Raw genomic sequence first — 72,089 nt, forward strand, 5'->3', positions numbered from 1 at the left:
GAGCTCATGGGGATACATTTATTCGCATTTAATTACTAGACTCCCGGCGTTATATAATTCTCGCGTTGTGTAATCCGGATATCTGAGACGAACTTGCGAGATACAACGAGATAATACCCTCTACGCTGTATTTCCAATTTATTTTTGAATATTTCGACACGTATCTCACGTATCTTCCGACGTTATACAGCTGTATTTTCAAAAAGAGACAGAGAACCTCGAGAGAGAGAGAGAGAGAGAGAGAGAGAGACCGGAGGGATTTGTAAAATACGTCCGGCAGTAAATGAGAGAGCGCGTCGTTAGCTCGAGAAATTTCTACCGTACCGGTCTGACGTTTGATCTCAAAACGCTATACATCTGGACCAAATTGCAGAGCGCAGGACGACCGAGGGAAACGCATTACAGTACCGGTGACGAGAAGCTACGCGCAGGAAACGCGCAGCTTTTCCTTTACGTATCCATTTTCCTCTTTCTCTCTCTCTTTTTTTTTTTTTTTTTTGTTTAATATAATATGTAGTCTGAAGAGTTAGGAGACGATGCGCTCGGAAATTAAGTGGCGCCCAGAATCTGTAATTTTTGTTTCTTCCTGGCAGAAGCCACCCTCGACGGGGCGCATCGACGGGTCAAAGAAAAATGCGGCGGCCTGTAATTAGAAACGCTGGTCGAGTGGGAGGGGCAAAAGAGACAAGGAGAGCGAGAAGGATCGAAAGTCCCTCTAGCCAGTTGGAGAAATGACAGCGGCTCGAAGGAGAAATAAGTTAGGCGTGGCCGGCCCCTATGTATATACATATATATATATATATATATATATATATATATATCTTGCCCTTAAGCGGGGAATATAGACGAAATATCCGATCGTATTGTTAGGCAAATTTATATATATACCTACAGCTTGCTCGCGCCCGCGTGCGTTTTTCGAATATACACACTAGACACGGATATATAACGCGACGTGTTTTGTTAGCGGCTAAAAAAAAGAAGGATTCCACGCGAACGAGGGCGAATAGCGCGTTGAAGGTTGGAAAGGGAGAGAGAGACGTGTAAATCATCTCGGGCTCGAAGCTTTACGAGCGGGCGAACTGTCGAACGTTCGATAATGAAAATACCTGTACATGTATCGTGTACGTTGCACTAAATCCAATTATCGCGACGTAACGTATAGACGGCACTAAATTCAGGATATTTGCCATTAATACGCGAGATTTCGTAGCGAGCGACGCGAGTTTCGCGTACCTATGGTCGGACGTAATGCCTCGCATTCTCGTCCCTAAGACCGTCGAAGCCTCGGATGATTTAAAGGACTTCTTTCACGCGCGTGCGAAGCCTTTAGACATCGCCGTCGCCGCCGCCGTCGTCGTCTGTTGCCGCAGATAGCGGAGGCTTTTCAGCTTTCTACGTGGGCAGCATCGGTGAGCCATGAGCGATTGGAATTCAGCACACGAACGAAAACGTAATTAGCGTTTCATCGTGTCGGTCAAGGTCCCGTCGCTCGAGTATCTCGCGGAGGAAAGATACTTTGCTCAGCCTCGCGTCTCGGTGGTGGCTGCTTTTTCTCTTGAAGAAAGAAAAACGATAAGTAGGGTGCAGGAAAGTTAGTTGTTGCCGATACATCGCTGTTAGAATGAAGAAAAATATATTTGATGATAAAGGAATTTATATTTTCGTAAAATTTTAAGAATATTATTATTTACTTTATATGTTATATACTACAGAATAGTCTCAGATGTTTTTAATCTGTTAGAATATATACTGAATAGGAGATACTGTCTTATTATCGAAGATTATATACATGCAGACAATTTAATATACAGTTTTTATTTAATTTATAAATAAGATATTTTTTTCAAAAAAATATCTTAATACCGTAAAGAAGAAAATATTATTAAGAAGGCTCATGAAGTATACAAATTTAGAATGCAATTTTTTAGGGCCTCTTTTTTTTCTTATCAATTTATAAAGCCAGTATTCGCACGCGCGATTGCATTTATCCCGTATTTTTCGAAAGAGCGTCGAAAGTCATATCCACGGGGCTTAATTTGCAAGGAGGGTGTGTGTTTCAATATATATCCCTCCAATAAATTCTTATCTTTCATTTGTTTCCATTCACCGGGCTCTCGCTAATTCGAAATTCACTCTCTCGAAATTGATTTATTTCTTTTTTTTCCTCTCCGGCGTGTAGTAGTAATGCAGTCAATTCGTCTGTATATCTCAACATCCCGCGTTCGCTTCGCCAGCGTTTCTCCAGTGCACCATCACTTTCAATTGCTACTTTTTTCCCCCGGCCCTCGGTGTGTTTCGGCTTCGCTATTTTTTATCGTGAAACCCTGGAAACAAAATACGCGCAAGCGGGGATACTAATAAAATTTACTCCTCTCTCCAATTACACGCCATCAGCGTTTCCCTTCACGCATATAATCACGATACTCGATTACAAATACAGATAATCCCGAGTCGCTGGTCACGCTCGTGAAATTTATGTCGAAAACTATTTACCACTCGTGTGTGAACTCCGTCGACGCGCAAAGAAACGCATACGCAATCGGAGAGAGGAAGAGGTGATAAAGGGAGTCGCGCTAACGAGATTGGTTTCATTGGTTTCATCGGGGGGCGATAAAGACGGGGGGAGGAGGGGGGGGGGAGTCGATCGGTGTTCGTGGTCCAGGTCGGCGAGATAAAATTCGTCGGAGATGCCCGCCGGCGATTTTTCTCAAAGGCCTCGATTTTTATCCTCGTCTCTCGTCGCTCGATATATCGAAAAGGGGAAACGCCCGAGAATCATAACCGAGAGCCGTAAAACGTGCGCGACGACGCGTCTCCTGGCTGTCAGCTGGCCGGACGTCAACTTCCCGCCTACTTTGCGAGCTGCGAATGCGGGAACGCATGCTGCGAGAAAGAGAGAGAGAGAGCCGCCATCGTATTCTCCCTGGAGTGTCGCGGGATGTAAAGTCCTCGTAGTCGAGTGTATGCGGCTTTTTTTTTTTTTTTTTTTTTTTTTTTTTAAGCTTTATAATAAGAGAAGCATCCTTTTTTTCTCTTTCTCTCTTTAATAGCCGACGCGTCGTTTTAACGGCGCAGTAAAACGCCTTGCCAAGGAGATAAAGGGAGCCTCGAGGTGTGCGATTTGTCGAGAAACTACCGTCCAGTTTCTGCGATTTCTCCTTCTTTCATTACGATCGGTTACGTACCATCGTCATTTAATCTTCTCAGCTTGGTCACTTTTCTTTTAATTGTGGCATTATAAGAGAGAAAATATACTCTCGTACGGATTAGATTCTTTTCGTTGAAACTACATTTTTCATGACGTTTACATCATTTCAATCACCGACTAATCTAGAGAGTCTAAATCACGGCCCCTTCGGAAAACTGATTAAAACGAGATGTCTTATATCTCCTTTAGAGATATCGATCGCTTATGACTGTGCATTTAGAACGCGCTCGCCGAGGAGAAGAGATGTATCTAGATTTGTACTTATCAGTCAAGGGAATTGTATCGCTCTTGCTGAGCGAACACGTGCTACACGGCTATAATTTTCCGCAAACTATCGTCGCGCGGGATATGTGTAGGTCCGGCTTTTATAGCGGGGATCGATAGATAAAAAGAAAGAAAGAAAGAGAGAGAGAGAGAGAGAGAGAGAGAGAGAGAGAGAGAGAGAGAACGACGGCGCATTTATCTCCGTATCGTTTCGCCGATCGAGTCAATTTTCGACGAAGCTGTTTCTCTTCCCCCGCTCAACGTCGACGAAACACCACGGCAAAAAGAGTGCCGCCCGCGTTCGGTCCCTCGGTTTCCCGTAAATCACAGCGGGTCACATTCCGTGGGACACCATTTAATGCGTTTATCTGTACGGTAGGCGACACGTACACTGGAGGTTGCCCCGGTGGATCAGATAGCGCGCGGGTGACCCATTGATTCCCGGCGGAAAACCAGTTTCAGCCTCGGCTCTCGTCGCGCGCTTATACGGATTCGCATATATGTATATATATATATATATATAGGTATATAGAGACGCATGCAGATGTGCGAACACGTGTCGAGGTCGCAGAGACTGACGCATTCGCAGAAACGTACGAATGCAGGTCGTAGATAAAAGCGTGCGCGCCCCCCCGCTGAACAAAGGGAGGGAGGACGGGATAAGCGGGGGCGGCGAGCAATTTTCACGTAAATATTGTGACGTCGCTCGATTAAACGTCCTCGTCGCTTTGTTTCCGGGCTCTTTTGTCCATTATCGATGTCCCTCGGCCTTCATTATTCGCGTTTCGCAAAGTTTGCGTGTCGCAGACTCCGCGACTGATTCTTTCATCCTCCCTCTCTCCCTCCCTCTCTCTCTCTCTTTGTCTCTCGCGTCGCTGACACGTTCAAGTTCCGCATTTCCGATCGGCAATATCGCGTATCTTTTACAAGCGGACGGAGACCGTTACCGGTCGCTCGTTCTCGGGGACGACGAGGACGACGACGATCGGCAGCTAATTTCCTCTGGAAAAAATCTCAGCCTCGTCGCTCGACCGAGGAGAAAGAAGCGGGAATGTCCGTTATACTCGCTGCACGCGCTTACGATCACGGGCAAAAGAGCGAAACGGGCCTTCACGAGCCCGTGGAGCCCGCGAGTGCACGTGTATAACAGTCGGGATAATGAGAGAAGGAGAGAGGGATATCGCGGAGGAATTACTCTCTCTCTCTCTCTCTCTTCCTCGAGGTTAACGAGGATAAAGAAAGACGTGGTCGCGCACGATTCGAGGCCGAGCTCGAGAAATCGCTCATGCGCCCGGCATTATCCCGTACACAATTAACTTTTGTGCGCCCCGTTTATCGATTACTCCTCTCTCGTGTGCCCTTCCGTCCTTTATTCGTCCGCGGGGCCCGCGTCCTTGTTATCGCTTCTCTTCGCTCCCTCACTCTTTCTCTCTCTTTCTCTAAAACGCCGTTCCGGATCCCGGCGCGAACCGAGATCGCGAGATCGACTCTCTCCCCGTTCGAGACTCTCGAGAGAAATTTATCGTCGGTAAATTACAGTGTTTCGACAATTTCTTGCCACGCCGCTCCTCGACTCGAGGCACCCATGATTGCGATCGTAAAGAGCACGCGTTAACGCAAATTTTACGTCGGCCAAAACAAAGATTCGGATTATTTGCGACTATGGTGTATTGCTAAACCCAATAAAAGTCAAGGATAGAGAAGACTACGGGAAAATTCGCATTAATCTTCTTCCGCATGTATACTATCTCTGACACATTCTGGGAACACTCCGTTTTATCAGAGAAATTTGTAATACGCGCAATAAAACATTAATCGCGATTAATCAGCGATCAATATTGTTTTTATATAATTATCACTGTATATTTTTATTCATTAACACAACTCTATAACTATTATCGTCCTTGTTTTTATTTAATTAAAATGTTTTTAATTTTCAATATTATGTCACTTTATTCTATATTTATGTTATTGTTTCTATATTTATTATTTTTATATTTATATTAAAAATACACACTTTCTCTACGTTTCGCGAAAACTTTTCCATTTTCGTCGAAATAAATTATCGAAAAAAAAGAAAACAATAATTTAAGTTTTGACGCTTTTAATCAATCGAATTATCGGCAGCTGATTCCGTTCACACCAAAATACATACGTAAAAAACTCGTTAAGATAAATCATATATTTTTTTTTTTTTTTTTTTTTTTTTTTGTTTCGCGGCGACACTTTCCGCCGGCTAACTAGTTCCAGCAACGAACGACGTGTCACGGGAATATAATCGTTTAGAGCCGGAAATATAGTGGACGAAGGCGTTATGATGCACTTACCAAGTCCCGCGAAAGTGTACCGTAAATTTGTCGTCCCGTCCTTCCTTCCGCGCCCCTCCCCCTCCCCCTCCGTCCTCTTCCGCTCCTTCCCTTTTATAACGAATATTCTAAGTGAGGGTGTCGTGCCGGCCGCTCCACGGATCTCTCTAAAGTTTCGATGAAGCCGGAAAAAAGTTGGACCCCGTCTTACAATGTCGCCCTCCCCCCCTTCTCCCCCGCAACTTACTAAATGCGAGCTAACACTTTCGTCCACCTGCCCCTTCAATTATGTCCCCCGGTGTGTTTCGCTAACGCCCGTTCCTCTCCCCTCCCCCCCCTCCGTCCCCTCGTCTAGTTTCAATTACGGCCATTCGACAATCCTTTCCGTGGAACTTATCCGCTATTAATTAAGGGCGCTCGATCGCTGGCTTAATTAAGATCGCATTGGGAAAATTTAATAATCCGCCCCTTCCTGGATTTCTCCGATGCCGAATTAAAAGTTACACAGAAATTATTCGTCTATTCTTGATGCGCGCGATATGCTAATAAAATTTAATAATTTGTCCGCGCGACGACAACGTTGATTCGCTTTTTCGTCGGCGATTCATTGCATTATTCTCGCTGACGTTAAATTTTGCATGCATCGCCGAGTGCAAGGCATCCGCTCGTTGTCGTTTCGCGAGTATGAATAATCACTCTTTTTTTATTTTTTCTATGGGGAAAAAAGCGTATTATTCGGTTACTTCCATTCTACGATCATTATTGTTAATTACGATGCAGTTATATATTCGATCGATTGAGAGATCAAATTCGCCTCTAATAACGTCGCATATAAAATTGGGCACCATCTCGTCTCCGACCGTTGAAATATTTTACGATACTACGTTATAAACGATTGTCAGTACGCGTCGGAAGAATGTTACTGTTGTGTCGTTCTTTGCCGTAGTAAAATTTGGGAAAATCGTATCGGTCGACGTCATCAGCAACGCCCGTTTCCGCGCGAGGATCGTTCACAAAAGGAAAGTGAAAAAAAAAAAAAAAAAAAAGAAAAAACCGTATGAATCGTATAAAAGTCCGTTTTCCCGCCGAGAGAGAGAGAGAGAGAGAGAAAGAGAACTTCTCCGGCTGGTTTCAAACGAAGCGAAAGAAACTTTTTACAATGGACAATCTGTCTTTCCTTCTTCCTCAAGTGACGACTCGGCCCATTATTTATTAAAGATCCATTCTTTTTATCGAGGAATAGTTTCTGCCTCTGTCTTTCCCCGAGAGAGGTAACTCCGTCCTTTTTCCGGAAAAAAAAAAAAAAAAACTTTGCAGAGAAAAAGACGTTGGTTGCAAGATATTCGTCCTGTACAGTCGGCATAGGATCGCGTGCAAGAAGAAGCCGATGCAGCTGGTGGTAGCCCCGAGAGAAAGAAGCTCCGCTGATCTTGATAAGGCTCTCTCATTGTCGTCGGTGGTGGTACCAGTGTGGGGAGAACCTTTAAAGGAGGCACGGGACAGGTCGATCGCATCGCGGAAACAGGGAAACGCGATTAAACTCCCGTTAATAACGACTCGCGTTTTCGCGGACGTTAACCCTTAAACGTCATCCCATTAAACGGGAATCATACGCGTATAATCTACAGATACATACACACACATATATATATATATATATATACAGCGTGTATATAGCGTATCGGTGAGTAAACTTTCCGCGAGGTTGGATAAGACGTTACGCTCGCGAATCTGTGAGAATATACGGATTTCGACTCGAGATTTCTCTCGTTTCCTCAGCGAGATTTCCTTTCGATCCGACGCGACGGAAAGAAAGCTCGCGAAATGATCGAGATCCTCTCCCGTCTTATGTACGGCTTTAAACGTTTTACGAGGACTCGCGCATCTTCTCGTATATATATATATATGTATATACAAATGCGATTCGCGTCTGGAGCAGCTGCTGCAAGACGCGGAACGGAAGGAGAGCGAAGAGAAGAAATGCATACATACCCCTCCCGATAAGGATCTCATTGTCGTCCGCACCACCGGTGGTGCAGAGGAGCCTTTACGGCCGAGCAGCGGAGGGGGGAGGAAGGGTGGATCGGTCGAGCCGACCGCATCCGAGCAAATTGCAACTCTGTCGAAACTATCGGGGCGAGCTGATCATCCGGAGAAGAATGCGCGACACGATTGTTAGAGCCCCGGGTTAGTTGCCCGGGCACCTTTTCATCGCTTACGTCCCTGCGGTGGTATATAACCTCCTCCGCAGGGATGATAACATCTCTGCAACATCGGGCGACATCGGGGGTATATATATATATATATATATATATATATATATCTCCTCTCTCTCCTTCCTTCCCTTTCGCCCTTACGTCGTCTCTCTCTCTCTCTCTCTCTCTCTCTCTCTCTATTCCGCCTCGTTTCCCTCCACCTCCTGTACTGTCTCGTCGCATCAGCCCTATTCGCTCCCGTCTCCCTAGCTCGTACACGGCCGGGGCTAAATTGTCATTCGATGCCCTGAGAATTCGATTTCCAGTCGAGTTTTGTGGTGACAAGGGTTCGAAGAGCCTCCCCCTCCCTCCCCGACTGTCGTACACCCGACGGATACGGGGACCAACAATATTGTGAAACGTCCTGTATCGCGCCCGTTCCCCTTCTCGCAACGAGATCCGATCTCCGTCCACGGTTGGAAATTGGAAAACAGGTAGAGAAAGGTGCTCATTCGGCCGTTTTGAAATCGCGCTTTTTCAGTCGCGATGGACTTCTCGCGCGCGCGAGCGAAGCTAACGGGACACACGCATAATCCTCCAGCCACACGTCGTTGATCATTAAATTATCATTTAATCAATTAGCAAATTAAAACACATGTATTTATGTAAATTAATATCTCAAGGCGATCATATTCCAGACAGGTAGATGCAAGAAAAAACACGTCATTAATATCCTCTCTCTCTCTCTCTCTCTGTCAGTTAGAAGCAAAATATTTTTTAAATCAGTCGCAGTACATTATTGTGGAATATAAAGCGTGAGATAATAAAAAAAAGTAGGCTGACAATAAAATGCAAAATCGCGTGAAGATTATTTTTGGCGTTTATCGCAACATCTATATAAAAAAAAAAAAAAAAAAGAGCAACAACAAATGTATAGATGTACAAATAGTATGACACAATTTGTTTGTTTTTAATTTTGTAATTTAAAAAAAATTTTTGACACAATTTATTTTTTTTAATTTTATAATTAAAAAACACTTTTTATTTTTCGACACAGTTTGTTTGTTTGTTTTTTTTTTTTTTAATTTCGTAATTTAAAAAAATAAATTATGTCAAAATTTATATTTTTAATTATGTATCTCGCGTAAATATATGCCAATTTAGTGCACTATAATATACCGTGCAATATATATATATATATATATATATATATAGTAGAGTGCACGCAGAGATGACGGCGTGTCAAGTTCGTGCAATACACAGTGGTTTTCCTTTTTCTTTTTAAACATTAGCATATTATGAGCCGTTAACGTATACTGACATATCGCGCGGAAACTTAGCGATCGCTCGCTAAGTTATTCGAGGCGTGTAATCCAAATGGAACTTTTCACAGTCGTGAGACGCGGCTGAAATCTTTGTTCGCGTCGCGATTTACTGCACCGTCGACGTCACCGTTATTATTTCGCCGATTGTTTTAAGAGGAGGCTGGCGCACGAAATGTATTAAATTCGACAATTGAATTTGCGATTAAATATTTCTTTCTTAGGAGGTTTCCATATTGTATTCCGGATCACGGGGCGTTCAGAAAGACTTCGATTCTGAGAAAATCTGGTAATTCGATGTTCTATAACACACGGGCGACGAGGGATTTCCGTTCGAAATGACGCATTCCGAGCGCATAATTCATGCTCATAAATAGGCTCCGGCTTCGTGTGTTAAAGGGAAATCTTATGCCTCCGACCAACATTTTACAATTCTGATTTACATAAAAGTTTGCGCGTTTTACGCTTTCTATAGAAAAAATAATAAAAAAGAGATGGATAGGAATCTAAAAATAATACAAGATTTTATTTACAAATAACGCGACGTTGAAAAAAATCACACATTATATAAAATGTTTTAAAATAACTTTCGAATTTCCTTTCGAGAGCGAAAATGTCGGGGGAGATTATTATTTTTTGCAAGCTTCCAATTTTTGTCATTATATATATTTCTAACTAAGTCTTAAATTAACATTTTATTAAAGTAATCTCCATCTGAAAAATATAGTTTTGTTAATCTTTTAACTTTACAAAGTTTAATTTATGAAAAACTTTTTTTTTTCAATCTTTAAATTAGCATTTTATTAAAATAAACTTCATCTATATGCATATACGTGTATATATAATTAACTGAAAAATATAGTTGTGTAAATCTTTTAATTCTACAAAAGTTTAATCTAATAATGAAAAACCCTTTTTTTTTCATCGCTTACAATTCAGAAATTATTAATATTTCCGCTGAGGGAAAATCGTTTTCAAATTAGCCAGAATATATCCACCCTTAGGAGAATTTAGAGGTTTTCGGACACCTTGTTTTAAAAATACTAGATGTAACGTACGTTGGAAGGAAAGTTAGATGAATACACGGATATAAAGTAGATTACATTTTTGTCTCTAATAAAGTTTTCACGCGTATATATATACTATTATCGTACGTATAGGGGTGTAGAGTCGCGGAAGAGTAATTATTTGCTTCAAATAAGTTGCGGGGGCTTAGATTTAATCGCGAAGGTTCGACGGAACGCGAATCTACGTGAGGCCACTCCAAATCGCGCACCATAATTCCTCTCTTGCAGAGTATCGGCTTTGCTGCAAACTGTCTCGAACTCATCTCTTTCCCTCTCACTCCCTCCCTCCCGATTTCCGACAGTCTGGAAAGTTCCGGAATTACAGCGGCTATTTTTCTTTTTTACAGATAGCCGGCGCACCACTATGTGTGCTCTCTCCGCGAGGGGATTAAAACCCGCCGAATGACCGACTACGCGGGACCGGCAAAGTCGTCCCGCGTTTTATAGACGTCGAAAAGTAAGTGCATTTGACGCAACGGTGAATCTCTGCGCAACGCAACGGTCATTATACAGTCGGATTACATCCTCCGTAGAGGTTTCCTACTTTCCGCGACGGCCAAAGTGGTAAAATGCAAAATTGAAATGGTAATGAACTCCTCCCCTCCCCTCTCCCTCCCTCTCTCTCTCGGTCTCTTTCTCCCTCTCGTTGGATTTTAAAACGCGATTAATGGATACGTCACCCGCATGTGATTACATTAGCGTAGATATCGGTGAGAATCCAATAACCTCGATGGAACGTAGGATCGATTATTACGCTGAATTAAAAACAGACGATGCGGAAATATATCGGGGAAAAATAAAATCGCGGGGACGTTAAGAGAAATATATAAATAGGCGCGCGGCCTCAGATATTTATGAAAATGCGTGGGAATTCGCGCATCGAAATTTTATATTCCTCCCTACCTCCTGGATTTTGTTTACGATATAAAATCTACGGGGTTATCGGGCTTTCGTCGATAATCCCCTGTTGCGCAACAAACTGGGCGTTTATCACAAACGATAGTCGTTTTAACAACGGGCGCTTTTGTTATGGGTTATTACGCGATGCCCGGCTGCTGAAACTCGAATCGGGGCGAATTAATCCGACAGAGGTATGCGTGGACGCGTTCGGATTACCGTTGATCAAAAGAACGAAGGTTTATTTGACTCCGACATCTGTCCCTTTTATAAGTCTCGGCTTCGCCCGTTGTTTCCCGTCGTCTGATTTGCGCGATTCGTTAATTATGAAAAAAGAAAAAAAAAAAAAAAAAGGATCGCGTTTCCATTCCATTTTTTTTCCCCCCTTTCAATGATGGGGACTTGAGTTAAGAGACTCGGTCGCGAAGCTCAACTCGCATATGTTGACGAACGAGTGACGGTATAGCGATACAAGGTAGCTGACGTCGCGAAATATCTTTGTTCGGGGAATCGGGGACCGTCCGATGAAAACTTTGGCCGCCATCTCCCGCCAGCTGGTGTAAAATTTAAAAGCGTACGTTAAAATAATTTCCGGAGGGACATTTCCATCGCGGGCGCAATTTGCCGCATTTAGTTTATGCGAATTCCCGCGGGGGTATACTTCAGCGAGGGGGACGCGCGCATTTTCAAGTGTCTCGCGCGTATGCTAATTAAAATAATAAGTTGAAATTGAATGCGCGTTAATGAAGAATCAGTGCGCGAATTACCGAATGGGTCAAGTTGGAGTTGGCGATTAAAATTTCGCGACAAACGGCCTTGCGAGGGATGTGAAATATTTCACGTGTGTCGCCTCGTTCTTTCGTTCTTTCGATCCTCCCTTTCTATCCGTGAATTTAAAATCACAATTTTTTTTGGTCTCACGGTTGTCTCTGTAAATGCTTTTTACTCAAAACTATTTCCACTACGCGTACATTATTGCGTAGAATAATGTACGCAATAATGGTGTACACGGCAGAGGAGTCGTTGCCAGACAGAAAGTATATCTAGTTATATAAATAAGGGACGGAAGGTAGAAAGAACTAGTTGGTTAGTTGGCAAAGCTTACCGTCATCTACCGAATAAAAAAGGATTTGCTTCAATTAGCGAGAAAAAAATGGGCAGACGGTTCTATGTATATTCTATGTATATATCAGTACTATGTATATTTAAAAAAAATATTAGTGTCCTTTTTTAACATTGTAATTTTTTAACAATGAAGAGAAACGATAATAAAATACACTTCTAAATTAATTATCAATTAAATTAATCCTGAAACATTTACAAGATTTAGTAATTTTATTGCTCATTATTATAGATTTATTAATGTTATTAATATTATTTTATTAAAAAAAAAATAGTCTCTTAAGTATCATAATTATCTCATTTTATTTAAAAAACCCGTCTTTTTCTCATTATTTTTCTTTGCGTAAATTATTAAACGCACTCGTCCAGATTTTGAGAGGGAAATTTCTCGCGAAACATTTTTAAGCCGCGGGAAAGATTCGCGTTGAAGAGCCGTAATCGCTAAACCGAGGTACGTCGTGGTTTAAAGTTACCCGGAGAATGCTTGCTCGCTACCATCATTTGCTGACGTCGCGGATTCGCATCCGCGAACTACGAATGCAACGGTCGAATTGTCCAAACGCTGAGAGATTCTCAGGCCGCAAACGCGGGGCGCGTTAATAGCCGACCCTCGCGCGGCTATTATTCCATTCGCAAGCTCTTCCGCGGTTTTCGAAAAGCGGGCAGAATGGGAACGGCCACCTCTTCCTATTGTTGAGTGGAACATTATTCGCGATCTCTCCTCGATTTTTGCGTACTCCGCAACGATCATTAACGCACGAGTCCTTCATTATAAAATGAAAGATAGTAACAGAGTTCTCTCTCTACCTCTTTTTCTCTCTAAATATTGTTTTTTGAAGTTAAGAATTTAAGGGATCTCTTGCGAGCATTTTTGCTATTATTACTCCACACGAATTTATTCTTTGTTTGTGATCAATTATAATTTAAAAATACATTTTCTAAATTAATCGTAAATCAAATTAATCCTAAACATTTAAACGATTTTAGTAATCATTATTTTTCATTATTATAATTTATTAATCATTTTATTAAAAAAAAATATATATAATGATGTTTTCGAAATATATTTTTAAATTAAATAAAAATATCATATAACTATGACTTTTATAAATCAATAAAAAAAAAAAAAAAAAAAAAAAAAAAAAAACAAACAAAAACTAAAAAAGTAAAGATAAAAATATGACGACAATTTAAATTCTTTCTATATTTTTCATCCCTTTTGTTAGCGTTCAAAGTGTAATATCGAGGGCTTAGAAATCTCTTGTACAAATCACGCAGTGCACACAAGCGAGGAGCGCATTGATCCCTTTCCCATATGCGGTTCACATACCTTAAACGCGGTTTTAAACCGTACCTTATCGCCCCTTTCGACGAGGCAACGCGGCGTCTACGATATCGCGCCGACGGCGTGTAAAAAAAAGCTCTCCCGCGGAGGAAAGCCGTGCGTGAGGGGGCGTGCGAGGAATCTATGCGGGCGGGACGCGGCAGAGAGGGCAGCGAGAGGCCGAGGGCGATAATTAAGACGGACATTGATTTCGCGATAGCGAGAGGCCAGGTCCTCTCACGACGCGAGAGGACCGATACCCGCCCTCTCTCACAAGTACGGGACATAACTGTATACCAGCTCGCTCTCCGGAGTGCTCTCTGGTAGCTACCAGGAGAATGATGGGAAGGAAGTCGTGGTTTACGTAGACGTAGCGGGACAGAGAGGAGATACACTCACACGTATATACGTTTGTACGTAGGAGAGGAGAGGAGGACGGGATGACTCCTCGGTGTACGCCTGGAGGACTCGAGCGCGCCAAGATTTATCGGCCTCTTACCGATACTGAGCCATGCTCAAAATGCTGCAAAACACGCCGTCGTTGTGTACGTACGTGCATGTGTATATATACGTGTATATATTTATGTGTGTGCGTGTGTGTGTACATACGAGAGAGTCCCGAGCCGGATAACGAGGCGCTACCGCCACGGTAAATAGCCCCCGGTCATTTATTAGCTGAATTTATCTTGCCACGCGTCGAACAAAGGGATATACGGACTACGCGGACCGTGGTCGTTGTCTTCCCCCTACTCCCCCTCTCCCTGGGATTCAACCCCCATCCCCCACCCGGAGCGAACGTCCGCCACCCACAACTTAGGCGTCGTTGAACCCCCTGCCGGGTTCAATTCCGCCGTGGCTCGTTTCACCGCGCTCGGGCAACAGGGATCACCTCGGGCACCTGTGTATGGAGCGAGCGCGCTATCTGCGTGAGACTATCTGGCCTGGGGATTCTCGGCGAATTCGAAAAATGACGGCACACCGAGAGATATCGGTCGCGGAGGGTTGGGGCGGCGCGTCGTATATAGTATACGACACGGTGCTTAATTAGTTTGAAACGTATGACGTAATGCGGGCGCATGAGAATTTCGTGTTTGCTCGAAATTGTCGTAAAAAAAAATAATTACCTACATATGTCACATTTTTGACAGTAAACAGACACGTGTTATTACTCGATAAACTAATTAAAAATAGATAAGATTGTGAAAGATCATCGTAGCTTAAACATATTTCTTATATGTTGCAAGATTTTTGTAAAAGAAAATCATCTACCAAATCTTTATAGGACGTTTAAAAAAATCTAAAAGACTCTCTTTTACCAGATTAAAACAAAAATAATTACCTACATATGTTACATTTTTGACAGTAAACAGACACGTGTTATTACTCGATAAACTAATTAAAATTAGATAAGATTGTGAAAGATCATCGTAGCTTAAACATATTTCTTATATGTTGCAAGATTTTTGTAAAAGAAAATCATCTACCAAATCTTTATAGGACGTTTAAAAAAATCTAAAAGACTCTCTTTTAACAGATTAAAACAAAAATAATTACCTACATATGTTTCATTTTTGACAGTAAACCGACACGTGTTATTATTACTCGATCGTATAAACTAATTAAAAATTGATATTTTTTTTATGTTATGTTATCTTCTGTATTTCTGAAGGAATATTTTCATTAACGCTTAGAAATGTGTGAAAGATCATCGTAGCTTAAACAATTCTTATATGTTGCAAGATTTTTGTAAAAGAAAATCATCTACTAAATCTTTATTGGACGGTTAAAAAATCTAAAAGACCTTCTTTTAACGGATTTAAAAAAATCCCTCTTTTAAAAAATCTTTTATGAAAAAAGAGCTAAATTTAAAAAAGAGAGTTTGCGATTACTTCGCATCACATCATTTTGTAGGTCTTTTTTTTTTGATAATTTATATTTTATATATTATATATATATGTTTTTTAAATTTTAATATAAATTTTCTTTTTCTTTTTACAGTCTTTTCTCTTTGTTTTCGTATTTCGTTACAAATACTACCTATACTTTCTAAAATATACATTTTATAATTATTTAAAATACATAGATGCTATTTTAAAGCATGATGCTATAATAAAGCCTCTATCTATTTATCTACGCACGGTATGAATTTATTCACGATGATTAGACGTGACTTTAGAAAGACGCCTCATTTCCTTCTCTCCCTCCGCGCCTTCACGACATCAAATTAATCTTCCTAGCCGTTACCTTGTAAACGTTATAATTAATGAGCAATTTAATAATGTCGCAAGTCAAAAGAACTGCTGAGATATACTTTGGTATCAGATTCATCGCAACTTCTTTGTATAGAAGACGCCAAAAGCTAAAGTAAAAAGAACAGTTTTTTTTTTCTTTCATGTCGGAAAGTCAAAGATATCCGTGATATGAGTGACGAAGAATTAAGTTACAAAAATATGAATGAAAATGAATTTTTCAACATCTCGCGAGAAATCAATAATTTTTACATTATAATAATAAAGTATATACGAGCACATATATATTCACGAATTTACGATCGCGAATAAAGATGAGAAAATCTGTTTTATTTCAATAGAGTCATTGTTTCAGAAATTTTAGTAGCAGTAAGTAAATAGTTTATCTCATCAATCCATACGAAAAAAAATAAAAATTTATATACTTTAGTTAATTCGCGTTATTGTTTCATATACATAAATAAATATATAATTTTCTTAGAAAAATTTGATAATTTTAAATTTAAATAATATTACAATTTTATTTTAATATTATAATAGTCATCTTAAAAATATAATATTATTATCCTAATTTATAATTTATTATAAATTATAATATTTTTTGGTTTGAAATATGTATACTATTTGTCCATCTAATATTTTTTTCCTTTATTCATGAAAATTATTCTTGAATAATAAAAATATTTTTTGTTTTAGTAAAACTATATTAAAATGCCTTGGGACAAGCAATTGTATTCGTTCAACGCTATATAATCACATTTCAAGATTTATATGTCGAGAATAAAAAGATAGTTTCAAAACAATATTAGTCTCTTTTTTTGTTTATATATACGCAATTCCTCGCCTCTGTGTTTGAAGTTTTCCTACAGATACACTGTCCGAATTGTCAGAAGAGTGTCTGAAATTTCATATTTCATTTTTCTAAACTTTCAAAGAAAAATGATTCTAATAATTAAAACAGACTGAACTTACTTTCAGACAGAAACTCCAGATCTAAAAATTCAGACAAAAATGTGTCTGAAATCTCGGGCAATTTTTTTATCACAGCAAAAGAATCGTCGAGAGTATAATCGAGATTTGTACGAAGCTTTTCCAATCGCAAAGTACAATATATACATTTGGGGCATTCGCCGCAAATACATACCGGAAACCGGTGACCGAGGGCGTGTGTTCGATATCGCGGTCGGTTAACCGGGGACACGTCTCTCTCTCTCTCTCTCTCTCTCCCTCTCTCTTGTCACGTCATTAAGCGCCAGGTGAGCCACGTTGGGCTCGTTGATGCGGCATATCATGGAGCAACTTTGCCCCTCCCGCTGCTCGTTGTGGGTTCTCGTGGCGACGGATTTATCGCTTTTATGGACCGTCGATCGAAACTGCCTTAGCGAGTCTAAGGTCGCGCGCGTCCCCCTCCTCCCCCACCCTCCTCTCGGATCCTTTCCTGGCTGTCGCGCGCTCGCGCCCCCGGGGTTAAGTGGCATTCCTAAGTTTTTATAATTATTTCCACGGAGGTGAGATCGTTAATCAGTAATTGGACGAGCGGTTCTCACAGGGGAAATAAGAGGGAAAAGGAGAAGAAGGAAGGATCGGTCAAGCCTCTATTACTACGTTGTTGAGAGACTTGAGGGGACTTCTGTCCCCCCTTCTCTTAAGAGATCCTTACGTAACGGTGTATATTTTTACAAGCTAAGCGACACTTTTTACGTCCGCTTTTTATGGAAAACGACAGACTTCTATTACGTGCTTTACTGGCCGCAATGTCAGTTCCGCGACCACGCGAAAGCCTTTCGCCCCCTTTGGCGATAGGTAAACTAATAGTTTTCTTTAATATCGCGCAAGGAGGGCGATGCATAAAACCCGTGGGGAATCGAGCTGAAATTTTATTTCCCTTGTTATCGACGCCGCTCGCCATTTTGCCCGGTTCTATAAAGAACATTAAAGAGGAGGAAAGTACATCGCGGACACATAAATACGACGTTGATATTCTACGAATGACCGACATTTATATTCGCCGTTTTATCTGTGCATTCGCATAGATATTACGGCCATAATTGACTTATCAAGAGTCGAAAGATCCAGCGGAACGAAAGAAGATTGTAAGAGAGGCGAAGGGCCTTGGCGGCTAATTGGTATTAAAACACCTGCTGAGCAACGAGTTATTCGAGAATTATCCGATAAACGATTGCGCCGGTCGTCGATAAAGTGCTGATTACGAGAGAGAAAGACCGATTTCGATTAGCACCGGGGGGAGAGGGAAGGCGCACGAACACGCCGTACGTAATAATTTCTCCGACGCAGCCCCGCGGGCGAAATTCATTCGAGAGAACCCGCCCCGGGCGTGAAAATTTGATTCGGTCAGATCGAAAGCCCGAGTTCGGTTCACGCGACCTAAAGGTATATACATATATACGTTCTGATGCGAGAGAGGGCAAGTGGCATAATCAGCGCTGCTCACGTAGCCCGGCGTGCGCCGATATTTAATCTCGGCGCGTATAATAATAATCGCGACCCGAGAGAGGGAGAGAGAGAGAAGAGAAGATCCCGGACGGAAGGAGATATATCTCGCGAAGCTTAATTGCGAGAAATAATTACGCGACAATTACGCGAAAATGGCGAATCCCTTTATCGCGGAGGCCCTTCAATTACGGCGCGGAGGACCCGGCGACGTCTCTTTAGGCATAGGTTCTTCGCTCTTTGACCTCCTCGTCGTTTGACACTAGAGGATGAGCGTCGATCCGTTAAACTCCGTCCCCCCTTTTCCCTTTTTACCGACGTCGCAGCTTTAGATTCAATCCCCCTCGAGTTATTCTGTCCTCGTGCTACGAGCGATCACGATAATTCGACAACGACTGTCAATGAGCGATTTTGCTACCTGAAAGAAGATACGCCGTCGTTGGTCGTAATAACACCTGCGTGCCGCAATGAATTTCACAAGAACGAGGGCCTCCGATATTTTGGCAAGCGAGTCCCGCACGACGTCACGCACGCGTATCTGTTTAACCGCTTCAATTTGCGCTCGCGCCTGCGAGGATCTGACGAGCGTTACCACCCTGGAGTATCAATGGAGGAGAACGGTCGTGAATAATCAATGAAAAGAGCAGCGATGATTTGACTATATCTGGCAAATCATCTGTCTCTTAAAATATCTGCATGATGCCATTGACACTTAATTAAATAAAATTCTTGATATAGATTTTCAAACTCTATTGATTTGTCAAAATTTTAAGCACAACAATGGACGTTGAAATTATTTTCCAATTCTATTTAATAAAATGTAGAGAGAAAATTTGAATTATGAATTATGCTTCCGAAAAGTAGAAACGAATGAATTCGTAATATGAAATCTACAACATTTGATTTGTTTATTATATTATTTTAAACGATATATTCATGTGCAAAAATACATTCTACAATTTTCTAGACGGACGATTTCCTTAAAAAGTTGAATTTTCAATCTCATACATGTATTTGATCTTCATTGAATTCATTATTGTACAATGTCATGTTTAATTATTACCAGCGACTTTTATGCTACGCAGCTTGACGAAATAATCGAGTATTTGATATTGATATTCGTGGTATTATTATGGCAGATTGGTGTTATCGAGTCTCTATTAAAATGAAGCGTCCCCGGCTACACGTCGACGACAGGAACGACACGACGTCGAGCGAGCGCTTACTATAATTACATAAGGGACCGCGGATTGATAATTATGCGGCCGATGGGAAACGGTTGCGGATAATCGCGACTACGCGACCGATCGATTACTCGAGAATCGTTATTCTCTGAACGAGCGACGAGTGACGGGTCCCCGTCGAGTCCCCGAGATTCCCGGGCCGGAAGTCCAGCTATTATATGATGCTACGGCGCCGATTCGCTCGAGCGACAAGACGGAGAAACGTGTTCGCGTAAGAAAATGTAGTACAAACTCACGCATTTTTTACTCGCTCCGCCTGATCGCGGATATATTGGCAAAGAGGGCCGAAGCCACGCACGGTGGTCTCGCCTCGTGTGGTCCTCAGGTCGAGAGGAGTCCGCTGATAGCATTCTCACACACTCTCTCCGTGGCTCTTTCTCCTTCTCCTCCTCTTCATCTCCTCTTCCGTATCCTTCTTCTACCAACACGTCACTCTCTCTCCCTCCCCCCGCCTCCCCCCCTTCCCCGGTGTCTCCTCGCCCCCTCTTCTCGCGGCTCCTCTTCTCTCACCTCTCCCCTGCTCCCTTTCCCTCGCCACTATAACGTCGTCCAGGTCTCTTCCTCTTGCTCGTTTTCTTTGCCGACCATCACGAGAGAGAGACTTGTGTGCCTGTACCCGAATGAGCCGCGATTTTTCGCAAGCTCTCCCCAAGCTCGTCCCTTCTCCCTTCCTCGTGCTCGCCTCTCCCTCTCTCCCTCTCTCCCTGGCTCGCTAGGCTCTCCTGTGCCCGGACGTATAACATACAATTACCTGAAGACCAGATTACACGGGGCATGGGAGAGGCTCTCCACGCTCGTTATGCCATCACAAAGCCGCGTTCACATTGGCCCACTTGAGACCAGCTTCTCTCCCGAAGACCCGAAGCAGGAGAGATGCTGAGGCGCTCTCTCGGACGGAGACGAAGGGAGGTAGACGGGGCTGCCTTATCGTTTCCTTCTTCGTCGGAATCGCTGCTTCATGAGCACCCGCCTACCCTGGCCATCGGGATTCGAGAAAGAAAGAGAGAGAAAATTCCCGTCAGGTCTCTCCGTCTTTTCGGTAACGACCGGCTGGATCGATCAGGATCGGTCTATCGACTATCGGACGAATGTCGAGGACATGTTTCTTTTCAGGAATGTTGGAAAATTGTCGGTCGAGCATCCGTTTGTTACATGTCACGCACACGCCGCGCGCCGAGTGAAAATTCCCAACGCGGAGATAAAGAAACGTTCGCAACGCGGATTAACCGATGCCTTTTTCTGATACAGAATAATTTTAACCCCTCACACGCGGCCGGATGTTGCCGTATATGGACCATTCCGCGCTACCGCTCACGCGGTCGAGCGGTGCCGTATAGGGAACTGGTAACCTTTTTTTTTTTATTGCTCCTCGTTCTTTTACCCCGCAACGAAGTGTGTGGACGCTTCCGACCCGTAATGAACACTTGTCGTACACCGTAAAGGAGAGAAAACCACCACCCGCAAGATTCGCGTAATTTTATAAAAAAGAAAGTATCACACGCATTCTGGCGTGAAAATGTCTTAAATAAGGTAATTTATGAACCTTTTTTTTTATTTAACATTTTTATAATGTTTTTATGACATTGTGTACAAAAAGTGGAGTCTCAAAAACGTAGATAATTACCGACAAAAATGTAAATGAATAAAATTGACTAAAATGTCAAAAAGATTTTATGAAACTATCATGACAATTTTCACGTAGGCAGAAGAACTGGATTTTATGTGTGTAAAATTTTATTTATTTATATGTAATATTTTCGTTTTATTTCAAGAGAGTTTTATATATATATATATATATATATTTCTTTTTTTAATTTTAATATATGTATTATACATATTTTCAAAAAATATATTATATTATACATTAGTATTATACTTGAAATGAATTTTCTTTATGAATGTCTCGATCTTTCTTAATATAAGAAGAGAGTTTTATAATTATAAATTTTTATATTATAATAAAACAATTAATTTCTATTTATCTTATTTTATTGAAATTTATATAAAATGAAGATTAAAACATATATTAGATATCTATATATTTTAGTTATAAAACATTAGAAAATACCAATTAATCCAGAATTATTACTCTTATGCAGTATCGTATTGAAAAAAATAAAATCTAAATTACCTTATCTCGACACAGTTTATATAATTAATATTAATATCACACGCGTCACTGACGTGAACAAGTCTTATGTAAAATAATTTATGAACGTTACACATTTTTATAATGTTATGACATTGTGTACAAAAAGTGGAGTCTCAAAAACATAGATAATTATTCAGACTTTTTTTTATAAAAATGTGAATAAATAAAATTGATTATAATGTCAAAAAGATTTTATGAAACTATCCAGATAATTTCCACGTAGGCAGAAGAACTGGATTTTATGTATGTAAAATTTTATTTAGATAATTTTATTTATTTATATGTAATATTTTCGATTTATTTCAAGAGAGTTTATATATATATATATTTTTTTTTCATATATTTTACATATATCAAAAAATATATATTAGCATTATACTTAATGAATTTTCTTTACGACTGTCTAGATCTTTTTTAATATAAGAAGAGAGTTAATTTTTATATTATAATTAAACAAATAAACTTCTATTTATTTTATTTTAATGAAATTTATATAAAATAAACATTAAAGCATATATTAGATACCTATATATTTAAGTTTATGAAACATTAGAAAATACCAGTTAATCCAGAATTATTACTCATTGATATTAATAAATATTATTTTTGGCAAAATATTGTACATAACACTATCCACGCCCAATATATCTTTCAATGTACATATATACACACACACAATTATTCTTCTATAAATACGTATATATATCTTTTAAAAATCGGCTGGTATATAGAAAGAAAATTGAAATATTGATCAATTGCCATTCGACGTGTACAATATTTCTCGATATACTATAGTATATAGATATATCTCGCTAGAGTTATCCCGACGTATCTCGCGTCGACTTTTCATCAGAGATTTCGAAACTTTTCGAGCATCCGACAACTCGTGTCGCATTCTCCACTCTGTCATCGTCCGTCGCGTTAACAAGTTCGCGGTGACGCTCGAGCTCGCGTCGATTTGAAAGCCGTGGCTGACACATCTACCGACGATCGTCATCCACCCTCATTCGTCTCGCGAGAGTGTACCACTTTACACCCTCGAATGGCTGCCACGAGAGTGAGACAACTTTCCACGATTAAGCCGAGTAACTTAATCTCGTCCCACGTTTCCAAGTCTCACGCCACGCGTTAAAGGCATTCGACACCTTGTTAATGCGTCTCGTCGACAATTATGGTCGCGAATATCCGTAGAATATATTCGACGTTCGAATTATAATCGCACACCAAGACGGAGAAGATAAATCGCCGACATGTGGCAACGCTAATTAACTGCCCTACGAGAGAAAGAAAGAGAGAGAGAGAGAGCTAAAGTATATATTGTGTGTCAATAAACACTATCTTTATGATCACCGGTGTAATACTGTACGCGTGACGCACTCGACTCTGCGTGCGCGTGACTACTTATTATTTTATTATTATTTTATTGCAGTACGATGGCGTATCTGTCCGCCATTTTTACGACCGGCGTATGCCATTTTTGTAGGCGGCACCTATACAGTATCGTCGGCAGCTAAATGATTTTAAGGCCGTCCATTATGTCTCTTTATGAGACGCTTGTATCTAGTTAACTATGCTGTCTAACCGTTGTGAAGTCTAAATATACGATTCGTCCGTAATTCTCTCGGGGGCTTTTGGTTTCCGGAAATAGCCTTAACTAAGAAAAGACGCGTAGTGATCCCTTCGCAGAGGCCTCTTCGTGCCCTTCGTCTTAAACAAGCAATAAGTATGCCGTCAGTCTACAAGGTCGGCAGCGCAAATTTCATTGTTCGCGTTATTACTTCGAGAATGTGACTTTAGAAACTTGTTGACGGAAAGAATCATTGACGAGGGTTTTAGACCGAGGAGGCCTGGCAACGACTAATTTCTTCACCCGTACCTGCCCCCCCCCTCCCCCCCTCACTTCCAAAATGACAACCACCCGCAGTTTCCAAATGTCGAGGATTGATTTGTAGACGAGATTTATTGCGAGCGCAATACGTTGTTTCGTTCAAGAAGAAGAAAAAAAAGGGCAAAAAAAAAATGTCAAGATTTCCGCATTGCTAGGATTCTCTCCGGTAGGACTGCTATTAATTTACGCGCCGCAGGACGCATGAAGGACACGTCGCTCACCGTTAACAAACTAATACGGAGGAAAGTCGAGGAGGTGGGACCCGCCAGGCTCTCTCTCTCTCTCTCTCTCTCTCTCTCTGTCTCTCGGAATGAAATATTAGGGTCGACGATGTAAGAAGCTACCGCGAATCGGCCGATAACTATCTCAAGGAGCGCCGCGGCGTCTTAAACGTTAATAAATATTAATTATCCATTGCCCTCCTCCCCCCTTCTCCTTCTCCTCCCGGTCTCCTCCTTCTTTTCTCGTCGGATTTAATAATTATATTTTCGCGAATCTCTCTGCGCGTTCTCATGCAAAACCGCGCGCAAATTACAAGCAACACCGCCAGCCAGGAGAATATAACGGAGAACGTTGACGGGTTAATCTCTCGGGCGCTTTACAGCTCTCTTTCCGGCCGTCTTTCGCCGATTTACGAGTCCGCGCTTGTCCCACGAAAATGCTTTCCTCCTAACGATAATTATTATAATCGGCTGTCAGTAGCTCGTTAGCCGTGCCACGCGAAGACGCGAATGCGTTAAATTAAATTTAAACTCCCCCTCCCCCCTCGGTGGAGAGTCGTCTCGCGGGTGGAGAACGGAAAAGGGATATCGCAAGGGGATCGAGGGAGGGAGGGAGAGCGAGCGACCAGCATCACCAGCATCGGCCACCGTCATCAGGCGGGGCATCCAAAAACGAAAACGCGCGCTCGCGCACTTTTTTAAGTAGCCAACTCGGAAGAATTATATTCTAGAGTCCCGGTGGTCCTACGGAGATTGGACGATAATTACCACGTGCTGTACCGCGCGCAAGATAAGTAGTATTAATGCTGCCCATGGAAACGATCCCTGGACCCCGCTATTATTATATACGCCAGCCCCACTCTATGGCGATCCGCCGCTGCGTGAGACTACCTAGCTTGTTAACCTCGGAAATACGATAGAAAAAAAGATAAGGGGGGAGAGGGAGAAGGAGCGAGTATCGCATAGTTTCGTTGTCGCGATAAATTGAGATCGGTAAATAAGTTTATTATACCTATCTACCAGGCAGAGCCTGTCTCTTCTTTTTTCTTTTTTTTTTTTTTTTTTAATTGTGTATTATTAATATAAGTAATTTTTATTTTCTATCATGGGACGCGATTGAAAGCCGTACTTTTAGGTCACATAAATACGTTGTTTGTTTCCATATTTTTTTCACAATTATTTGTGATATTTGTAGGACACACACTTGCTTATTTTTAAAACTAAAATACTGTGTATTTCTATTTTTTATTATATATTTGCAAAGTCTATATGTATGAAAAATATTTTGCCTTGAAATATTGAGAGTGTTTAATTTTACAATAGAAACAAAAATTTTTTTATGTATATTTTTTTAATATTTACGCATAATAAAGCAAGTTTTTTAGAGATTAAAAGATTCTAGATTTCGACAAAATGTATAGATATACTCAAGATATCAATATCGCAATTCTGTCTCTAAACTCTAAACACTTTTTCGAATACGATATTTAACTTTTAAAGGTAAACTAATTTAATTTACTTCAATCGCTCGACTTCTAATCGATTTTCAGTGGAATTTTCAATCGGAAATTTTATTACCGCATCGTTTAACGGGGATGAATCACTACTCTTTCCAGCGGTCTATAGTGATAGTGAATATTTAATGTGAAAACTATTTACATACACAATGGATTCGCTATCAGTACCGTCGCATCGATCGATTATTTATGAATGCGCGATTTATTTCTTCGAGCTTGAATTTATCTCACCGTCAGGTTTCACTCTTCATCACAATATCTTTCATCAATGTCTGTACTAATCCTTTAACGATTCTCAAATTTCCTCGATCTAAAACCCGCGATATTCCCGCTAAGTGCGCAAGATGATAGATGGATGCATTGGTTGCAACGAGCAGGTTAAAGTTAAAGCGCGTTTCCAGAGAAAGTATAACGTACACGAGCACAAGAATAACTACTTCCTGCCCATCAAGAGGGCTGATGGAATAATCTGACGTAAGTGAAAGTGAATCAGTGTAAACGACTTATCAATTTTTAATTTACTTTACCACATCTCAAGCTCTTCGTCATATTTTCATGCTACAACCGTTAAAAAAAGATGTTATACAAAATCTACTGATATTACAAAGTCGAAAATCAATCAGCTGAGAAGTGAGATTTTTCCCTCTCGGATGAATTATATTTATTAAAAAAAAAATAAATAAATAAATAAATAAAAAGTCATCAGAATCGATAGCCCATTAACATCTGGACACTTCAAAGTTTATCAAGTAACAGAACTCGACGTACATCACTTTGAACATAATCAGCTGAAATATCACGCATCATACATAGGTAGGATATTTTACGTATTCCACGTTCATTAATAATAATCACGGGGGTTACACATATGCGTATGTGTGTGCTGGAAGGCGAGCAGGATATATCGCTTCTCAGAACTTCAGGATCCTTCTCTTCGGAACAGGCACACGCTGTTTCCATTATCCATCGCGAATAGCTAATCTATTTCGAGGCAACCTGTTAACCTCCGCCAGGTATTCTCCAGTCGGACGTCGTCGCGCGTTACACATCTCTTCATTATCGTTTGCCTAATTCCGACGGGAATTATCCTCGTGAGGCGATATCGCAAGAGAGTTATTTATTTATTTATTTTTTTTTTTTTTCGAACCCCGATAAAGCGGAAGAGTTCGCCGACAGAGACGCGATGGTTCCATCTGCAAGAGCGGGAACCTTTTTTGAACGGGGATTCGACGTAAGATTTAACTCCGCTCTCTTCTACGCGGGAGGCTCTCGCACGTTGTAAACGATCTCGCGTACGATCGTAAAACGGAATTAGGAGGAAAGACCGCGACCGATTTTTTATTTTTTTTTCGAACCACGTCCGACGCAACGGAAGCACCTGCTGCGTTTCACGGATAGGCCCCCGCGTTCGCTTATAAATCCAGCACGCCATCTCAGGGTCACGGGCGTCACGGTTAGACGCTTAGTGGTTTCGAACCGAACGATTGAGGAGAGAGACAGAGAGAAAGAGAGAGAGAGAGAGAGAGAGAGAGAGAGAGAGAGAATTCGCCGCGTGTGCTGAAAGAGAAGAAGACCTCTCAGAGAAACGGGGTTATTACCGTCTTGTTAGGAAGGCAGCTGCTGTTCTCCTCCATTTAAGTTGGAACAATTAAATTGTCCGATCTCTCCCGCGCGATCCACTCCACGTTTCTCTCCACCGTCTTATACCCATTCATCTCTCTCGCGTCGCCTCTTGCTTAACGCGACGACAGTTTGGGGCGGCAATCGCGGAGATGATGATGATGCGTGAGTTTTCGTGAGCATTCGCGGCGGATCGAGTGGTCCGTCGAGTCGCAATTAGCCGGACCGACTGGAAGGAAGAGTCTTCGGATCATCCGAGAGACCCGCCTCGATATTATCTAAAACCCAGGCGATAGCATCGAGGAGAGACGTCTCTCCGAAGAGAGAGAGAGAGAGAGAACGAAGGAGGTGTTTGTTGTCGTTCTAGGACAAGCTCTCTAAGAACATATTGACATCTTGAAAAAGAGAGAGAGAGAGAAAGAGAAAAAGAGATGCCTCGTAACTTTATCATCGTGTTCGGAAAGACAAAAATCGTGCTACGATGCGTGACTGGAGAGGGCGAGGACCGGATGCGGACAGTTTCGGACGTGGCACGTTAACGCGTAACGAGACGAGACGCGCCCAGAAGATGAAATTATTATTTTCCTTTCTGTGGCGCGAGAGACTTTTTATTCCCGTGCCCGCGCCCTGAGGGCTATTAAACGAGCCGCGCGATTTTGAGCCCGCGATCGAGCGATGGGTGCGGCGGACCTAACCGGCCCCATCGCGTCATCGGCCGACCGACAACCTGTGACAGGCAGGGCGCGCTTCCTCCCGTCGTTCTAGCCCCTAGTTAAAAGCCTTTTTGAAAGCCGAACGGCGGCACGAACGTCCTTTTACTTTTCGACTTCTCGGACCAATTAGAGGCGCTCGAGGAATCGCAATAAAGATGAATATATATATATATATTTATATATATATATATTTACGTGTATATATATATATTTATGTGTTGCTCACGAGAGGTACATCTGGTAATTAAGATTAATAATAATTAATAATTAAAATTAATTTAAAATAACATTAATCTAATAATAATTTATTAATAATACAGATTTTTAATGTATTAATATTCACGAAACGACGTATATTTTTTTTAAATTAATTGTTACTAATCCTTACTATTATTTCTGTCATCCTCAAATTGTACAGGTGAATGGATATATTTTCAACACGTTATATCAATAGATAAAGAATTTATATATCTTGTTTGTATCTTAAATAAAGACTAGAATAATAAATTAAAAAAAAAATTGCTTAAATATATTATCTTTAGTTTCTGAGAAATTATAGAAATATTGTTAGAAATTGCACGGACGAAAATCATCCAACAGCACGAAGTAAAAGTTAATTTATTAATAATATTTAATTTATAATAATAATGAGTCAATAATCATTTTTACCTATTAATATTAATAATAATTAATAATTTATTAATAACAAGGGTGTTGTTTTTTAAGCTTAATTTAAATATCGCGAAAGCTTTCCGTCTTACTTGTGCCACGTGCGTGCAGCTACAGAATATAACGCGCTGGCGATGATCGGCGCAACAGTTTACTCCGATCGGCTTTCGGACAGATCGCCGCTTCGATCGCCGCCATAAATTTGCAGTCGCGCGTCTCGCGATGCACTTACGTGCCGCACGTACGGCTCGTAAATTTCGCGACCGCTCCCGGGTGATCCGACAGGGTGCCGGGAGGGCTCCCGCGGTTCCCTTCACCCGATTTCGCGACATTGATTCGCCCATTATTCATCCCTGACGTTCCCGATGATGGATCGCCGGTGGCGTTGGTCGATCGGTCGAATGACGAAAGCGCTTGGCACGCGTATTTCGCGTAGATAGAGGTGCAATAGGTGCGTACTCGAATGACGTCACGTTTCGTTTGTCTGTCATTTTTTTCTCTTTTAACGAACCAATCGAGAACGTAGGATAGGGTTTGTTCAGGATCGCGTTTGATGAAAATCATTCTTCATCAAAGCGAGTACAAGTTTTTCGATTAATTCTCGTTTCGGGGGCGTTAAATGTTTGCCTTAAAATTTAAAAAATATTTTCTTGTATCGTTTCAAAATTACTTTAACAGTGCATCAATGTACACATCCTTTTTTGCGCTTTAGAAATAATGCACGACCAATGTTAGAAGTGACTTTGCAAAGACGTAGAATTCTTAAAGAATGACATATTCTCCGTCGCGTCCGTTAGACTGCAACAAAGAACCGTTATAGAGACGACTTCCAAAAAAGGTTCCGCATTCTAAACAGCTAATGACTTTTTCAGGCCTCCTCAGCAGGCAGAAAAAAAGAAAAGGGTAAAGAAAAAAACCTGCACTTTCCATGCCTAATAAAAAAAACCAATACTTTGGGGAAAAATGATTCCATCTCGGGTCAGCGTATCCTTGAAACTTGGGTTTCGTCAGTTCATAAAGATCTTTTACGTCCTTTGAGAAAAGAAGGAATGCTGAAACGCGGAAAGAAGAGAGAAACGCGACGAAGCGGAAAAGTGAGTCGAGGAGGATGCATCATGCAAGCACTGCATCGTGCACGAGGTATCCGAGTATAATGATGGATTACCGTGGCATTAATTCCTTGTTTAACCAACAAACGGGGTTGCTCCACCCCCCTCCCCCTCCTCTCCTTGGCGTGCCGTTTAAGTAATAAAATATGGCAGCCTCGGGGCGGCCGACGTATCTGCTCTCTCCCTTCTCCTTCTCCTCGTCCTCCCTTTAACATATTCTTTTGTACGCGATACCTGCCATGCATTGCGAAATCGCATTCCGCGTCCGCCATCTTGGATCGGTTGTCATCCTTTTCCTTCGTAATTTCTCTCTTCGCGGCTTTAACGTCCGTTTCTAGAATCCATGTGGATCAATAATTCTGAACGGGCAGGCGTTCTCTCGATCTTTTTTACGCGGATTTACCTTCCAAACGATTCATTTGCAACAAAAACAGCGCACGTCGGTAACGACGTGTCGCGTGAAACGCATAGCCTGTTAATGCACTTTGGAGAGGCCATCTCCGTGTGAAAAAAAAAAGTGTGAAAAAAACGAGAAGAAATAAAAACGTATAACGGAGATCGCTGAGGCGGAGAAAAAAAATGATGGGGGTGATGGCACCATCTTCCCTTGCAAGTGCTCAACGATCCCCGAACATTATCCCTTGCCTTCAGCCCTTGGTCGAGCATTCGACGCGAAAGAGAAACTGAAATTTCGACGACTCATCGAATTTATCATGTATCTATGTATTTCGTCCTCATCGATTGCCTCGCGCGAGTATAATTAAAGCGAGACCGCCTGCTCTGGATAAACGAATTTGTCGAATAACTTTTTTCCGACTCGTCGTCCGATTCCTTCCGCTTTAAATCGGCCGTTCAGTAATATAGATGTAGATAGGTAAAGCAACTCCTGCAGGGCTGCAGCTGCAGTTGCCCTCTCGGCGACAGAGAGTAAAAAGTGAGTTCCGTTGAAAGCAAACTTTCCACGCTCGCGGGGTTTCAAAGAGTGTTAATTAATTTTCTTTGCGCCTCGCGCCGCGGACTTTGACGTGCCGCGAGCTTTTTTTCCCTTTCGACGCGACGGTTGCCGAAGGACTCGACTGCGACCCTTCATATTCGCGATTTGAGTTGCTCGGCAAAGAAAGATAGCATTGTTACGGGACAAGTCGATCCGCCAGGAACAGAATATCAGAATATCTTCAGTCTTGCGACGGAAAACCTGAAGGAAAAATGTTTCGATGGCTTACAAAGGGAACATGATTTCTTTTCATAGTTAATTGTCAAAGCTACTTTACGATTTCATTTAAATTAAAGAATTAGAGAAATATATAGAGATATTCAAGTAATATTAATTATATTTATATAATATTAATTATATTTTATTAATATCAGTTATAAATATATTATAACAAGTAATTATATTAATATAATACATTAATGTAATATTAGTATACATTAATATGATAATATATAAATATATAATAATTCTTCTGTTGTTTGCAAAAATTATCGAATCTTAAAAAATTATCTTTTTTCATATCCATATAAGAGATATGTGACATGGAAACATTATTTAAGTAAAAGGATCATTTCCCTGACATTTATGGTATCCCTTATTCCGTACTGGTGAATCATTTTTTTTGGTCCGTGATTTTTTCTAACAGTGTCAATTTCTCAAAAGCGAATGGTCGTTTGGAAGACAATATATTTTAGCAAACTTTTTTTTCAAATTTATCATCCTAGTTTTTGTAGAAGAAGGTATATCAATTCTTTTTCAGATTCTTTAAACATTTTCATATTAATAAATGTGAAAACATATTAATCTACCTGTATAGTTAAGGATGTCAAAAATAACAAATATATTTAACTCTCAAACTGAACACGTTTTTTTGACACCTAAATGTGTGGTAAATTCAAACTAAAGTCTGAGTAAATTTTTGTACTCTAAAATTACTTCAAAAATTCTAGAAAAATTTACACATCTTCATTTAAGTTTAAACTAAAAAAGTTTATGTAGTAGAGTCAAAGAAAAAATATTTTTAAATACTATATTTTTGTTATTTGTTAGATCAAGATTTGGAAACATGAATGTTTTATATAAAAATGGCACGAAATACCCACGTGTTCAGTTTGAGGGTTAATACATTATTGACCAGCGCATTTTTCATAAACGTAAAGAATTTAAAATTTTATTATTAATAAATGATATTAATAAAATATTACAAAAAAATAAATAGCCCAGCCAGTGCACAGGTTTTGATACATAACGCACAATTTCTTCGAAATGTGAATTTTCTTCTCCTATATCTCCGTTTACATCCACACAATCCGCGATAATATACGAAGGTGTCTTATCTTGCATGCACTCAGACTGAGTGCGGACGTAAATAATGCTCAAGGCTTTTACGTTGCCGTTCGTAACGGTGGAAGTTCGATCGTTCCCCGTGAAAGAAGAATGGCATTCGTCGCGGTTACGGACATACATACGTATAGACTCCGCATTTAGGCGGCTTAAACCACGCTACCTTCCGGACGGAAACCCGGGGAAAGAGTCATTATACGGTAATCCGCTTTCTAATTGTAAGCGGCGGCGACACGGCTTTACGAAAGGGTCCTTCTTCCAGGGAAAAGGCTCTTTGTGGTTAATGCCTTTTCGACTTTTACCGCGAGAAGAGACTTCCCTTCCCTGCCGCGAGGCGACCACCCCCGCTGAGGAGCATCGCTCCTTTGACTACGTGGACGGGATACGTGACGGGCTTAGATATTTTCCCCCTTCGACCCTAATTATTCCGCGTTGCTGTGCGCACGCGCGCGCCATCTCAACCCGTTCGGAAGTCTCGACCACGTAATCAAAATTTATCACGCCACCGCTAGCTACTTGTTTAAATCTTAACAAAGGGCGCCGCGCTGCAGGTCTCGGATGGCGCCCTCCGACCAACTTCAACTTCCTTCTACTATCGGGAATACTAACGAGATTAACGCGGACTCCCCGCTTCGTTCGTATGAAGTCGTGTGTATGGAGGAGGGACGAACATAAAAAAAAAAAAAAAAAAAAGGAGATATAATCGCGCGTGTCCGTGTTCGGGGAAAAAAAATCGCTGGTGAAATTTGCCGCGCAAAAATATGTCCCTGTCGTTCGGAAACGTTGAATGCTAGACGGCCGCCCCCGAGAGTATCGCGGGGATGAAATATGATTACTGGATTTGTCAAAAACAGCTGTGCCACGGACATTTGTTGGCCCGGGCGTGAAATTAAATCCCGCGAAACTGTAACGATCGGAATTATACGAAAAGCGTTGCGATCTTACGTCACTTTATTCTCTAATGGCAGATTGAGATCGAAATGTGCGTACATACATATCAAAAAATAGCAGGCGATACCGCCCGCAGCTGTCACATTTTAGAAGAAATATACACAGATTTGGTGCTTTTTTTTTTTTTTTTTTCTCTTAATAAAAATGCAATTTGGAAAAAGGCTCCACGTAAATCATAATTAAATTACAACTTGTAAAAAGTTTATGATCAAAACTCCAAGTAATTTAAACTCACGATCGTGAATCCTGTTTATCGACTGATTTTTTTGCCTCTTTTATTCGTCATTCTAGGAAAGAACAAAGGCTTATAGTGTAACCACAGCTTGCCGTAACGCGTCCATTTTGCATGAAATTACACGGAACGTCTTTCGGAACATCCTCCCTTTCCCGCGGCAATTTTTTGCAAATGTGACAGGGAGGCAACCGCGTGCGACGCCACACGCACCGGAAAGGAGCAAGGGGGGTAACGTCCATTTGTAAAGTCCGGCCAGCTCATAAATCCGGTGCGGCTTTGATCCGCAGGCCGCAAAAGGGGGGCAGTGGGCCGAGAGACCCAGTGGATTAGGCGAGGAAACGCTCGCTCGGTGGTGGAAGAGGATGGGAGGGAAAACGAAGGGGAAGGTAGGGGCGGAAGAGGCGAGAGAAGGAGGCGGGAGGCAAAGAAAAGAAGGTGACGCAGGTTGCGTGCGGGTGGTCCCCTGCGGCATACGTAGATCGCAGGTACGTCACGCGTTTTTACTCCCTTCGTAGGATGCCTTCTTTACTGCGCCTCTCCTCCTCGGGCTTGGCTCTCGGCGTAGAGTATATAAGACGTGCTGCGGAATTTGCGTCGCGCGCGAAATAGCAGGTACGGACATCAGGGGAAAAAGCATTAAGGCGCGCGGTAGCGCGCCGAGATGTCGTCGCTTCGGGGGACGAGGATTATCTTATCGCGAAGAAAGCACTTTCCTGTCCTGCATTTTTCTTTTTTCTTGCCGTAGAAATCTCTATTAGGATGTTGAAAACATTTTTTAAATTACTTGTCCCCCGATATTTGACAAAATGATTAGTGTCGCTGTTTTAATTTGTTTCACTGATTAAAATAACGACCTTGTTATATACGGACGAAAGCAGAGTGATTAGAAAATGTTTAGAAGATTAAGTTCGCTCGAAGTATAAACTTTCTTTTATATATATATATATATATTAAAAGTCGAAAAGATATTTTTTTTCTTATGATATTTTTGAAGACATAATTTTTTAAATAAAATGCAAATATTATATAAAGATAATTAAAAGTTTCTTTTTACATTTTAGACATAATTTCTCATTTCTATATTGTCATCTATAAGGTATCAAGATTTTTTAATTTTCAGCTGTCATAATGTCAAAATTATAAAATTAATTATAATAATAAAAACTTATTAAATTGTAACATGTCAAAATCTCTCTCACATTTTAGTCTGTATTATTTCATTTTTTAATTTTACCGTTATTTTTATTAACTATTATTAAAATCTTTAAATATTATATTATTTTAGACTATTTTTTTCTTATACAGTATATGATTTTTCATTTAATTTTCTGTATTTATTTTCTTTCACATTTTCGAATTGGTATATACATACTTGTCCTTTTTTTCAAATAGAGAAAACAGATAATGCATTTTCAGCGTGTAAATATTCGGGCGGTAAACTTGTAAATAAACAATTTGTAAACACAGAGCTCTTACATAACGGAAAACAAATAAAATATTAAACTGCGAGGAAGAGAGAAAGAGCTAATTTATTTTTTAGAAAAAACAATATGTCACTTTATTACACAACACGACAATCTTCTTTTTTATTAGTCTCTTTCGACACAATCAAGTCGCGCTGCGAGATCCCCGGAATCCCCCGGTCAAGATTTCCCTCTCTCGCCCTCTCCCTCCCCCTCCCCCCTCCTCCACTTCGCCCGCTCACTGGAGTACCGGATCCACCTACGCCCCCGCGTCTGACAATGAGTCACGACGGCGTCGTCCTGGGAACGTTGTTTCTGCGCTAGCGGTTTTTGTCAGGCCGATCGCGATCACGTCGTGGCTGTCATTCCTCAAACCGAAGGTGAGAAGGAGAAAGCCCGAGAACTCACCGAGACTTGCCAGAGCTCGCGACTCTGGTTTGCGTTTTGTTGCCCCTCCGATCGCGCCTCCGTCGAGCCGGCGCGCGCTTTCCTTTCTTCCCTTCCCCCACTTCACCCCTTCCATCACCCTTCTGGATCTTGCTCGATCCAGCTGCGTGGCTGTCACGCTTCCGTAACAGCGGACTTTGTTCCCCATCAGCGCGAATCTGCCTCGTTCAATCTCCCCCGCCTTCGCCGACGAATTAATTCGCTTTAGATAGAGGCTCGGTCGGATAATTTTTGTTTGTCCGGCGGGTCCCTTTTGTTTCGTCAAGTTTAACAAGAGAGAGAATATATCTCTCGGACACTCTGGACACACACTAGGATTTTTTTTTATTTACGTTCTTTTGGAATAATTCCGAAACCACACGAGAGGACGCGACGTTTTCTGTCGTCTTTGTCGACGCGGCAGCTTCGCAGGTCGTCACGCGTGTTTTAGTTTCTTCAACCATGGCCCGCTTCTTTTTCCGCTTTTCTCCTTTCTCGAAGGCCCATTGGGAGCCCCTTAATCGTCACGGTTTTGAGATTCTACCAAGCTGTGATTTCTTTCGCATAACGCACCGTCGGGCGGTCTCCCAAACTTTCCGACGATGATGTTGCCAACCAAAGCCTTTGTGCTAAACCTTAATTCTTTCTACAGATAATCCATTTTTCAAAAATCTTGTAAAAATTTATGAAAAGCCATATTATATCTTGCCACACAGGTGATGAAATATGATTTATTTGACAAATAAATCATTTGTAACTTTGAGTTGTAAAAAAGAGAGAACGGATAAAAAAATAATTCTTTTTCCATTTACTATGTAAATTTTTAATATTACAAGATACAGAGGAATAAATGCGCGATTAAATTGAATAATTTAATTGCATTAATGCAGTCCTAGATGAGTAACGTATTCAACAAAATTTATATAACGTTACATTTGTATTATAACAAATATAATGTTTATTCTTAATGAAATTTAATTTAATAAGGATTTACGAATATGTATGATATAATTTCGTAATTTTACTAATTGAATAATTATTAATGTGATACTAGATGAAATTATATTCTCAAACAGTATATATAACATAACAGTGCATTTTTATTATTACGACATATAACGATTATCAAATTTTACTTGATGGAATATATATATATATTATAAATCACTTAATTTAATAATACAAATTATATAACATACATTGAAGAATACAGAATACATTGCCCAGAATTTCGAGTAATCTGCTTCTGTATGATTTTTTTATTATTTTATAAATCATTATTTCAGTTGACAGGCATAAAGAATGCGACAAGTCAAGTTTTACCCTCATTTCATCGTCTCTTAGAGAAACTTACCAACGCTATTTTGTTATCAAAACCGAGATTGTGACAAGTCGTCTAACGTGAAAATCAACATCGTGGTGATTTAATCGCTGACGTAGTCTACGAATACGTCACTTAAATGTACTATGACTGTAACGGCACTGTTTTTTCGACGAAGCAAGCTTGATTATCTTGACGCAGAATACTTAGTTGTCAAATCGATTTATTGTCGTTGAATCAGCTGACAGTTACGATTAGACGCGAGAACGCGATTTCTTGGAACGCGAGATTTCTTGGGCCATTTATGGCTTTTATATGTTTTACGTATGACTCATGTTTGCTTAATATTCGATTCGAGTCGAAATTTTTCTCCTATATTTTCTTATGCTCTTCATTTTCAATGCAACATCTATTTTGACACTTTAAGTAATCAGATTAGATACTTAAAGGTTTCTTTAACTTTGGTTAACTTAATCTTGTTTAAACCATATCTTCTTCACAATAAGTTGTAAAAAAAAGAGAGGAAAGTATATTTAATTTAAAGTTAACCGATGTTAGAAAAACTGACCTTTAAAGCCTAGGTTCCACAATTTACTTTAACCGGAGTCAACTTTTTATCTCTGGTCCGTTTCTAACTCTGGTTAATTTTTTTTCTCCTTTTCTTCTAAGGAAACGCATAAGAGAAAAAAGAAAAACGGAGTTGGTCAAAACGGGCCTCTTTTAGATAAATTTTAAAAAACGAGACAAAAAGGAGCTTAAACCCGGTTTAAAGTAAGTTGTAGATCTAACAATAAATGGGAAATTTTGTTTGCTACTGCCTATTATTGAGGTGTACAAAATAGAAATTCAATTTTTATATAAATTATATTACCCTATAGAAATCCCCTCTAAAATAAAATCCATAGACGATTGAGAAAATTGACGTTGAAAATAGGAGCAAAATTTCGACTCTAGAAAACAACGACGCGAGGAAGAAGACGCACCATCTTGTCCGTTGCACTACGTACTTATTTCTTTTTTTTTTTTTTTCTTTCTTTTTTTTCTCGCACCGTTAGCTCTTTCAATCCGCCTGACACTCCTGACTTCGCAATTACGTTTATCGGAATCACGATGGCGAGAAGGAAGAGAGGCCGTGACAAAGAATTCTCTCTGCGCGATCCCACTTGAATCGCAGGAAAGGAGATGACTCCACGGGCCATACGTCATAATTAAACAAAGTCCTGCGACAGGACCACCCAGCTGGCGGATCCACCCCTATCCATTAGCCTCTATTAAATCAAAGCCGGCGACGCAATAGTGGCTTGAGCGTGCGCTTATGAAATCAAAGTTTATGACCCGGCACTATCAAGAGAGAGAGAGAGAGAGAGAGAGAGGCGAATAAATACACGTACGTACCTACCGCGTGTAATTCCAGTACACGCACAGAAGCCCGCTTTCTTCTCACGCTCTCTGCGATCTCGTGCGTGCGATTATTTCAACGCTCGCGCGCGTCAGTCATCGTCCCGGGGATAACATTGTCTATCGCGCGAGAGAGCCGTTTGGAATTCATTACACATTTCGCAGTAACGTTTTTCGCGTTTAATGTTTAATGTTTTTCAAAAAACTTGCCGGTTAGTTTTCATAAAGGAATGTTAGACAGAAGATAAAACACGCGTACGTTGTTTCCATAAAACATTACGTGTAGCCGAGCTATCTGGTGGCACGTCATTCTGTGTGCACGCTTTTTAGAATATTTTTAAATAATCGATACGTGCTCATATAACAGGGATGACACGCTGTCATTTCATTCAAAGAACCTATTTAAGGAAAATGTGCATATTTATCTATAAAACGAAAAATATAATCTGTAAAGTCCCTCGGAAAATTGGACTTTAAATTAAAATTCCATCAAAATTCTTCATTTCTTTTCTAAAGATTAATCAGTGAATAGGAATTAGTAAAAAAAAAATAATTAATAATATTTTTATTAAAAAAAAATAAGGTATCATTAAAACACGTGTTTCTATTTTTTATTAATGACATTTAAAAAAAAAATATTTTTAAGGAACTATAGGAATTAGTAAAAAAAAAAAATAATTAATAATATTTTTATTAAAAAAAATAAGGTATCATTAAAACACGTGTTTCTATTTTTTATTAATGACATTTAAAAAAAAATATTTTTAAGGAACAAGGTGAACAAACGCGCACCCGATGAAAGGAAAATGACGTAAGAAAGACGCCGCGCCGTAAGTCACGGTACACGAATTTCGAAGCGATTTTCTCGTCCGCAGTGAACAACTCTCGCCGACAATGATCCAGATGCACGCGTGCATCTGACGTTTCTTGGTTCGGCTGGTATAGAGGGTGGTTCATAGAAGACGGCCCGCACGGTCCCGCGGTATCCGGTTAAATTGGTCACGGACCGGAACACGTGTTAGCCGGTATCCCTGACGAATCGCGTCACGTTTTTCCCACACACGGAGGATCTCCTCACGCTCGCTCCGTCGACGCGGAAGTTACACATGGACGGGATTCGCCGGCGCGTTTCCTCCGCATTTCGGAATTAAGTAAGCCGAGTAAACACGGCACGCGTTGGCTAAATATTTTGTACAGGTATGAGAAGGTCTTACAGCAATCTCTCTCTTTTTCCTCTCTCTCTCTCTCTCTCCTAAAAAAAAAAAAAAAAAAACGTCGAAAGGTTCAACTCGTGCTAACACGAGCGACGACGGTGCTCGAGACGATGGTTCCTCGAGCGTTCTCTTGTTTGCTCTTGAAATTTTTTGACAGTGAGTCGATTATCCGGACCTCTCGTAAGACTTTTCACGCCCCTTGCCGAGCCCCATATTTCCGGACGTAGTCACGGGGCCACGTCGACTCTGTTGTATGTGAACGAGAGCCAAGATGTTTGCTCTCTTACCCTCTCAGGTGGTTATCGATCGCGCGCCGAGCACGGTGCCGATGACAAAATTCATTTGCGCGCTCAGCTGACTCGTTTCTTTTCCTCATTAGCGATATCGGAGATAAAGGGTCGCTGTTAAGTACATCGAGGGGTGGAAAGGGGATATTACGTACGTTGAAACGTTCGTTGGGCGTCATCTTGTAAGAGAGCTCGTCAGTTGGTATCAGAGAAAGCGCGGGAACGTGCCGCGGAATAAATTTTGCCGAAGGATTCGTTTTATAAGCGAACAACGTTATCCAGATGCCACACACCTCTTTTACGTTTGGACGTTATAAAACGCTGGTAGAAAATTAATCGAGTTGATAGTTTTTGTGGAATTAGTAAAAGAGTAACGAAAGAAGTTAATTTTATTATAAAATCTGAAAATGTGAATTTAGTTGAAAATATCTTTAAAATATTAATATTTTACGTATAGTGTAAAAATATAATATGGAAATATTCTGAAATAAAACGTTAACCAAATTTGGAAATATGAATAGATCGTCTTGAAAATATAATAATTTGAGAGAGATTCGCAAAAATATATAATCAATATATTTAATTTTTATTACAGATTACATATATTTTTTTTCTAATTTAAATATTGAAACGTACAATGTACAATTTTAAATTTCTCAAGTCGCCCGATTATTCTTTTATATATTTGCATAATTAGATTGATGATATCCGTGTTGGACTTTAATAGGATTTTACGATAATGTCACTTTATTACTCGTAGAATTAAAAGGAATTTATATTTACCTTAGTATACTCCTCGTCTCGATGATAAAAAGGATCAATTACATTTCATGCTCCTTGGATGTTCATGCAATTAAAGAAAAATATCAAAGGACAAATACAACAATATAACAAATACCATCCTGGAGACAATAAGGTCCGATCCATCCATTTTGATTACTCGAGCGCGTCGGAACATCTCTCGATGGATCTCATCAATGAAATCAGCAGCTGCCGCTTTTTGTCGGCGTGATTTCTCAGAATGCTCGCCTATAAGGAATCGGCGATCGCATCGAAGAGGGGAGGGGGGCAGGGGGGGGGGAGATCGATCGACCGAGCGGTATCCGCGCGACCGATGGACGAACGGCCGAGATCCCAGCGATCTCTGAGATGAGCAGGCAAGAGGACAAGCTTCATGGGAGATGCCCCGTGAGCGGGCGAGACGAACTCGGATTAGACACGGGCTATGGGGGACTGCGAGCCACCCGGCTTTTCGGCCTGGCCTGGGATTCTACTCGAGTGGATGCACCGGCCGGTCTCTCCTCTATCGAGAGACGTTCTGCTGAATAGATCTAATTCCGTGAGGCTGCCATTTTCCACTCGCGGAAAATGCGAAACTGCGGGCGAGCGAAACGATAATCTCCCCTTTCTTCGCGTCTGCATTTGTTGTTGTAATAAAAAAAAAAAAAAAAAAAAAAAAAAAAAATGTGAGAGCTCTCGACCTTCTGACACGAGTTGCAAAATTGCATAACTTATAAATTATAGATACATATAGATTTGTATATAATTATATAATAATTATGTAAAAAATATATATATTATATATAAATTGCGGAAATTAAATATAGCAAAATCAAACAAGAAAATTAATAAAATAAAATTAATTAAAATGTATATTAAAAATGATTGAGAAGCTAACAATAATAATTAAATTTTCGTAAGATTAAAGAAATATTGTTAAAAACTGTTTTAATTTATTTAAATCATAGTCTATATTTTAGATTATTCTTATTTTCTTTCTTTCTCTCTCTCTCTCTCTCACTCATTTTCTCTTTCTTTTTCACGCGCGCGCGGGACTAATTGGTTTATATGACGGAAATGAAGGACACGTGTTCAGTCGTGAGGGTGGTCTAGATACCACCCAGCTTCCCTTTTATTATTAGGTCAGGGCTTTTCAGGATGATCAGAAAAGCGTTCCCTTTGCGCGTGTTTTTCACGAGAGATTCATTTTACTCGTGAGAAATCGAGAATTTTTCAAGCGAAATTCTCGTATGAGAACACTAACTACTTTAATTTAGCTTCAATCTTACGCTCGCTAAAAAAATATCACGATAAAAGAATTTTCATCTTTTTATAAACGGAACAAATTGAATGTCATGATTCGTTTAAAATTGCGGACCCATTCACAGATTTTCAACTCGCCTGAAATCGAATCGCCCCCCCCCCCCCTCTCTCTCTCTCTCTCTCTCTCTCTCTCTCTCTCTCTCTCTCTCTCTCTCTCTCTCTCTCTTTCTCTGCAGAACAAAATACGTAGAAAACCTGTATACGAGTATAGTACACAAAAACGACTAAAAAAAGGTTTTATTATCCAGCACACAATGCTCGATGTTGACGGTTATTTTTTTTTTAAAGTCGTGATACTTTTTTTCCCCCACGCGTTCTTGTCACTCATAAAATGTTCGATCGAAGCGGTAAAAAGTAACGATTTCGATATTCAACCGATATCCGTAATATGCGGCTGAGGTCATCACATTTATACGGCAGTTAAATATAAAACATCAACTATAAAAGTTCACGTTTTGTATCTATACAATACTTTATTTATCTAATCTGTATTCAAGATCGAAATCTTGTCCCATCGCGTACGTGCATTATCAATAAAGCACTTTAATCGAAGACCCGCGGTGACCTAGACTTCCTGTCACACGCTACTTCATTTTACATTACGATCAATATACTTGTAACAAACTAACGATCCTCAACGATAATGTGCGCGTGATTTCTACTTGATATATCTGCAATAGCTGTCGATTCTCTAAATCCAATCATCCAATAAATTATTAATAACATTTATTTTTTCTTTTAGAAATAGGCTTTTCAAGAATTTATTAGAGAATTCTTTACTATACAAATATTAGTAATTATGTCTAAGAGTACATAAATTTTAAAAAATATTAATCGATTATAGATGCGTTGCGAAAATAAGATTTTAATCGAAAATCGATTGTATCTTAAATTTAAGGTTGAAAATTTTCAAAGAGAAATATATGGACACACACACTAATGTATGTACATATACACATGAAATTATCTATGACATAAATTTGAAATATGCATATTTAACAAAAACAATTTCGCACAAACAGCGGTTATAAGACACGATATTTATTATGCAAACGAAAATTGCATAGTTATGCAAATTTTTTTAAAATAATATATGAGTAATTCAAATAATATGAATTTGTGGTGCTTACCAATTTTATTCGTTTTTCAGTACAAAATTGCAAACATTTTCGCATCACTTCAAGATAAATAAAGTAAATATTCGAAAAGTGTCAAAATTTTAGGCCCATTATTTTTATACTTGCAATGAAATTTGATTAAAAAGTACGGTTTAAGGTGTAAATTGACAACGTTAACTTTATCCGTATTAGACACGTGTCTAAATCCCAGGAATAAAATTTGTCGTGTCGCGAGTAATTTCGAAAAATATAGAGGCTGTTGGCCAATATTTCTTAAATAAGTCGTGGCTGCCTGGAATAATACAACCGTGGGCAGAAGCGTAAGCCTCGAAAGTAAGTTTTGCTACGACATTCCACACAACTTTGCTCTTCCTTTCTCTCCTTCTCTTTCTCGCCATCTCTCCCTCGTGGACGAAAGAGGGCTCTTACATATTTATCCTCGGCCCGTGCCCTTGTCAAATGGACCGTTTTATTCAGGGAACATTCCGTCAGCCCTTCATCTCCCCGATTCACCCTTCGCGCCCTTTTGTCTTTCACAATTGGCACAATGTCCTCTTCCCCCCGACGATGCCCTTTTGGAGCATCCTTGACTCGAATAGAGATCTAGAGACGGTGGACAAGATAAAAGTTAAAAATTTAACGCAAAATTGCACTTTAATTCGCGACACACGTGACACATTCCCTGCCCTCGATTTTCTGACAATTATCCGCTACAATTAATAATCGACACGTAGGTTTCATGGTAAATAAATACAGTAAATGTTGCATTTGGACATGATCAAATTACTATTAATTAAATATTCACAGTGGCCACTTTTTCAAATTTATCGCGCGGTACATTTTCAATTAAACGTCACGCCTGATTTTCGGGGCGCTATTAGTTAACCGCTTATAAATTTCCCAGCGGAAAAGTGAATGACACCTGTGTGAAATGTCGGGGAAAATTCGTCGGTGATTCTTTCCTTCTTTTTTTTTTTTTTTTTTTTTTTTCTCCTCTCGACACACATGCCGTGCATTTTAACGGCGGAAAGTGCAATACGAACGTGCGCCGTAATAATAAACCAACACTCGGAAACACTCAGTTTGATATCATTGCTCGTGTAAACGTTACCCGGCCGCCATTAGCGTCCTTTATCTCCGACAAGTAAATTTCCCGGGACATTTATCGTCAGTGCTTATGGTTAACGCACTCAGTGTACGGGCAATACAAAGGTATATCTTTTAAGCTAATACTAATTAAGCGTCGTCGCGCTCATCTTTATTAGAGCTCGGATATAGATACCCTACTTAGGTTACCGTCCAACACACGTGCGCGGTTTAAGATATAATTTCACGGCATTATCTTTCTATCTATATATATCTAATCAGCCTTAACGGTCTTAATTTCCGTCGAATTTTGAGAATTATGACAAAAGTGGGATACAATTTTCTGCCCCAATGGCGATGTCAAGTTATTTATGATTCGTAAATTTGATTATACTTGAAAAAAAAAATATTTGTAAAAATGTGTAACATTTTTTATATGTGCTTAGAACATACTAATTTACGCAGCCGTTTATTGTTACTTTTATTACGAGCGTATCTTTGCTGTCAGCAGGACTGACTTCCAGAACGATTCATATTTATCGCTCGTTTATCTTTCAGTGTTGATTTTCCACGTCACTTATCATTCCCATTACAAGAAATATTTTCGTGACGGTCGCCTAATAAGCTATAACTTTAATGACTTTGGCGCCCCTATTATTCCTACACGAATTCGAGCTGTACTCGTAATAATGATTCACATGTCAAGCGAAACGTATTAGATTAGATTACATTGCAAAAGTTAATTCGAGTGATCGAAGATTTAACCTAACGTACGCAGATTGCAATCACGGAAATTAAATATCGCGGAAAATAATGCTCTTTTAGGCAGCGCATTATTTATTCGGAGAAAATTAGAAAATAATAGCATTCACATTTGCTTTTGTATTTTATAAATATTCTCGTAAATGGAGCGTCTCTTTAACATATATTAGCCTTGACACGTACAGAGCGAGGCCAATCAATTATATATTTGCTTTTTTTGGAAGAGCACAAGGAGGCAATATTTATTACACAGCTTTTGTTAAGTATTTTTCACATGGTCGATTCTCTTCGAATTGCTCAACGTATCGTGGATAATCTATCTTAATCAGACTTTACAGCGTGTATGCGCATAACGAGAGAACTTTTAGTTGCTACGTCAGCGTATTTTGTGTCGTAATATTATCGGTGCTATCAATAATTATAGAAAATTTCAAAGTTTCGCCGCGAGGCAACTCCGCGGTAACACGAGACACGCGTTACGACACACACGAAAGAAACGAAACGTTACGTTACGTTACGTTACGTTACGTTACGTTACGCCCCCTTCTCCGAGAAAACACGACGTCGCGCGATAAGATCCTCTTTTTGGCGACTGCTGTACAATGTATCCCTCTTCGCCCTGTCAGGATTTGGAAGTGACGGAATCATATGTGCATCTCTTTCTCTCTCTTTTGCTGCTTGACGGCCCGTTGTGGTGCAATCAACCCGAATAAGGTACGAAGAGAGAGAGGAAAGAAAGAGAGAGAGAGAGAGCGATGTGGGAGGAAGGACGAGGGTCGATAGAATGGGCACTTAATACGGAGTAACTCGTGTGTGATTCCTTGGCGTGATGCGACGATGACTGTCGAAAATCGACGTGGCGGAGAGAGGATCTGCCGGCGGTGTAATTGCCACAGAAATTGACACAGGGTCGGCGGGTCCGCGCGAGCGAGCGTGCGGACGGGCTCGTTTATACTTTTTAATCAAAGCAGAGGCTGTTATGCATTCGCGACAAGACGATTATTATTTATTTTTTGCTCGTTATCGTCCATCGATGTTATTTAGCGTTGCGTGTACCTATAACGAGCACGATGACTCTCTCTCTCTCTCTTTTTCTTTCTTTCTTTCTCTCTCTCTCTCTCTCTCGCCGTTATAAATCATTGAATATTATCTATGCGAACAGTTTGTAGCCGGCTGGGGCGCCAAAAAGTATCGCAAGAACGTAATAGACTTTCGGAACAAGAAGCCGATTTGCCGACGATTGTCGCGTTGCCGGCGAATAATTAATCCCGACGACCGCATTCTGCGAGACTAGTTTGTTATCATTTCTCTGACGCGGGTGAGTTCATTAATTTAGACGGTGAGACAATTCTAGACAATTCAATGAATAGGCAAGATTTGATAAGTTTTTAAAACAATCTACACGCGCGCATTTATTATTATTATTATTATTATTATTATTAAATAGTATAATTATATTTATTTATATAGATGTTATATATTTGTTATTTATTCGATCAAGTTTCAGTTGATATTTATTCGATTAAATATATCGTTGTCTTATCTTCCCCTTCGCTTTATCAATCTATACGTCTGCTTGGGGAGTAATTTTCATCCTTATTAAACTACTCGGCGATTCAATCGGCAATCAAAGTGTTCCTTTTGGCGATCTGTGAGACGCGCAGCTGCTATCTAAGAAATTACTTATCGTCAAGTGCAGTAAATTTATTTTGGAATCACACTAACCGTCAGGAAAGACGTTAGGCCGGTAAGGCGATTTGCTCCTTTTATCTCAGCTGGCGTTCCTCGTTTTCGATCCCGGGGCGAAAGAAAACTACTCACTTAAGATAGAGTATCTGCCTCTTACACGACCGAGTCGAATCGACGGGCTGCCGCTATCGCGACCGAGTGGCTGTCCTCGTGAGCGAGCACGTCATCGTTCTAATTAATTCCAACGCCCACGTTCGATTGATCAAGATATAGCGGACGGTGCAATTAGCGGCTCTTCCATCGAAGGCTGATTGATGCACCGGCGCCTCCGCTTCTTCCGTCGACCTGACGCAAAAAGACGAAAACCCGATAAGCCGCGTACTGACTTGTGCATTTTTGCGCCGTCCCGGAACGGTGCCTCTTATCTGTTCTTATAGTAATCGGTGTCAGCCATGTGGTAGAAAAACAACCAAGTGTCATTTGCATGTTGAAAAGTCTACGATCTCTCGTGTGAAAAAGAAATTGGGTCGAAATTAAGTATTATATATAGTAATTAAATATGCGTAGAAAAAAAATGTACATAACAATACATATGTACAGTACCGGCCAAAAATATTTTTATATTATTATATTTTTACATTATTATATTATTATATTATTTAATTTTTTATATTATTAAAATTAAGTTTTTATATTATTTTATGAAAAATATTTTATTCGGTAAGTTGTATTTACTATCCAAACATATATTATGATATTATAAATATCCATGTGCACTTTGAATAAAATTATACTCAAAAATCCTAAAGGTGATATATTTTTGGCCGGTACTGTATATAAAATATATTGAAAAAAAAAAAACATATGTGATAAATAAAATTAATACACGGTAAATAGTCGAGAGAAAGAAGATTCTGAGAAGGTTGCTTTAAACTCTTTTTTTTTTTTTTTTTTTTTTCAGGCTAATCGATCGTCATCGAGAAGACCTGTTCCAGAAAGATTAGCCATAAAGATGCATTTTTTTTCGAAATTACAAACATGTGCGCGTTCTTGTTTTATCGCGATAATTAATAGTCGCTACACGCGAGGGAGGGGATTTATTTGCGCGCGAGGGGCAAACGGGCAGCGAGAAACGGCCTCGTTCACACGAGCAGAACTGCTTAGCACACAAATCTTTTTGATAAACCGACAAGTGGCGGATCATGTTCGTGCGTACTCAGACGTGAAGCTGCCTTCCCGCGTTAAGCCGCGCATACCAAAATGACTAGAGCGTTTTCTGCGCGCGAACCGCTCGTGTGTGCGCGAAAATATCCGATTCAGCACATGAATACGTATATACGTCAAAGAGATGAGAAGAGAGAGAGAGAGAGAGAGAGGGCCGAGAAATAAGATATTTCTTACCTTAACAACAAGAGTACCGGTACTCCTCTTGAGCGGCCACGCAAGAGATTCTAGCGTAAATTGAATTGTAAGTTAATTTTCAATTGATCAATCGAGAATTATCCGGTGCGATTCTAAAGGATAGAGAGGAATGAAAGAAACTTCTAGGAATTAAATTTGCCTCTACGATAGCATTCTTTCTTTTTTTTTTTTTTTTTTTTTTTTTTTTCTCTACGCAGATGAGAGCCATGGATTTCGATGATATAACGGACAAAAGAGAAGGGGACTAATTTCGTTGTGACTTGAAATTTTCTGATACGCTGTAGTGAACAAGCGGCATGTCAGGTTTATTATTGTAACGCCGAGAGCCACATCTCTTCTAAGGCGTGGTCCCATATAGTTGCATTCGTAATCTGATAAAGATTGCCGAAGCACGCTTCCGGGCCTAATGAATCCATGTTATATGTTAATAAGCAACTGACGTCACTTAGACGAACGTCAAAGAGTTTAGGGACAATTAAATTGATGTATATATATATATATATGTATGTACCATATATACACGCGGTTTAATTTCCTTACGGATTTTGCTCAATATCCTTCAGCAACGTCAACCGCTCCGTGCGGATTTATCTTTCGTTCCGTTTCGAACGCAAATGCATTTCCCGACATCGATCCCGGCGTAGATTTCTCTCGGAATCAACTCGTGTTGCAATTGAATAATTATTCTCGGCGCGCGAGAGCAACATCGACGATTTGTCGCAGGTGCACCGCCCGTTTCGACGCACAACACACACGTGGCGTCTCTCTTAATTTAAACTCGTGGCGGCTAAAAAGAGATCGCGGGCGTGACACGCTTATAAACAAAGCGGGGAAACTCTATGAAAACAATAAAAAACGATCGTCTCGTCGCGGAGAGATTGGTGAAATATTTCCGGATAAACGACAAGTATAATTGTAACGTTGAAAATGAACCTTTACTGTTATTTTTGTTTACTTTCAAATCGTGCAGATAAGTCAATGTATTTTTCACTTGTTCGTCAATAGATAAAAGTGTTGAAAAAAAAAATTATATTTACCTTCTTTGATCTTTCTAAATAAAGACTAAATAAATAAAATGATAAATTTGAAAAAAATAATTCGCTTAAATTTATTATCCTACCATCATTCGTTTTTTAAGAATTAATAATACCGTTAAAATGATCCATCAGTAGAGACTAAAGTTAATATTTTTTAGCAACTTTTGATCTAAGTAGTTTTGTCTCCTCTCCAAGATAAAGACGTGGATTCTAATTCCGTTGGAAATTTGTAGACTATCGAAAAGTAGAGAAAAATCGAAAGAGAAGCTCGTTCAATTATCTCTTTTTCGTGCGGTGGTACTTTAATTATCAAACGCATCTACGCGCCGCGTAATTTCACTAGATATCAGCGAATCGTATTATTATACCATTCGCTATATACCGGTATCCTCGACTGGCGAATGTAATTTGCCCGAGAGCGTCCCGAAGTCGTAATGTCATTAGCCACGGTACGGCTCTTTTCTGGCATTCGTGTGGCCCACGGGCGTTCAAATATTTGAATCTTATACATGTATATATATATATTTAATATATATATATATATATATATATATATATATATATATATATATATATATACATATATATAGTGCATGCACCCGCGCTTCCGGGAGGGGTCGGGGGGAGGGGGGATGTTTCGCTCCACAATTTTCTAACGACCGCCTGCATCTCCACTAACGCTATTTAGTCGGCGCGAAAGACACGTGAACGCGACGCGATTTCCCGGTCGGTTCCTCTCTCTCTCTCTCTCTCTCGTTTTTTTTAAAGAGGCAATTTGCTCCCGACGGCGGAGCTCTAACTTATGTCACCGAGTTGCGTTTAAGCGCGTGACCTGGAACGGTAATGCGAGAGCCGGGAGGAAATCTCGAACACTTTTTACCAGCCGCGCACGAAAGCGATAATATTCGGCGGGGACGCTGTTAATATTTTTCTCTAGCTGAGAGTATATTTATACTCTCTCTCGCGGCGCCGAGTCTGTCTCGGGAGGAGAGGACGGGGGGGGGGGGGAGGACAATCGTCGCTATCGTTATCACGACTCGGCGGCGCGCTCGGTGGACCGCCCTGATAAAGGTGTTCCCGGTGTTGCACGTACGCACTGTATTTAAGGGTCGGCGATGCCTGTTCCAGATATCTTGATTTACGACATCACGAGGTGAGAAACCAGAAGGAATGCGCGATCAATTATTGTAACTGGCATTCTCTTACGTAACTTTATCGTTTCAATCCTCTTTTACAGAATAGATTTTTTTTTTTTTTTTTAAATACGTGTCATACTCTGTTACGTTATATCTATAAATGTTTAAAATAATTCGAGAGATATAATGTTACATATTATTTTAATTGACATAAATTATTTAATATTATTTTAATCGTTAAATGTTATTATCCACTTTAATTGACAATCACAACGTATCATAAATATTTTATTCTTAATTATTGGACACTAATGGTAGAAATTACGCTTGCTTACGTAATAATTTAGCGAGAAAATTCTTCTCTTTCTTCTTCCACTTTCGCCCGTCATAATCCAAATATTACACGACATGTGCGTCACAGTTTCCGTTTTTCCGCGCGATAGGAATTACACGGTAAATTATTCTGCGTCGCGTATCTTTTCCCCACCCCCTTTTTTTTTTTTTTTTTTTTGCCTTTCTCTCGAGTCGCCGTCATCGTTACTCAACACCCGACCGCATTCGCAGATCTGAGAAATAATCAGAAGGCGCGGCGAAGCACGTTTTTCACCGGAATACACAACGAAATCCCGCTGCTCGACAAAAGAATTGCTGTCCTCTCCTTTTTTTTTTTTTTTTTTTTTTTTCTTCTTTGAAAAATATAAACTAAAGTCGCTGAAGGCGATATTATTAATCGCAGCGCAAGATCGCACCAATGTAGGAAATATCCGAGAGAGATGTGGACCGTACGTTTTTTTTTCCCCCTAATACCGTCGACGTATACGTATGTATATTGTAATTGAATTTCAAATCTGCTCTACATACAAGCGTAATGTAAATTCCGCTATCGTCGGCGTGCTATCGATCAGGAAACGACTGTATAAATTTGCGAGATGCATTACTTCTTTATGTCAACAAGAGAATCTTTCGCTAATATTATATTTCTAATATTGAGACGAAATATCTCGGAAGCAGAAAAATATCTTCAATATTAATTATCCAATATATATCATGTATCTTGCATTATTAACGTCAGCTAACTTTACAATTGGAATCGGGAATTTTGTAGGATTAATTGAAAACGCGACGACTCTTTTCTTTTTTCTTTTTTTTTTTTATAAAACAAACGTGTTTATTTTCATGGTTCTTTGCTGAAATGGAAAGTTGCAATTAATTTAATACGTATTTAACAGACTGTGAATATATAATGCGTGTGATTCCGATGAGCGTATTTACAACAATATAGTATTAATTAGAATTATACACTCCTAAACGCGCGATTATAATTGAGACGTATCCACGACCAGTAACGTACGCAGCGCTGGTCTTTGGGATGTGTGTATATATTCGTGTGTGTGTGTGTGTGTGTGTGTGTGTGTGTGTGCGTGCGTGTGTACGTGTGTGCTCGGAAATGTGCAAGAGTATTTACAAAATTAGATACAATATTTACAGAGAGTTCACTTACGGACTAATAAGCGTTACGCGACCGTTACTTTATCAAGACAGTCGTGAATCTTTAGGAACAAACTTTCACGAGGCGTCTCTCTGCCTGTTTTCTTTCTGTCATTTAGCACTTGACGATTCGCTGTCAACCTCCCCCATCACGGATTATTGACGAACAAACGACAGGAATGGCATAAGGATGAAGCCTCGAGGCGGTTCCAAAGAAGTGTCAGTGTGCGCGAGGAACTTTATCATAAAATTTTGAGTTCTATATATATATATATATATTTATATACGAGAGAAAATATATTTTCGTACACGTGCGCTATCTTCATTTTATAATCGTTGAAAATTATTACTTGACAAATGTCTCACATGCGTTTCACCGTTCGAAATCTACCATGTAAGCCATGATTTCTTCAATATTTCGATGCCCGTTTAAAAATGGAAAATCAAATGAATAAAGAGCGAAAATACAATATATTTGTATATATTGTGCGCGTATACATTGCTTCGCTTCTCTCGCGTGTAATGTTATTCGAGCATCGACAAAAAAAAAAAAAAAAAAAAAAAAAAGATATAAATATTTGCAATTAAGTTGTCAAACGCATATAATACGGTTATATCGCTAATAAAGTAACATAAAGTATCACGTGTAGGATATAAAATAAATGCGCCCCGTCTCTCCAAGCGTATTTGAAATAAATATTTATATCAAGAGAACATTTTTTTTTTTTTTAACCTTTTACCCTTTGTAATAACGTTCTGATATTGTTGTTGCAATTGTTTTCCGTATGCTGTTCAATGATATGAAAAAGATGCTTTAGGAACAAAAAAGAAAATAATTAATATTCGCTAAATGATTGCGAATGAGCTGCCGACTATTTTCACTTATTATCATTATCATCGTTATTCACACAGATGTATACGTAATTCATCGTATTTGTGCAAGCCACAATAAAAATCCTATTGGTGAATTTACCGAGAGTTATGCCAATTAATGCAAATCGAAAACAGCACGATTCTAAACGGGAGAACTCGCTTGCGAAAGGGATCGCGAATAGCAAAATGACTTTAAATTAGAAATCCATTGGATCGCGATGAAACAAAATTTGCTCGATTGCGACCCACTTTCGGGCCTCGTCGACGATTTATCATGATTTGGCGAAATAAATTAATCAAAGAAGAGACGCGCGAAGGTGATTCGCACGCGGAAAGTATCAGAGAAGGAGATAGATGTACGTATGTACAAAAGTAAATTAATAGTCGCGCCTTAATTATACTCGCGCGACTATAAGTCTTGCTCGTTATTTATAAGTCAAAAAGAAAAGAAAAAAAAAATACGAAAAGGTAGAACCTAGATTCTCGCCATTATTTACAAGAGAAGAAAGCAAACCGCGTCGTCAAAACTCACGAGTTCTGCGAGCAAGTTTGAAACGTGGTAAGTATTTGGTCGTGACTTGGAAGAACGTTTGCGCAACGATATGAAAAAGTAGATACCGCGAGAATGGAATGAAGAGCGACCATCGTCTGTCCTGCCTCGGCTTTCGAAAAGGAAAGGTCAAGCCTATTCGTTAACTCTATTCGTCGTTACATTGATAATAAGCGCAAGGCATCGAATCGATTTCGTTTACGTATATATTACTAGACGCGCGCGTATCGCGCGTTTGCATCAGCTGTTTGATCCCGGATCAATGCTGTCGTCAACGGCGACGTCGACCGATTAAATCGGAAATACGCTGTACAAGTTCGGTCGCGTCGTGAAACATTTCTTTCTTTCTTTCTTTCTTTCTTTCGTTTTTTTACATCCCGAGCTGCTCGCGAGAAAACGAGAGAACAACCGGTTGCGACACGGCCGGGCGATCGCACCTCAGCGGCTACCGGAAACGAGACGACCGGAAGAGTGGAAGATAGAGGGGGAGAGAGAGAGCCGGTCTATCTCCTGCCGGATCGGAGCACGATCGCCGCCCTTCTGCGCTAGACGAAGTAAGTACGCGGATTGCCTGGATGCGCCGGGGCCAGGGCCTCCCCGGGTGGCGCGGTAGGTACCACTGGCGGTTCCGGTATCGTGCTGTAGAGATGGCTGCTTCTGGAGAAGAGACTGGCCGGCCGGCCGTTACCGGCGTGCAGTGTGCTGTAGCCATGCTGATGATGCGGATGATGATGCTGATGGTGCTGATGCTCGGCGCCGCTGTCCTCGTCCTCGGTACGGCTGGACGCTGAGCTGACGTAGGTGGACTGCGTGGGCGTCGGCGTGGGAGCGTGATGCACCGGCGCGACCAGGACGCCATTGGGCTTGGTCCACACGTCCACGGCGACGGACGGCGCCGCGGTGTATCGCGTCAGCGTGCGGTTGCGGTCGTTGACCTTCTTGCTGTCGCGCTGCCGCTTGTCAACCGAGTCCGGCATGGCGAATCTGAGCTTTTCCCAGAACCTCTTCTCGCCCCAGACCACCACCGTGCACGTTTGCAGCAGCAGTTGCAGCTCCGGATCCCGGGTAGGTGTTTCAGTGGCCAGCAAGAGAAGCACCCGGCGTTTCCGTGATGTCGGCCTGATGTTATCCAGCACGGTTCTTAGAGCGGCGCGGAACTCCACGTGCTGCCACTCGTTGGCGAGAAACACCGGCGAGAAGATGATGACGATGCGCCTGGCGGCGGCCGCGGCCGGCGGCAGCGCTTCTTGCGGCCTGGCTGGCGGCAGGTCACGCCAGTGTAAACAGAGCGCCAGGCCAGCCTGCTCCAACTCGGCTGCGAGGAATCTGGAAACGAAGTCCTCGTCACGCTCGCTGTAGACGATGTAGCCGTCGTACAATCGGTCCCTCTCCTCGTCGGGCGGTGCCGCCATCTTGCCGAGCCGCAGACCGTAACGCGCGTGGGCCCAGAGTCGTACGTCCTGACGAAAGACGAAGGCCAGGGCGACGAAGAGGCAAATGGCGATCACGGCTACTAGCGCGCCGGCGAGCAGCGGCACAAAGTTGTTGCCTAGCAGCGGAATCTCCTGGATACCGCGACTCACCGCCTCCGTGGATGGATCGCCGCATCGCAGCATGGCCTGGGCGAGAGTCTCGACGCCGTCGCGGCAGTACATCTTCTCCGGATCGCCGCGGTGCTCCGCGAGCCAGGCGCGTAATCGGGCGGCGTTTCCACACTCGCAGCTCCAGGCGTTACCTTCGAGCGCGATCCTGGTGCCGCCGCCGACGCTCGGCAGGGCCTCCCACGGTCGGAAATCGACGATACGATTGCTGTCGAGTCGCAACGTCTTGAGATTGTGCATCTTCTTGAAGGTCGTATTGCCCACGGTAGCGATGGCATTATGATCCAAATACAATTCTGACATATGATCGAGCTGATCGAACTCGAAACCTCGGAGTTCTCGTAACGCGTTGTCCTCGAGATGGAGGACGCGCAGCGCCTCGACGCCGTTGAATGTACGATTGTGTATGGCCGCGATGCCGCTGTTGTTGAGATACAGTACCTCCAGGCGACGTTTGCCGATGAAAACGTGGCTGCCGAGATCGCCGAGCTCGTTACCATCCAGGTAGATCTCCGTCGCGTCCATAGGCAATCGCTCGGGTACGTGCTTGTATCCAGCATTGGAGCAATCGACGACGTTGCTGGACCAGCTGTGATCGTGATAGCACGAACAATTGTCCGGACAGGTCATCTCGCAGTCGCACGCATCAAAGTCACAGCAGTGGCAGAGGGCGAAGCAGTGCGCGTCGTATCGACAGAGAAAGTCTTTGGGCTTGAGGGACAGCAGCGGACGTCGTGGCGTAGCGCGTACGTGCACCATGTTACACGTGACGGCGTCGAGGTCCATGACGCGCGGATGCTGACGAGGCCGAGCCATCTCGTTGATCCGCGGCAACCATTCCATGCTACAGTCGCAGAGGATGGGATTGTTGCCGATGTAAAACGCGGGCAGCTCCCGGTCGTCCGGTACCGTTTGCAGAGTCAAGGCGCCAATCTCCAGATTTCGAATTTCGTTGCCGTAGAGCACTACCTTGTCGAGATTCGGTTTTTGCTGAAACGTACCAGCCGCGACGCTTTGTATTCTATTGTCGTTCAGGAACAGCGTTTCCACGCTATCCGGCAGGTTGGACTCTGTGATGGTGGTGATTAGATTGTAACTGGCGTCCAGCATTTTTATTCGCAACGTGTTGCGCAGCATGTAGAAATCGCCTAGCTCGCTTATCTGATTGGCATGAATGTCTAGCCACTCTATGCTAATCGGTAGATGACTGTAGTCGAACCACAACAATTTATTATCGGACACGTTTAACCAGACAAGAGTCGACAGACTCGTGAAGGCGCCGCGGATCTCCGTCAATTTGTTCCCGTCCAGTCTTATTGCGCGCAACACTGAATTAGCGGAGAAGGCGCTCTGTTCCACGTGACGAATGATATTGTTCGCCAGATTGAGTACCTGCAACGCTGGCAAAGACGCGAACGCTTCGCGTGACACATTCTCCAGCTTATTGTCTACCAGTCGCAATCCGTAAAGCTCGTTCAAGCCAGCGAATGAGTCGTTGTCGATCCTCGATATATAATTGTTGCCAAGATCGAGAGTCTTGAGCGATCTCAGCACTCGGACGGCGTAGGGAACCTCCGCCAAAGCGTTCCCGCTTAGAGAAAGATCCTGTAGATCCGTGAGATTGGTGAACACATGTCTGTGCAGGCCGCGCAGCCTGTTGCTATCGAGGAAGAGCTGCTGGAGAGCGTCGAGGCCGACCGTGTGCGCCGGTTCAAATCTGATAATCTTGTTGTGAGACAACGTAAGAGTGTGCAAGTTGACGAGAGAGGCGAAGCAGCCGTCGAGCAGCGTGTCGATATTGTTATGCTCGAGCTTCAGGATCTGCAGATTAGACAGATGCTTGAAGACGTACGCGTCGATCCTCGTGAGGGCGTTGAACGACAGATCGAGATTAACGAGCTTAATCAGCCGCGAGAAAGTTCCCCGCTTCACCCAGTGACTGGTCAGCTCGTTGCCGCTGAGATCCAAATCGTGGAGCTGCTCGAGACTGTCGAGCAGCTCGGGCGCCAATACCGTGAGGGAGTTGTTGCTGAGTATCAGCTCTCTCAGTTGCTTGGTCTGAGAGAACAATTCGGGTGGCAGTGCGACGAGTCGATTGCTGGACATGTTGAGGACACGCAGGGATTCGAGACCGGCCAGAGCGTGGTCGCCCACAGCGGCGATCGCATTCTCCTGCACCTTCAGCACGCTCAGTCTACGCAGGCTGCTGAGCGCGCCGTCGAGCAAGGCACTGAAGTCGTTATTACTGATGTCGAGGATCTCGAGATTAGACGCGCAGGATTCGACCCGATCGGAGAAGTTCAGGGACCGGATGTCCTGTAACTTGTTGCGCGTCAGATTGAGCCACGCGAGACTCTGCTGTATCGGGCAGAACAGCTCCGACGGCAGCGTCCACATATTGTTGTCGGCAAGATCGAGACGCCGCAGGCCTGTCAGGCCGTGCAACGCGTCGCGATCTAGATCCAGAGTCATGGTCGACAGTAGATCGCCGTTTCGCGTTCGCAGCGATAAAACGTGAAGATTGTGCACCGAGGCGAACGCGCCGCCCGGCAGATACCGGATCTTGCAGGAGTCGACGCGCAGCTTGGCGAGTCGCGGCAACGGCGGCAGGAAATCGCCACCGTCGACAAACTGGCCCTCGTAGAAGGTCTCGTCGCTGCATTCCAATCCCAGAGACGTCACCGTGTCTGCCTGTATCGCCGACAGATTACCGATCAGACCAGGCACGTCCGCGATTGTTCTCACGCGGCAGACCAGCTCCTGCTCCCCATCTTCGCCATCGTCCTTTCTCCATTCGCAGCCACTCGGTGCCTCGAGACTCGTAATGCTGCGCCCGTGCACCGTACACAGAAGCGTGCACAGGACCACCACCACGACGACGACGACGACGACGATCGTCGACGTTGGGGCGCGACGGCTATCCATCCCGGAACGACCGGTCCGTCCCGCTGATCGCACCTGTGGCCGGAAGATAGTCGCGCGGGTGGCTCGAATATAGACGCTCGCACCGTCACGCACTCATAGTCACCAGCACTCGGTTGCGTTTTAACCGCCCTTCTCACACTCCCCGCACGTTGTAGCGACACGACGATCGCGAGTGGAAAAAAAAAAAAAAAGTATAAGGGAAAAAAAAGCCAACGGGACTCTTCCTCGCCGTCGGCGAGAAACACACTCTTCACACCGTCGACAACACTGACAACCACGATGATCTCGTGATCCGCTCGCGCGAATCGACCAGACACCGAACGCTCATTCCTCGACGCGATCAAGTATCCTTCTATCCAACGGTGCGATGATTATGCACGACGACCCGGGTGGCGGCGACGACGACGACGGCGGCGACGGCTACTACAATCCGGGGAGAACGACATTCCACCGCGGCGGTCGGAGTGCAACTGAGTCCGTGTCGTTCTATCGACGATCACGGCGTACCCCGCATAACTAGCGGCATGCGGTTCCCCTCCACCGGCGCGTTAGCTCCCACCAACGTCCACGTCGTGCCCCTCCACGTTTCTCCTCACAATCGGCACCGAGACCCGAGACACAGAGACGAAGGTTGGCTGCCTCTGCCTCTGCCTCTGCCTCTGCCTCTGCCTCTGCCTCTGCCTATGCAACAAACCAGCTGACTGACAACGCTACTTACTAGGTAAACACTAAACTAGTTCCTAGACGACCGGTACGCATTTATCAAGCGGTTTCTCTCTCCTTTTTGCTCTCTTTTTCTTTCTCATCCTTCCTTCCCTTCCCTCCCTAGAACGAGTACTTCTCTCCTCCCCAGGCGAGGATCTTTCGAACCCTCGGGCCGCGCACTGTCCTCATCCTCTGTCTAATAGGCAACGAGCATCGTCCCGGACGAACTTTTTATGGTCTAAACACACTCGGTTTTCTCCCATGAGTGATGATTCGTTATTTTTTTTTTTTTTTCCGATTCTGTGGTCCGCATCTTCGGCTCGCTTTCGCCAGAGCGTTCCCGAGAGCATTCAAGAACTGCCTCGACCGTTGTTGCATGATCAAGAAAGATTTGTTGCATCTTCGTTGCGGAAACGTGAGCGGGTTACTCGCGAGAAAGTTTCGTAACGGATGCGGATAAATTTTCCAAGTTTTTCGAGTTTAAACGCTATTTCGAGCGCTCCTGCTACGCATGCGATAACACTATGATTACACGCATTGCTCGATCGAAGATCGATAGTATCGGCAATAATAACGAACTCGTTTTATAAATTACTGACTAGTAGGCGACGAATGAGTAATGAATCGATATCAGCCAACGAGTTTCGGAATTAAAGTTTCGTACACTGAAAAAAAAAAATTAGTTGTACGAATTAAATTTGCCAACAATTGTTTAGTTGCTCTAAAAAAGATATTATTAAATTAAACCTTTTTTTTGGCACTTAAAAAATTGTTGAACTAAATAATTATTGGCATTTCGTTCGTACAATCACTTTTTGTCTATAATATAATTGCTACATTTTCCTTCCATTAAAGTTTATCCGAAACTATTTTGAAAATAATAGCCTTGCAATTTTGCATAGTATTCGAAAAAAGAAAAAAGCAGTTGCATTTGTATACGGAAACACGTCTCCCATCAAAGGGCAAAGGGTAGCTACCTCCAAAAGTGAGTGAGACTTTTGCCGCCATCTGAGTTTTAGCTAGTGAACTGAAACAGGCTTTTAGATAATGATAGTACTTTTACCTACGCTTTACACGTGCTACTTTGATATTTTAAAAACTAGATGTTACAAAATGTGTATGTGAAAAGAGGGAAGAAAAATGCGTAAGTAACTTCATGCCTTCAACTAATTTATATGTAATACATACCTATTTTTCCAGTATTCTATTATTTTTACATGAATTTAATAGACGTACACATATGTATGCATTTATTAATAATAATAAATTTAAAGAGAAAAATATGTTTATTATATTCTCTGAATATGTGTGGAAAATTTGAAGAATGAGAATAAAATAAAAATTTACCATGATTTGAATTTTTTCCCTTCTCTGTACGTCTGCTATTCTCTATAAATTGTTTATAATTTCTATAATTTTACAATTTTAATTTCTCAAATTTCTGATCTCTATATCAATACCGTTGTATAGTATTATATTTCAAATTTTTTAATAAATTTAATATATGTACGCTTTTTTGAAATATTACGACCTAGAGAGAGTAGAACTACAAGTCATTATATATTTTATAACAACTGCAGAAGAGAAGCGATTAATATAAATATTAATTCTCTAAATAACCCATTTTTCTCTTCATAAAAGAAAACTATTAATTTATAGATCGGACAATAACAACATTCTATCTAAATTAGAAACTGGGTTACGCTTGGAAATAAAAAAAAAAAAAAAAAAAGAGAGATTGTTAATTAAAGGATTAATATTCACGTGCGAGCGATACTAAATGCATATTCCTGAACGTCTAACTTTTCCTTCAACTTATATCCTGAGCGACGGCTCTTCATCTGTCGCGGTGTAATAGTGTATATGAGATGATGAATCACGCGAGTATGCTAGATGTGAACGTGCGGGATTATAAATTCGAAGTCGTACACCGTGCGCGCTCGCGTACTCGCGATGACGGATGGAGGCATTCATGGATTTAAACATACGGGGTTTCCACACTTCATTATGTATTTACGGCTTGTCAGCGTGATATCATTCCCTCGTCACTCCCGCCGAGGAACTGAAACCGCGCGTCGCAATTGGAATATTTTATCAGTGTGATTAACGGGTTTTTTTTTTTTCTCAACCCTCGTGTCCTTTATACCACGTGCATATTTTCATTTAGCGTGAGATTCAAGCATGAGCGGTTTCTCTGAATCACATTCGAATCCTTATATCGATTTCCACGTGATTTCTTATTTTTATTATTTCTTTAAGTAAAGTAGGAATCCATGTACGTTGGTAAAATATTTAATACCAAATATCTAAACTAGTAGAGATAACGTGCCAAAAAAATTGATAGTCATAAATAAATGAGTTTTTCTCTTCATGAAAATATCGGAGAAATAATTTAGACGATGGATGACAAAGTCTTTGAGTTATCCGCGAGAGAATGAAAGATCTAAATAACCGTGCAAGCCTTCGTAGAATTCGGGAGAGAAGTCTTTCTTTTCGTTCCAGAACAACGTGCGTACTATCTGTTGAAATTTATGCCCGCGTTAGTTCTCCGCTATGTGCACGAGAATCTTTGAATGGGCTGTTCTCTTATTTGAATAAGCAGGTTTTTTTCTCTTCCCGCACGCGAGAATGCATTGCAGGAATGTGGCATCGCCATTGAATGACCGAAGAGTCGATTTCCGGCGAAAAATCTGCGTTCAAAAGCGTCTCGTTAACTATGGATCATATTAATACATAATTTATTACTCTTTCCATTACTTCCTCCCAAAGATTAAAAATATATTATACAATGTAGGTCACAGAGAGTAAGCGAATTAACGTGAAAACAAGTTTCGTGTACGTGCGTAATTTATTTAATATACATAGGAAAGTAGGATCAAACGAAGAAGAATTTCCTCTGAAAGTATCTCGCTTTGATCGTCCTTTCGACTCGGAAGGTTGCAAACCAGTCTAAACAACCAGATATACGGCCTATTCACGCAATCTCCGTTTCCCGCAAAACATTTTTTTTTTTTTTTTTTACAAAGGCTTTTCCGAAAACTCTCTCTCTTGTAAATCAGCCGCGAAAAAGGACGGAAGAGAAGAAAGTAACAGCGGGAAATATGTCGACGAAACTCTCCCTTACACGAGACAACGACTTTGGAAGGGAGAAGCGAATGTCTCTCGTTAAAACCGATAATCGAAAATCCACAGAGCCGAGAAAGAAGTGTCCCCTAGAGGTGCAAGAGCTCTTGGGACACGACACTTGGCTCCTAAAAAATTTCCGTTTCGGGGGTGGCATCGATCCGGCTGGACGTCGTCACGTCGCGTCGCCCGCACTTTCACTCGCGAGGAGGTCACGACGGCGGGGTTAACGACGATGAGTGTATCGCGTCACGAAACGCCGCTGGGCATTAGCATACGTACTGGCAACTAACTCGAAGGGCGCGTCCGAGAAGGCCAGCCGCTCCGACGAGCGGGCACGACCGGACGTGCAAAAGGGACGGACGGAGAGGCGAGAGCGGGTGCCTCTCCTCGAAGAAGTTGACGTTTCTCGTGCATGCATCGTAGGCCGGCTGTGCATTTCGCAGGCGGAGCTTTTGCGCTGGAAAGACCGCCTGCAGACCGCCCCTGTATATGTGCGTTTCGTTTCATCATTGTGGCGTGTAAGAATGCACGCGTTCCATGGCGCTGTTTGACAGTTCACCGGTTGCCTTTTTTTTCGCCGCAGCATCCGCTCCCGAGAACGTCGTCGACCTCTCGACGCCGATTCGCCGGACGAAACCTGAAGAGTGCGTCTCTCTTTCTCTCTCTCTCTCTCTCTCTCTCTCTATTTATTCGTAACATTATTTCTATGCAAAAGACATTGGAATGAATCACGAGAAAATACGCGATTAGTAACGATAAAGATCTCGCGCGGTCGAGTCTCGAGTCGCGACTGGCGCGACTCCAAGAATACCAATGGTCCGAGACATTGGGATATCCGCGAAAAGAGAACGGTTGAAAATATCGCAGCTCGGGAAGAGTGTATATGGTAGCCAAGCCATTGTCGAGTGAATATCCTAAAAATAATTTTACGGAAAAGATAAAAGCGTTTAATGCCTTTGATTAATTCTCACTAATCTTGTTCAATATTCCCGATATCCGTTTAAATTTCATTCTGGAAACATTCATTCTTGTCTGTTCTTCTAATTCGAAAATTATCGAAACGAATTATCATCGTTACGTTCTTTTTTTTTTTTTTTTGTTTTGTATTTGACGTACTTAAATTATTCACATTAAGTTATTTGCATAAATTATTCGTCGACACGCACAGAGATGTGAAATTTTAGTCTCAAGTAATGTTTATAAAACCAGTTTAAGGCTTTAATTATTATTATATAAAAGATGCGTAAGCAGAGGGAGAAATTACCGCATTACTAATTGTATTCTTGATTTATGAACTTTGCAATCAATCAATCAACCGTATCATACAAAAATTAATGTAAATACACCGCGATGTGTAAAATATTTTTTGCCTAGCAAGTCGCTCAAATCATTTTTCAGACACGGCTCTCATTTCGTTGCATAATCCATCTAGACTTTATCTTGATGAAACTCTCATGTCTATTCTCTCTCTTCTCTCTTGTATTTTCTTTTTTGGTCTTATTATGACACTCGGACTACAATATAGTCTTACGCAATGCGAAATATCGGCAATCGAGAAACATCGGAATGTTTTGATTGGGAAACCAGCTGCAAATATATAAGATCTCTCTTCGAGACGAAGGAAGTTATAGTCGGATATTGGTAACTGAATCTTCTCCAGCGCTATAATGAGATCACAGCCACAGAACGCGAAGGTATCTCGAAGGTATTATGAATTGATTTTGAAGACCGCCCACGGCGACTTCCGCCAATCGATTGCAAGATTCGCCGCGGAGTTTCGGAATGTTCCGGGATATTTGAAAATTTCAGATAATCTCGGAAATTCTTGGCGTGCCCGATAAGTAAATTTCCTATCGCGAATAGTCGCCAGTAGCTACCCTGGAGAATGTCCGATGTCTTGGAGTTAATTCAAGGACACGAGATATACTCCTCTCGTAGCGCTTACTGTTAGTTTTTTTTTTTTTTTTTTTTTTTCTATAAAACATACGGTCGCACACATATTTAGGAATTGGATCATTCTCAATCAATCAAAACGAAATAAAATATATATTAAATTAAATTGATATATTTTCGCTTTTCATCCTATGCTGAATAATTATTGTTATTTCAACTTCGCTGTCTCGTTCGCGTCGCTCGAATATATATCTCGCGCACGTGCTCCATTTTAGATATCTCCACGATAGCTTTAATACCAATTTCTGCGAACACGCCGGACCCTCGCAAGATATTCAAAGATAGCGTTACCATTTGACAAGCTACGTAGTCGATCAGATATTCGACGACCTCAAAGCTATATCGCGACACCCACCTAGGAACGATCGATGATAGATATACGCGAACCGGATTCTGGAATGTAATCGCGACGAGACGAGCCCCGGAATAGGCGTTTTCACGATCGGGATTTTAGGAAAAGAGGGGACGACCTCCCTCTTCCGTGTCGCACAATATACAGTGCTTTAAATCGCCTTCGCCGCTATAGATTTGTACGTACACGTGGATCTGGCATTGGCGCGATCACGAGGGGTGGTATCGATGCACTCCGCGAATCGAAAAATCAGGGGGTTGCTCTCGCGTCCCTCGAGATAATTCACCCGGTTACACCCCGTCAGGAAGCCATTAATCCGACACCCGGTATGGCGTGCGTCTCGCAATCCGGCGATGTAACTCACGTTCGCGTATCTCTTTCCATCAGATCTATGCAACGTTGTTTTCGGCAGCTATGCAGGACGTTCGAGGAATTTGACTGCGAATTTCTCGTTCGACATGCAAATAAGTCGTCGAAATTTGCGTTTCCCTGCGGAATATCACTTTGTACGTTCCGTAAAAAATAAAAAAAAAAAAAAAAAACACAAAAAAGAATTTATTTCTCCATTCCATTGTGAAGAGCAATCATTAGTAGTCGAGCTCGCGCGATCTGTAATGCCGAGTTAATTGCAAATTAATTATTTGCGAGACGTGATCCTGCGCGAGATTTGAAAAGAGATCGGTGCCGTAACATTGGAAAAATATAGAGATGAAATTCGATAGCTCGCGCTGGCCGGAACCGCCAGCGTTTCGTAAACCGCGCGTAATTGTTGCCCTGCGAAATGCAAATTTCCCGATCGAGCGGAATTATATCCCGGGGTATCGCACGCGCCTCGTCGAACGAGTATCGCGCACGTTCGCGATACGATAATTAAAGCGATGGCGGAATGATTATGAAAATAATTGTGACGATCCCACGCGGTGAGATTTTAATTAAGCTTAATCCGCAAATTCACATTACAATGACAAAGGCTTGTTAGTGGCCGCCTGTAAAACGTATTAACGAGCTAATAATATAGCCGCGAATGGGACGCGGGCTAATTAAGATAAAAAGCCCCTAAATGCAGCGTAATCGATAGCGTATCAGGATATTTTCCATCAAGTATGTTATCCACCCGCGTAATAATAATGCCATGATACGGGCATTAAGATGCGGTCCATTATACAAATTAAATTTTACGATCGCTCCATCATCGTGAATTCGCTCATGCGGTAGTTTCAGACACGCGTGCGAAGAGAGGGGGAGAGGGGGCACATTTTACAAACACATCGTCTGCAGCAATTTCAGATAATTTAATTAATAAAACTGTTGGCGCGATATTACCGTTTCCAACAACGGACATTTAACTTTTTTTATTAAAATTTTCATTAATTTTTTTACACCCTATCTATAATATATATTATAATATATAATAATTAATTATGTATACTTGTAATGAGAAATTTATGACTTTTTCAATTCTCTTTTACGTTTTAAATGGAATTAATTGCAAACCCATGCATTGTATTATATATTCGGCGCCTGTCTCTCACAATTGTATCCACTCAAGCCAATCTTTTTTGCGATCGGATTGGATCGCAATATTTATCAGCGATAAAAGTGCCGAAAGAAAAAAAATTCTACTTCCATCCCCGATCTATCACGAAATGTCGAATCGCATATGTATATATGTATGTATAGGTACAGCAGCTTTTTTTTTTGAAGTGTTCCAAAAGTGTTTCGGCCAAGAGATAGAAAGCGGAAAGCTGAATGTTACACGCCGCGGGATACGTCGACATCCCGCAGCTCTTGAAGACGAAACCCGACAACGGCCGCGACCGCGGCAGGGAACGTGTCAAAGTAGGTGCAGGAGACGAGCCCTCTCCGAGTCCTCCTTCTCCTCCTCCTCCCCGCTCGACAGCGAGAGCTCTCCAAGTGTCATGCCCCTTTTCCGGGGATGCGCGAACCCCGTCTGAAGCGGCAGCTTTTCCTTCCAGCAGTGGTGGCCCAATTTAATGCGCAGCACGTGTGTGTGTAAAGAGAGAGAGAGAGAGAGAGAGAAATGCTCTCTATTGCATTTTCTAGAATACATTACCATCTTTTTTATTGCTTGCCCACACCCGGGGATCCTATCTCATCGCCGGAATATTGCAATTTGGACTCGGGGCGTCCCGATAACAAAGTCGAATTCAGAAGGACCCACCGGGCCGGATATGAGGGCGCACACGTGTTTACCTGGCGGATCGATCCTCTCTCTCTCTCTCTCTCTCTCTCTCTCTCTCGGATCGTAGTTATAAACTCGCGGAACGCGACTATTTTCGGATAGCGACGGAGCCAAAGACGACAGGCCGGCTGTTGCGCGTGTTGGAAATGCACTTTCGTCCCGCAGATGTGGGCCACCGACCTCCCTTCTCCGCCCTCTCCGCCTCTCTTCGATCGCCTTCAGGAATACATTACCATTTTTTTCCTCTCTAGAAAATCGTACTGGCGCTTAATCGATTCTCTCCCGCGCGCTCACAACGATATCATTGAAAAATCGTAAAAATCGACCTCCAAAACACTATAAGAAATTGACTAAGAATTCAGATATATTTTTGTTTAAATCTTCAGATTTAGATTTCTGAAAGTTTTCGGACAACCAGTCTTAATGATTCAACAATCTGTCTTGATCATAAAAAGAAATTCAATAAAAAAATCAAACTCATTTCTCTGAAAATTAAAACAGTAAGAAAGCTTTAGGCACTTTGTCCGCAGTTATTTTTTTACAGTAAAAGCAACGTAATGTTTCAAAAATAGACAGTGGTTTACCATTTTGTAAAATATTTAATTACAAGTTTGAAAGGAATAAAAATATAAATAAAAAAAAATTCTACATTAAATACTATGAAAAAAATAACTGTAGACAAAGTGTCTGAAATTTTCTTACAGACACTGTTCGAATTTTCAGAAAGAATTTTAAAAAAAAGTGTCTGAATTTTTAGAAAAATTTTTCGAAAATAATTTTGACGATTGAGACAAATGGTCTAAAATCTACTTTCAAACATTCAGATCTGAAAAGTCAAAAATGTAGCTAAATTCTTAGGCAATTTCTTGCAGCGAAATAAATATAATCCGGTTATTTTACGATGCTCTGCGATATAGCGTTAATTTTATTTATACTGAATAATCAAGTGTATGTGTGTTTATACAATTTCGAGTCGTGTACCATTTTGACTGTGCGCCAACAGAGTCGCCTCCTAGATGTGCACGGGGACGTGTATCTAGCATCAACATTCCGAAACTACGTTTCATGAAAGTTAATGGGGGACGCGCGCGGCGATTGTGAAATAAACTTTACGTTCTTTTTTCTTTTTTTTTTTTTTTTTTTTAACGACCATCATTGTGTATCACTGTCACAATAAAGGACTCCGGCGGTGACTGATCGATACACGACAATGGCAATGACCGGTAGTCAAAATGATCGATCTGTCGTTTTTACCAGACAATATATGAAAGCTTTTACAATTGATACGGGATAAAAGTCAGTTTCAAGTATCGCGTTCAATCGTTTACGATCAAAAATTTCTCGATGGCAAAACTTTAAAATTGCCACGAATTTATCTCTCCCGCAGATATTTCAATTTTATAATAAAAGCGCGCGATTATACATCGCGAACGCACAGTTTGTGGACGAATCATCAGTTTTGTCGGCGAGTCCTATGTGTTTTTTTTTTTTTCTTTTTTTTCTCACAGCGACGTCGTAACATCTTTATAGACGCCTGCGATTCATCGATCACGATCAAGTTATAGGCGGGCTACTCCTTCACGTAAAGTCCCGTGTAAACTCATTATTCCGATCGGAAACGCCGGAATGATTAAAGGATAGCTTTACCTGAGGCGTCCGGGAAGACAAATCGAATTCAATCGACCGGCGGTCGATAGTCGTTAATCATCGAAAAAATTGCCACAGTCATCTCCGTCATTATCACCGGACGTCTCGAATGGACCCGATAGGCGCGTCGATTTCCAACACTGCGTGTTCTCTGCCGAATTCAATATTCGGCCGTGGGTCAATCAAGGCCGGATAAAAGAGCGCTCGTCAAGATTCTCGTCATTATGTGTCTTATTCAGTCGCAATCTCGTCGAGATTTTGAATACTCAATGATCTCGTGAATGAGAATTTGAAAATAATCCGTGCGCTCAACTGGATCCCTTAATCACTTACTTAACTGGATATCGCTATTATCTTTTATTAAAACTGTAAGGTTTCGAAATGTGGCATCGTTCATCACGAGATTGACGCGACTTTTTCCTTTAAAGAAATCAGAGAGAAATCTATTGTCATTTGCAAACACAATAAAGACATATAATGAGCATAAAAAATAAATAGTATCCAAATTTAATGAATTATAAAATTTATTTAATTAAAGTAATAGTAATAATGCAATATCTTAGAGATAACATAAAATGGATAAATAATACATTAAGACTGCAGTTTTAATAGTGACTGGTTATTTCTTATTTCCACTCTGTAAGTGTAAAAATTCTCACTGAATGATCGATAATTGTCCGGAGATTTACTTTATTTCGCGCTTTGATTACCTAAAAGGAAACGTCTTTTCGAATTAAATAAGAGCGGAAACGGAAGACGGACAATTTATATATACAGCGTATTTATTTCCCGGAAATTTCTGGGACACAGCGAGAAAATCCATTATCAAAGTGAGGCAAGTTTTATCGACGTTCTAGCACTTCGCCGAGTTTCGCGCTCTACTTTCGCGCGCGCGAAAGGGCGCCGGGAGAACCCTTTGGCTGGTCGCCAAGATGGCGATAGTTTTGAGATGACAAGAGGGGAGACGCGTGGAATTTGGAATATATATATATATATATATATATACTTACTATATACACGGGCCAAGAAAACGATCAAATTTTCTCGTATCGTACCATTGGATTGGATTGGATTACCGAAACGTCACAAAGAATAGTTTGCGTTACTGCTATTTTACATACTTTACGTTATGCCGTTACATACTTACATTACGACGAGCGCGACGAACGCAAAAGTCGAGCGACAAATGACAATAAAACCTGACACCGACAAGGGTGAGTGCATATGGCGGCTCCCCGGTGTTTATTCGCGGTGGTGATAGCTCGTTGCGGTATAAAAAAAAAAAAAAAAAAAAAAAAAAAACTCAAAACGAGAAAACGACGAAACGATCCGCACTCGGTCGGTCATATCTGTGTTTCATGTGTGTCGTTAATAATATCTCCAGCGTTCTACAATGGCCACCATGTGGCAGGTTGTTTCGCGGTAGACTGAATGAAGCTGATTAAATTGAAGGGTCGAGGAAAAAACGGGAGCCACTGGTTGAAGAGAGAGAAGGGGGGAGAGGAGAGGACGGAGGGGGGACGTGCTCAAGCTACGTATGAAGGGTTGATGCTTGTTCAATGTTGCGTGTGCACCGTATGCGGTCAGGAGCGTATCATCGACCTTCTGCCACGGAATGGAAATTAGTCGAACATTTGTCCGCTATATATATATTCATATTGTATCGCATTAAAGTATCTAATCGGGGCGAGTATGTGAATTATCCCCTATCGAATTATCATCATTACACGCGTGTGTAATTTCTAAATATTGGCAAATTTCTATTGTTCTACATTAATCAATGTGATTAGTGCATAGATATACAATTTAATCGCATAATTAAAGTAAACGAGCGTAGGATATACTGTTCGCATAAATCGCGCGATATATAATTCATACATATATATATATATATATATATATGAATTATACAGGTATTTATTATTTATTACTTTGTCATTACAACAATTATTACTACAATGTCGGCACTCATTAGCGCTGCGAATTTCCAAGAATTTCGCGTGTGTTGTATAACGCAAATATCCATCCCGCGGACAAGCCCGCGAAAATGATGCCCGAGGGCCGCCGGGTAGCCGATGTGACAGGTCGCGGGTGTCATTACTCTTTCGTAATACACCGAGATTAACTGCAACACTGTCACACACCGTGGCCCCGTCACCGTGTTACATCACCCGGCTGCATCTTTTCGGGACACAAAGCACACACGCAGTTCCGTACTACGGAGACGAATAATCGTTGCGTTACGCTCGCTCTCGTCGCCGCGATAATTCATTATCGCGCGCGTATACATGTCTTTGATAAGTAGACCGAGTGATTCAGAGACTCGCGCGCGCGCCTACACGTGTGCGTACACGCACATATGCGGTGAGAACATCTCAAAGATAAAGGTTGGTCCCGCGCGAGCGCGGAATGCCCATTGTGAATATTCTTTTGAGAAGAGGAGGGCCGTCACGACTCGTTTGCCACGAATATGTCGCCCAAATGTTCCCGCGTGACAAAACGCCTGGACTTTCTCGAGTCCGCGTGCGTTTTGTCACGCTTCATACGTATCTTCTGTCATGAACAAAAGGGAGACCGCGGAATACACTATTTATGCGTATGTGTGTGTGTGTGTGTGTGTACGCGACTTTATCGAGGAAATACTTTTACGTTCGTCACACATCCGCGCGATGATTCTGTGCTCGAATAAAGGGTGGGATCTTCTCGCCACGAGAAGGGGAGAACAAATATTTTAACCTATTTCAAGCTGATTTTCCGGTTGGCTTTGCGAGTCTCCTTCGAAAGTAAGACGATGCTTCACATTTTTTCGACTCCGCCAGAATTTTAAATAAAACATTCCTCCTCGCGTATTCATGATAAGTGAAGAATAGGGGATGCTAAGTATCCGACTCGCGGGATTTCGATATAAGCACGTGACGCTGGGTTTGTCACAGCAGTGGCTTCGAGAGAAAGAGAGAGAGAGAGAGAGAGAGAGAGAGAGAGAGAGAGAGAGAGAGAGACAGAGACAGACAGACAGAGAGAGAGAGAGAGAGAGAGAGAGAGAGAGAGAGAGAGAGAGAGAGAGAGAGACAGAGAGAGAGAGAGAGAGAGAGAGAGAGAGAGAGAGAGAGAGAGAGAGAGAAGAGAGAGAGAGAGAGAGAGAGAGAAAGAGAGAGAGAGAGAGAGAGAGAAGGGAGAGACGTTTAAAGGGCAGGAATAAAGGGCGGCAGATGGGCCCGCTTATGGTGTCCGCCGTATGTCAGATGTTGATGCAGATGAAGAACCGCTTTTAATACAGCCGATACTCTCTTCGACAAAGTCGTATTATTATATATATGAGTCTCCCCGATTGTCGCGATGTCAAAGGCGGTTGGCCCTCGCGAAGCCAATTAAACGGTTCGTCGCTCATTAATACCTCGGGCCGGAGGTATCGTGGGATGGATCCTCGTTCGCAGAGGAGTCCGTAAAAGCGGGCGATAAGCGCACGGATCAGAGATCGTAATCCGACACGACGGGCGCGCTGATTGCGCGATCGAAAATAATTTCATGATTATTAAATCCGAAGTGGCGTCGCGCGAGGCAGCCGGCCCGGCCGGGGCGAGATTACCTTTCATAATTAAGACGTTTGGCGCGCGCAAGCGGGTATGAGATGGCTCGACGCTTCCGAGACGTAATCAGGGGCTTCCGAAATTTCTGGAGATGGAGAGGCGCGTGTATAAAGTCGCACTAAAAACAGGTTTACATATCCTCCCGAAAGAATATCTGCGGCGTGAATCCTGTGTGATACCCTGTAATATAGGGTTGCTTTGCACCCTGAAGGAGTAAGTTTTTCGCAGCATGACGTAATGTGAAATAACGTGTGTGTGTTTTGGTTTACACTATAAAAAATAACTGCAAAGTGTCTGAATACTGGAAAAAAATATTTAAGAATTCAGATATAATTTTGTTTGAATTTTCAGATCTCCATGTCTCAAGAGAATTTCCGTCTGTCTCAATCATTAGAATTATTTTTCTGAAGCTTCAGAAGAATGTCTGAAAATTCAGATAGTCTGTTAAAAAACTTTAGACACTGTGTGCAATTATTTTTTACAATGAAGTTTTTTTTACAGATGTACTGTCCGAATTTTCAGGCAATTTCATGAACTTTCAGAAAAATAATTCTGATAATTAAAATAAATTGTCTGAAATTATTTTCAGATCTAAAAATTCAGACAAAAATATTTCTGAATTCGTAGGCAGTTTCTTACAGTGATAATAAAAAGATTCGTGAGTGCATACAGTGATCTCAATATTAAATTTAAAAAATTCTTATATGGATTTTCTTTTACTCACAAGTTTTCAGAGATTATATCGAGATGATCGGCCAGAAGGTGAGAAAAAATCTCTTTTATTGTTTGTAATGTAGAAAACAAAAGTTTATTATTTTTACATAAAAATATAACGAAACTACATTTCCAGATTGATGATTCTATATCGGATTTTTATATTTTGGACACTCGAATCAATTCTTAATTCCTCTTTATTTGTAAATAACAGGAAGCTTCAGAAGAATGTCTAAAAATTCAGATAGTCTGTTAAAAAACTTTAGACACTGTGTGCAATTATTTTTTACAATGAAGTTTTTTTTACAGATGTACTGTCCAAATTTTCAGGCAATTTCATGAACTTTCAGAAAAATAATTCTGATGATTAAGATAAATTGTCTGAAATTATTTTCAGATCTAAAAATTCAGACAAAAATATTTCTAAATTCGTAGGCAGTTTCTTACAGTGATAATAAAAAGATTCGTGAGTTTATGTAGTGATCTCAATATTAAATTAATAAAATTCTTATATGGATTTGCTTTTACTTACAAGTTTTCAGAGATTATATCGAGTTTTCAGAGATTATATCGGCCAGAAGGTGAGAAAAAATCTCTTTTATTGTTTGTAATGTAAAAAACAAAAGTTTATTATTTTTACATAAAAATATAACGAAACTACATTTCCAGATTGATGATTCTATATCGGATTTTTATATTTTGGACACTCGAATCAATTTTTAATTCCTCTCTATTTGCGAATAGTAGGACAATTTTTGAATGACGCACGTTACACGTTTTCTACATACATATACGTGAAATTCGCACGCAAATGGGGAAATACGAGATAATCTCTCGC

At 41.2% G+C, this 72,089-nt stretch overlaps 1 protein-coding gene across 1 annotated transcript; it reads right to left on the reverse strand.

Moving 5' to 3' along the window:
• Positions 1-46,735: 46,735 nt before the first annotated feature.
• Positions 46,736-57,451, reverse strand: LOC140670478 (toll-like receptor Tollo). Its single transcript, XM_072901086.1, has one exon. The coding sequence runs from the start codon at positions 56,962-56,964 to the stop codon at positions 52,984-52,986; it is 3,981 nt and encodes a 1,326-aa protein (XP_072757187.1). The 5' UTR covers positions 56,965-57,451; the 3' UTR covers positions 46,736-52,983.
• Positions 57,452-72,089: the final 14,638 nt, after the last annotated feature.

This window comes from Anoplolepis gracilipes, chromosome 10 (assembly GCF_047496725.1).
Source record: "Anoplolepis gracilipes chromosome 10, ASM4749672v1, whole genome shotgun sequence".
Classification (NCBI taxonomy): Eukaryota; Metazoa; Arthropoda; class Insecta; order Hymenoptera; family Formicidae; genus Anoplolepis; species Anoplolepis gracilipes.

Coding starts and splice junctions, on each gene's coding strand:
- LOC140670478 (XM_072901086.1), bottom strand. CDS start 56,964: ATGGATAGCCGTCGCGCCCCAACGTCGACGATCGTCGTCGTCGTCGTC.